Source organism: Carya illinoinensis, chromosome 16, assembly GCF_018687715.1.
Source record: "Carya illinoinensis cultivar Pawnee chromosome 16, C.illinoinensisPawnee_v1, whole genome shotgun sequence".
In the NCBI taxonomy this organism is placed as follows: Eukaryota; Viridiplantae; Streptophyta; class Magnoliopsida; order Fagales; family Juglandaceae; genus Carya; species Carya illinoinensis.
In genome coordinates this window covers 12,030,020-12,101,902 of record NC_056767.1, presented here as the reverse complement: position 1 = coordinate 12,101,902, position 71,883 = coordinate 12,030,020, and the positions used below count along the sequence as shown (strand labels likewise).

At 35.7% G+C, this 71,883-nt stretch overlaps 6 protein-coding genes and 1 pseudogene across 7 annotated transcripts in view; 3 read left to right on the top strand and 4 right to left on the bottom strand.

The window, feature by feature from the left end:
- The window catches only part of LOC122299414 (proteasome subunit alpha type-1-A-like), a 4,008-nt gene extending 2,290 nt beyond the window's left edge, over positions 1-1,718 (top strand). Inside the window, exon 2 of the mRNA XM_043109678.1 lies at positions 1,019-1,718. Within this exon, the coding sequence (XP_042965612.1) occupies positions 1,019-1,504 (486 nt within the window). The 3' untranslated portion in view covers positions 1,505-1,718. The remainder of the gene's footprint in view (positions 1-1,018) is intronic.
- Positions 1,719-3,021: 1,303 nt separating this feature from the next.
- Positions 3,022-7,324, bottom strand: LOC122298543 (uncharacterized sugar kinase YdjH-like). Its single transcript, XM_043108346.1, has 8 exons — positions 6,945-7,324; positions 6,181-6,444; positions 6,006-6,077; positions 5,708-5,746; positions 5,247-5,354; positions 4,711-4,808; positions 4,490-4,601; positions 3,022-3,580 (listed from the first exon to the last, which is right to left on the bottom strand). The coding sequence occupies exons 1-8, from the start codon at positions 7,320-7,322 to the stop codon at positions 3,323-3,325; spliced, it is 1,329 nt and encodes a 442-aa protein (XP_042964280.1). The 5' UTR covers positions 7,323-7,324; the 3' UTR covers positions 3,022-3,322.
- A 12,700-nt stretch (positions 7,325-20,024) lies between these two features.
- Positions 20,025-26,097, bottom strand: LOC122299359 (gamma carbonic anhydrase 1, mitochondrial-like). The gene is made up of 6 exons (XM_043109591.1): positions 25,787-26,097; positions 24,351-24,494; positions 23,618-23,743; positions 23,367-23,518; positions 20,936-21,204; positions 20,025-20,501 (listed from the first exon to the last, which is right to left on the bottom strand). The coding sequence occupies exons 1-6, from the start codon at positions 25,899-25,901 to the stop codon at positions 20,456-20,458; spliced, it is 852 nt and encodes a 283-aa protein (XP_042965525.1). The 5' UTR covers positions 25,902-26,097; the 3' UTR covers positions 20,025-20,455.
- A 1,990-nt stretch (positions 26,098-28,087) lies between these two features.
- Positions 28,088-31,255, bottom strand: LOC122299922 (putative pectinesterase 11). Its single transcript, XM_043110409.1, has 4 exons — positions 30,355-31,255; positions 30,041-30,223; positions 29,512-29,747; positions 28,088-28,362 (listed from the first exon to the last, which is right to left on the bottom strand). Exons 1-4 carry the CDS (start codon positions 30,745-30,747, stop codon positions 28,173-28,175), a joined length of 1,002 nt encoding a protein of 333 aa, XP_042966343.1. The 5' UTR covers positions 30,748-31,255; the 3' UTR covers positions 28,088-28,172.
- A 2,310-nt stretch (positions 31,256-33,565) lies between these two features.
- Positions 33,566-35,217, top strand: LOC122298647 (annotated as a pseudogene).
- A 10,372-nt stretch (positions 35,218-45,589) lies between these two features.
- On the bottom strand, positions 45,590-50,798 carry LOC122299276. The gene is made up of 4 exons (XM_043109417.1): positions 50,438-50,798; positions 49,429-49,627; positions 48,026-49,214; positions 45,590-46,973 (listed from the first exon to the last, which is right to left on the bottom strand). The coding sequence occupies exons 3-4, from the start codon at positions 49,151-49,153 to the stop codon at positions 45,921-45,923; spliced, it is 2,181 nt and encodes a 726-aa protein (XP_042965351.1). The 5' UTR covers positions 49,154-49,214; positions 49,429-49,627; positions 50,438-50,798; the 3' UTR covers positions 45,590-45,920.
- Positions 50,799-64,855: 14,057 nt separating this feature from the next.
- Positions 64,856-67,842, top strand: LOC122299552 (CBS domain-containing protein CBSX3, mitochondrial-like). Of its 2 annotated transcripts, none has more exons than XM_043109922.1 (6): positions 64,856-64,997; positions 66,099-66,376; positions 66,471-66,549; positions 67,191-67,264; positions 67,378-67,438; positions 67,534-67,842. In XM_043109922.1, exons 2-6 carry the CDS (start codon positions 66,113-66,115, stop codon positions 67,671-67,673), a joined length of 618 nt encoding a protein of 205 aa, XP_042965856.1. In that variant the 5' UTR covers positions 64,856-64,997; positions 66,099-66,112; the 3' UTR covers positions 67,674-67,842. The 2 variants fall into 2 exon arrangements, with proteins under 2 accessions (XP_042965856.1, XP_042965857.1); XM_043109923.1 differs by having other exon boundaries at positions 64,987-65,120.
- Positions 67,843-71,883: the final 4,041 nt, after the last annotated feature.

The following is a 71,883-nucleotide window of genomic DNA, read 5'->3' as shown; positions in this document are numbered from 1 at the left end:
CATACACGAACCTGCATACATGTGAGGACACACACCTAATCAAAAAATAAAAAAGTGAGGACACACACCTATCTACATAGAGTTATCGTTTAGCTGCATCTTAAGACAAACTCTCCTTCAATCATGATATACATATTTCTGCATTCTATACAAGAAAAGGTTTCTGAAATGTTTGTTCATATCTTTTTATAATTTATTGGGCTCTAGAGTTGAAAATGGTTTTGGTGTATTCACAATCTTTTTTTTTTTTTTTTTTTTTTTGATGAGTGAGTAGTAACAATCATATGAGTGGCTTTGAACTAATGGGAGCTTTCAGTGCACATATTTTCTTGTCCCCAATGAATGTATTGTTGAAGGTGATTCTTTGCCCTGTGATTTGCCCCTGGGTGTCCAAGTTATCTTCATGTGTATGTTATCGAACTTGGTGAAATGAGTTGGAAGGTTCTGGAGACTCTTTTTAATGTGATCTTAGAAAAATCTTGTCAACATTTGAAGAGAGAGGCTTTAGTTACAAAGGGATTTCATAAAAGTAAATTTATAAATTGACGTGGCTTGATATGATACGTCAAATTGTAAAGCTATTTCTGTTATAAGTAGATTTAATGTATTATCTTAAGCCACATCAGTTTGTGAGTTTACTTATGTGAAATCTTTTTGTAGTTGTAGTACTTCTCTATTTTTCTTCGCTTATTTTTAGAGAGAGATATTTCAGTTTGTTTGGGGTTTGGAACTTAGACTTAGGGGTTATCTTTTGTTGCCAACTGCGCTTAATGTTCTGTTTAGTCTCTGGAATCCACCACAGTTAAGTAAAACCACTTTTGATTTTATTTTTTGCTGGAAAACTGATCTTGTTGGGGTCTATACATTTGTTTACCTGAAAGGTTAGCTATTTATTCTTTTAATCATATTGACCGTGTGTCTGTGGGTTATATCTTAAGAAAAAGAAATTACTGTTCTATGCTTGCAGCAAGAGAAGCTATTTCCTTATTTTGAGTTACAACATCCTTTTGGATGGCAGGTCTGCACACAACGCTCATGGAAGCGACCCTTTGGTGTTGGTCTGCTGGTAGGCGGCTTGGATGAATCTGGAGCTCACCTTTATTACAACTGCCCAAGTGGTAACTACTTTGAGTACCAAGCCTTTGCTATTGGGTCCCGTTCACAAGCTGCCAAAACATACTTGGAACGCAGATTTGAAAACTTTGTGGACTCTTCCCGGGAAGATCTGATCAGAGATGCACTTATTGCAACGAGGGAAACTTTGCAGGGAGAGAAGCTCAGAAGCTCCATATGCACAGTTGCTGTGCTGGGAGTTGGAGAACCATTCCAAATATTGGATCAGGAAACTGTACAACAATTGATAGATAAATTTGAGCTTGTAGGCGAGGAGGAGACTCCTGCTGCTGAGCCAGATGCTGCTGCTGCTGACGAGGGTGGTGCAGCAGAACAGGGTGGAGGTACTGAGCCGGGTCCTGCAGCTGAACCGGCTCCAATGGATATTTGAGGATGCGATCATGCGAGAACGAGCTATCTCCTCTCTTCTGTCTTCAGATGAGGTTTTCTGGCATGTTTATCAAAAATTATCTTTCCCTCATCAGTGCAAACATTTTAATGCTAGCCCCTGGTGGAACATACATTTTAATGCTAGCATCATCGTTACAGTTATACCTCAGACAGCATGAATTTGTGATGACATTCAACCGGGTTATATTTTGCTACTGTTTGTGTTATGGGATGCTGCTAAGCTCTTTGCGGGGTGCTGTGCATGTGCAAGAGGCCTTCTCTCATATGTTTTTCTTTTATTTTGATGCATTTGGGCAGCACAATACCTCTTTTGCTACACAGGAAGTTAGTATATTGGTTCGTTCCATGACAGTAGTTTACTAGTTTCTGCTCGTCGCAATGGAAACACAATTCCGATATCGAGCCTCATTAGTGCGCATTTTTCCAGGAATATCAGATTTTTAAAAAAGAAAAATTTTAATTTTTGTTCAGTTTAAAATTTGTGGAACACTATAGGGTTGGCGTGTCTCAGCTGACCCTTCAAAATGAGAGAGAGAGAGAGAGAGAGAGAGAGAGAGAGAGAGAGAGAGATGTATAAAAAATAATAAAGTTGAAGAAAGGACTTGGCTTTATGGGGACAATTTTTATTTAACTTATTTTATATAATTATTATAATTTTTTCCGATTTTTACATAATATATAATAGACAATTTAATTTTTTTAAATTTTAAAATAATAATAATATTAAAAAATAATATTTTAATAATATTTTATTTAATTTTTAACTATCATCTTAACTCACTATCCAAACCTTGTGTTCAAATGATAAAGAATATATAGTGATAACTTTTAAAATCCGAAACTATCTATCACTTAATTACATGAGCTTTCAAATTGTTTTAAGTTAGATCATTACACAAGTGGTCCTTTAATTTATAAAGGACTTGCACGAACTTGAATAGTTGAGACTTTTATAAATCATTACTCTTTTGAGTAGTCATGGGAAGTAATCAACTATTAAAAGGCAAGATAAGTAGTGCTATTATCTTACCACATTAAGTGATGTCAATAAAAATTTGTGCTTACAGAAATAATTTTAAATGCATGAAATTTGTCATTTTGTGATCAGATAAGAATATCACATTATTTCAAAAAACAATTCATACAGTTGTAAAGTATACAAGTCATGTACAGTCTTTGAAAAAAGTAAGTAAATAATAAATCCTATTCTTTTTTCATAGAAAGTGTATGAGTCTTACACACCGTAAGATTGTATCTGGCATTGCTACATTATTTATACACTAAGTCCTAATAATTCTCCTAAGACACTCACCGACTAGCTTGATCAAAATTATTTTCCCCAACACATACTCAAGAAAAGACTGAGGGGAAAAAAAGTCTGGGTTGGGATTGATAGATTGGTTTGTATACCTAAACTTAAACTATCTCATTTCATATAATCATTACAATTTTCACAAATTTTTACAAAAAATATAATAAACAATTTAACTTTTCAAATTCCAAAACAAAACTAATATTAAAAAATTATATTATAATATATTGTATTCAATTTTAAATAAAACATCTCATCTCATGTGAATTATGTAATCAAACGACGAAATGTTGATCGGCACAGCAGCCATTCCCCAACTCAAATGAGACGACAATCCAAGATTTTAAAAGCCTTGACAAAAGATGACGTTGAATTATTAGTGGGGAGAAAATAGTCTTGAAAGGCTAACTTGAGCCAGCCCCAAAATGCAACAACGTACGGCTCCCTCTCAAAAATAGTAACAATGGGGAGAACCACTACCATGATTCATGGAGATTGTTTATGTCTATCGAGTACGGGCAGTGAATTGATATGCATCTGCTTGAACATCCATTGCCAATTCTCTGGGGTCGTCTCGCCTCCAAGAGAGCGGATGACGGATCCACCACTGCATGAACCAACTTTACAGCATTCCTCCAGAGATAACCCTTTTACCAATCCGTATAAAAATCCACTTGCAAATAGGTCGCCTGCTCCAGTGGCATCAATTGCCTTGGTTTCCCCGATGGCTGGAACCCGGACAACCTGACATTGCAAAAATAAATACTGTTCAAAATTATGGAATATCCATATGCAGCTCTCATGGTGTGGACAGCACAGAAGAATAACTCACATAGACATAAGGGGATGTTTGGAGAACAAGATGAGATAAAAATTTTGTGAATAGTAGTTAAATGGTTTGTGAATAGTAGTTAAATTGTTTGAGTTATAATATTTTATTGGGTTTTGAAAAATGAAAGAAAAAAAGTTGAATACAAATATTATAAAGTTTAAATATTATTAGAATATAATTTTTAATATTATATTTGTCTTGAGGTTTGAAAGAGTTGAATTGTTTTTTGTGTTCTTTTTGGAAGTTTGGAAAAGTTGTAAGGATTAGGTAATGATTTAATGAAAAAGTTGAGTATTTGAAATTAAAAAGTATTTGTATTTAAGTGATGTTTGGGAATGAGATGAAATGAAAACCTCTTCCAAACAACTCTTAGAGTTTGTCCATTATCCCTTACATTAAAAATTTAGGGCACATTTTTTATTATTATTTGGTGAATTTGATAGACATTTGGAGCTTGGACAAGCTTTTTTGAGGAGACACCCTTTATCATTAAAATTTTCAACTGCCCTCCAGCATATGAAGGATAACAAGAATAAAAAGGAAAGTATACGAGGTTCTCAATAAGTTAATAACTATATAATTGTCCATTTCTGAGGGAGGGAAATGTCTGAAGAAAACCAGGCTAAGGGTTTCTAAGGAAAGTAAGCTTTACAGTTCACACGTCTAGAGACCATTACATGCTGCTAGAATGACAAAGCTAAGGGCTTATATAAAGAGTAAGCTTTATGGTGCACACGTCTAGAGATGAATATGCTTTTAGAATAAAAACGACAATTTTTCTACAGCATTCATGTCCTCAAGTACTGCAGTCTCTCACTAACCTCTTTTCCATGCTTAGCAATGCATCCATTAGGGCCCAATGTTACAACAGCCCATTGGCAGTGTTTGGCCAGAAATTCAAGCGCAATCTCAGGATCAGCATTTTCTTTACCCCTAAAAAGATTGTAGGAGAAGTTTACACCAACAGATAACTGTACACAAGTTTTACAAGAATAATGAAATACATAACAACTGAAGAGTATGATAAAGCGATTCCAGTCACCTTAGCAGTTCTTTTGCTTCATCCTCATTGGCGAAACAGAGGTCTATATTTCCTGACTCCAGTAACTCTAGAAGAGGTAATTTAAAGTTCCGAACCATCTGTTCAAATGTAAAGACTGCATAAGACATTATATTTGATCCTGAGATTTTTGGCAAAGAAAAACAAAATAAGAGAAGGCAGTAATGGGAGTGCTATTGGTTGAGGAGAGAAGAAATCAGAGTGAATACTACCGCATGCATAATATCATTTTTGAGAAATGAAGGTTTTCAATTCCATGCTGAAAATGGTTCCATGCAATAGGTATCCGTTATATTAAATGATTTTCAACTACCCTTTCTGCCGAAGCAGTGTCCTGTCATAAAAACTCTACCAAAATGTCGAAACTTGTAAATTTTTTAAGTAAAAATTCTTATTAATAATGCGAAAGGCACAACCCAAAGTACACAGGTCAAAATTTATAACTTGAATGTTGAAAACAGAGAAGATCACTGACATGAACCAAACTAAAATAAAATGGAAATATATGTGCAATGTACCTCAAAACTGGCCAAATCAAGGGACACGTAAAGACCCTCTTGTTTGGCAATCTTTATAGCTTCCCAAATAACCTCTAAATTGAATACTGCATATCTCAAAGACAACCACTGAAGAAAAAAAGTTCTTGGTCAATTAAGTCCATAGAAAGCATCAACATAACACCAAGACATTATCTTGCAGAAGCTACCGGATGAGAAAAACCAAACAGATCTAGTTTCTGGCATGAAGGACATGTTATTCATTAAGATTTCATTTTATACATGAAACTCTATTATCTTTAGTGTATGATACACACAAAATCTGCATTAGAAATTTGATTTAACTTGTCAAAGACCAACAACAACAATAACAATAATAATAACATGAAACTAAGAATTTGGGAAAGCTCACAAATGAAAGGCAAAAAAGTTCCAATGGCAGATTTGATTCACAAATTTTATTCTAAGGAGAGATGCTGAACCTTAGAGCCTTTGAAATCCTCTCTAGTCAAGTCATCCGCCTGAAATAGAATAAATAATGAAAGCAAGTCCTACTAATCAGTCCTTGAGATTCAGAGAAACCCTTATTCTAATAAGAATACACACCATGATACATTCATACAGAGAAATATAAAGAAGCATTCAAGTGAATGCTCATAGCTTATCTCATTATGAAGCCGAAGTTGATCCTCAAAATTGGTAAAGAACGTAGCTTCAAAACTGCATAAAAACTGATACAGACCTGGATTATGTATATAGACATGTAAAGAAGCAGGGCACCTGAACTTTCACAGCATTGGAGAGACAAGGCCGCATGGTACGGGTGCCCAATTCATCAATCAGGCAAACACACTGGCAGACAATACAGATAGTAAATGTTTCAGCACCAAACACAAGTTCAAAAAAAAAAAAATTTGGAAACAATGAACTTCAGATTATGTAACATGAAGCTCACCTGACCAGTGCGTCCTTTCTTCATCCTCAATCTAGAGAGGTTCACTCCATTAGAGGTCATGTTGCGCACAAATAACTGACCTTGCTCATCATCCCCATAGGCCCCAATTATTCCACTGGAGATCCCAAAACCTGCACTTAGTTCCCGCATTGTATTTGCGATACTGCCCCCAGCCATTGTCTTCGTGGAAAACGGATCATCAGGGGATGCGAGGATATGGGTTCTCAACTCACTCACCATGAGCTCAAGCTCTTCAATTGCTACCTAAACGGTCCATAAACAGTACGTACATAAGAAAATCTCAGTTGCACCAGCAACAAGAAGTTACCCAACTTATGTTATAAAAATGCGCATAGTGTGGAGGGGAAGAAACAGAAAACATAACGCGTTTAGCAGACATAATAACAAAGAGAAACTGAAAAAACATAAAAAGCACAATAAGTACAAAAATCCACAAACAAAAAGGCAATGAGAGTAGTCCAATGTGAATTGCACTTGACCCATATATCACAACAAATTTTTCGGGTCATTCAGAGTCTGCATTGTTAGAGAGCATGAAATTCACTGAAGAGAAGCTCTTGGACGAACTTAAAAATTGGACTCCAAAAGAATTCAATGTAATTTGACAATAACAAAAGCAGATAAATTTAACATGGGAAACTAGCATAGAGCGAGGAAGCATAGAAGGCCCAAAATCTAGCAAAGTGAGGCGAACAAATAAAAATGGCCCCATAAGACTAGAGAGAGAGAGAGAGAGTGTGTACAGGAATAGAGCCACCGCGATCACCGGGGATTTTATGTAGAAAGGACCAGTCGACTCGGGCCACATGATCGACAAGGGCCGCCGGTTGGAGACCCAGGATGAGAGGAGCGTCAGCGTCAGCCTCTACGTTCACCTTTACCTCGCCATCCCGATTGTCATAGCTGTAGTTGTTGCTGCTAGGGAAGGGCTCTGCCTCTGCTCCCATTTTTTCCAACCGATAGCCCACCTCCACACCCTTTGCCGGCCACACTCTCATACAAACCCCGCCACCTTTATAGTCTATACGGAGACGCTCACCCCTCAAACTATAAAATGCTAAGAATAATGGTAGCTTCATATCCACGAAACAGAATAATGTAGCTTCATGTCCACGAACCATTCTTCTACTACCTTTTTTCAATAATCAAGGACGTTAAAAAAATACTTAAAAAACTCATAAAAATATAAAAAATTTAAATACATTATAATAGTAAAGAGATTGTAAGAGAGTAATAAGTATATTATCATCCAAATGGTAATACTTGACGGCGTTTTGATTCTCCAGAGATTTTATCCGAAATTAAGTGCGTAACTGTAAGGGTGATAATTTATGTTTAGGGATCAAGTTATGAATATTTAATTATATGGGTCAATCCAAATTTAACTCATTAAGCTAAACACATCAAATTTCCAAATCCTAACTTAACTCATTTAGATAATGGGTCATGTTGTGTTATCTGTTTTGACCTATTTAATAATTAATTAGAAATATGTTAGCACGAGGCGATTCATTTATACTCGTTTATTTCATATAAATATGTTGAATTAAAACGCATAACTCATTTAATCTGATTAACATAATTTTACATAAACGTTAAATTTTATATTTATTAATAACCATAATATCTTAAAAAATATATATTAATATTTTTCAAATTTTAACATATAATAAAACTAATATTACAAACCTTACAATAACAAATATGAGCATAGATCTAAAATTAAAATACTAACAACAAAAATAATAAAAATATAAGCATACTGAAAAATATCAATATTACAACTTAATAGTAATAAAATTTTAATTTTAAAATAAATTATAAATTGGTTGATTTTGTATTAAGCAGGTTGGCCCGTTATTAACCTCTTTATGATTCGTGTCTTAACAAGTCAAACCAGTTTTGACCCAAACATGTTAACGCTAAATCCAAACTCACTAATTTCTTGTTATGTTCGTATTAAATTTATTAGTCATGTCACATATTACTACCCATTTGCATAAGTGCAACATATATAGAGATGTCAACAAAGTTTTTCTCCACATAAAACAAAGTTGCGTTTTAGGATTGAATGAAAGATTATCGATAACTATGATAAAGTATCTATTTTGTATGTTAAAACATGTTTTTTTTTTTTTTTAAGAAAAGTTATTTTATTAAAAAGAGAATTGTTATAGTCACAAAGAGATTTTATCAAAATAAATCAACATAGTTTCATATTATATATAAGATTTACTTTATAATAAAAATATATTTACAATCCAAAGTATCATATTAAGTTACATCAATTTGTAAATTTTTTTTATAAATTTTTTTTTAACTAAAATATTTCTCTTTGCTTCTTCCATGCTCATGCTCAAACTACGGACGTCAATCATTAAGATAAGTATTTTACTTATAAATAAATTTTATAAAACTAAATTTAAAAATGACGTAATTTGATTTGATGCATTATATCATAAATTTGGATGTGTTGAACTTAAGGTTTCAAGTTTCATGTGATTATAAATCTACACATAGATTTTGATGATAACAAATGAATTCAAAGAATAAAGGAGTTTCAAGTTCAAGTTGTCCACACAATGGAGTCAAGCACATCAAAGAACTAAGCATGAGCAAGAAGGAAATAAGTTCACATTAAAGTCATAGAGTAATGTTGTAAATCTCTTAAAATTCGAAATTAGGATTAATGCTCAAAATTAATATTTTATCATAAAGTATTAAAATATATTTTCCACATGTGCATGAATATTTTTGAAAATTAAATTTGAAAATTTTGAAAGATGATTGATTGTCATCTTTTACATGTGCATGCCTTGATTAAAGGGTTGAACTTTGAAAATATTAAAGATGATTGATTGTCATCTTTCACATGTGCATGTTTTATTTGAATATTTTTAAAAGTGATTGATACTTTTTTAGACTTATACAAAAGGTAGATGATTTTGTTTGAATTTTTTGAAAAGTAAAGTGTGCTCCTTTTGTCATATACAAAAAGTAAAAAATTAGGTTTAATTTTTTTGAAAAGGAAAGTGTGCTCCTTTTGTCATATGTAAAAAGTAAAAGATTAGGTTTGAATTTTTTGAAAAGGAAAGTGTGCCCCTTTTGTCATATGCCAAAAGTAAAAGATTAGGTTTGATTTTTTTGAAAAAGTGAATGATGTTGTCTTTGACATGTGAATCTTTTTAAATTTGAATATGAAGTCTCATATGCCTATAAATAGATCATTTAAGAGATTCACATTTACAACATCTAGAGCATACAACATTCATTCAAAGCTTTCATTCTCTCTTCTCTAAGCATTGAGCCTTAATCCTTGTTCATTTTGAGAGATATAGTTTGCGCTGTATTGTTCTTATTTCACTCATTGAGGAGTGTTTTCTGATAACCTACCCACTATCAGCTTTTGTATCAGAAAAAGGGTGTGTATAACTCTTGTACGTGTAGAAAGTATTCTACACGGGGAATAGTTGAATCACCATGTGTAAGGTGATTGCAAGTGTAGAGGGTGTTCTGCACGGATCCTTTGTAGCGGTGTTGTTCAAATGTGTAATAGGTTTCTATCTCTACCTAAAGGAGGTTGAATAGTGAATTTGGGAATCTTCAAGGGGTAGCTTGAGGCGAGAACGTAGGCAGTGGGGCCGAATTTCGTTAACATACTGAGTTTGTTTCTCTCTTACCCTTACTCTTTATATTTATTGTTATTTCATATTTTGTTTATATTTTATATTATATATTTGATTTATAATTGTTATTTTTTTAATACAACTCAATTCAACCCCCCTCTTGAGTTAGTCATATGGGCAACAATTGGTATCAGAGCTAGTTGATCTGTATTGTTCATACAGGCAGATCACTCATGGGAACTCTCGCTTGTGACTGCGTCACCGAAGTAAGACTCTCCGACCATGAGTGACGGTGCACCGGTAGAGATGGTGGCCGGCTAGTCTGGTAGGTACAATTGTTAGGTGACATAGGTACGGCCTATGATCAGTAACAATTGGTATCAGAGTTAAGAGCTCTATTATAAGATTAACTATCTTTTGAATTAAGATCTTATGGCTAACATTGCAGGTTCATTTGGTGAAGGTCAATCTAGCAGTCGGCCTCCACTCTTTTGTGGAGATAATTACTCATTCTGGAAAGTTAGAATGAGAATATTCCTACAGGCTCAAGGTCGAGAAATCTGGAAATGTATTGTAAATGGATCTTATGTTCCAACAAAAGTGGTTGATGGAGTAAAGATCAAAAAGGAAGAAGAATAGTTTGATCGTGAAGACGATAGACTTTATACTTTGAATTTAACTGCTATGAATTTATTATTTAATGCTCTCAATGGAAATGAATTTAATAGAATAATGACTTGTGTTACGGCAAAAGAAATTTGGGATAACTTGGAAGTTACTTATGAAGGAACTTCGCAAGTCAAGGAATCAAAAATTTATATTCTTACTCATGAATATAAAATGTTTAAGATGAATGATGATGAATCTATTTCTAGTATGCACACTCATTTTACTAACATCGTAAACAGCTTGACAACTCTTGGCAAAGTTTATTCCAAGGTGGAGATAGTAAGAAAAATTCTCAACTTTCTACCAAAACGCTGGGAATCAAAAGTGATAGCGATTCTTGAAGCTAGAGACCTCAAGAAGCTCGAAGTGAATGAACTCATCAGGTCACTTATCACCCATGAGTACACATTGAAAAGAGGAGAAGAAGAAGGAAAGCCAAAGAATAGCTTGGCACTTAAAACTGTTCCTCATGAAAGTGAAAGTGATGAAGATGAGGAAAATGAAGATAAAGATGAAGAAGTTGCGATGATAACAAAAAAAATTCAGAGATTCTTAAAGAAAAATAAAACTCCTCCGAGGAAATCGTTCAAAAAGTTTTCCAAGAAAGATTCAGATAAAAATGACACTTTAATTTGTTATAAATGCAATAAGCATGGTCATATCAAGCCAGATTGTCCTATGCTAAAGAAAGATCGAAACAAGGGCAAGAAAGCAATGAAAGTTACATGGGATGATGATTCAAGTAGCTCAGATAGTGAAGCAAGCAATGAAGAATCAGCAAATATTTGTCTTATGGCTAAAGATGACATTAAGGTAACAAATCTTGATAATATTGAAGATCCTTCATATGAAGAATTACAAAATATTTTAGAAGAGGTTTATGAGGAATTTGAAAAATTGGGTATCAAATATACTGCTTTGAAAAAGAAAAATTCTTTTTTAACAAATAAAATTGATATTTTAAGAAAAGAAAGTATCATTTTGAAAGATGAAAATCTTGAATTGAATAAAAAGAAAACCGATTTAGAAAATATTGTTGAAAACTTTACAAATGGAAAAAGAAATTTTGAAAAACTTCTTGGTAGTCAAAGATGTGTTTTTGATAAGGCAGGTTTGGGATATATGCCAAAACAAAAGTACAAACTTTATAAAAATTTCTTTGATAATCCTTCTACATCAAAGATCAATAATCAAAATTCTTTTCATAAAAATAATTTTGTCAAAAAAAGATATTATTATAATCATTCAAGTTCTTTGTATATGGCACATGCTATTTGTAATTTCTGTAATAGAAATGGTCATAATTATCATACTTGTTCTATTAGAAGAAATCATACAATGACTATTAGGGTCATATGGGTACCTAAAAATCTTGTTTCTTCTGATACTAATAAATAAAGGACCCAAAGAACTTGGATACTAAGAAAAATTATTTTAATTGTTTTTATAAGTATGCATGAAGTCAACCACAAGTAAAAACAAATGGTTTTTAGATAGTGGATGTTCAAGACACATGACGAGAGACAAGACTAAGTTCTTTGATCTTAAATATAAAGAAGAAGGACACGTGACATTTGGAGACAACTTGAAAGGGAAGATCGTGAGAATAGATAAAATTGGTAATGAATCTTCTCTCATAATTGAATATGTTTTACTTGTTGAAGGTCTAAAACATAATCTTTTGATCATAAGTCAATTATGTGATAAAGGATTTACAGTTACTTTCAAAATGGATAAGTGCATTATTTTGAATGATCATGATTGTAATATTTGTTTTATTGCTTTTAGAAACAATAATGTTTATACAATCGATTTTGAAAAAATTACCTCACAAGATACTATTTACTTTTCAGCTCAAAATGAAACTAGTTGGCTATGGCATAGAAGGTTAGGTCATGCCAACATGGAACTTATTTCCAAACTTTCAAAAAATGATCTTGTGAGAGGTTTACCAAAAACAAATTTTCTTAAAGGCAAAATTTGTGATGCATGCCAATTTGGTAAACAAACAAAAATTTCTTTTAAAACTAAGAAACATATTTCTACTACTAGACCATTGCAACTGATACACATGGATCTTTTTGGACCAAATAGAGTTGTAAGTCTAGGAGGAAAATATTATGCATTTGTTATTGTTAATGATTTCTCTAGATATACTTGGGTCATCTTTCCTACTCATAAAGATGAGGCACATAATGTTTTTACCAAGTTATGCAAGAGAATTCAAATGAAAAGGGCTATACTATTTCAAGTATCCGAAGTGATAGGGGAAAAGAGTTTGTTAATAAAAATATTGAAACATTTTGTGATGAAAATCGTTTTGTGCATAATTTTTCTACTCTTCGAACTCCTCAACAAAATGGGGTAGCAGAGAAGAAAAATAGATCTCTTCAAGAGATGGCAAGAACAATGCTCAATGAGAACAACTTGCCTAGTTATTTTTGGGCCGAAGCGGTAAGTACTGCATGTTATGTTATAAATAGAGTTATGCTAATGTCTAAATTAGATAAAACCCCATATGAGCTTTGGAATGAGAAAAAGCCCAATATTGGTTACTTTCATGTATTTGGATGCAAATGTTTTATTTTGAATGACAGAGATAATTTAGGCAAGTTTGATGCAAAATCTGATGAATGTATTTTTCTCAGGTATTTTACTAATAGTAAAACTTATAGAGTATTCAATAAAAAGACTTTAACTGTACAAGAATCTATGCATGTGTATTTGATTAATCTAATTCTCCACTCTCCAATAAATCTATTGATGAAGAAACAGGAGGTATAAATAATACGGAAAGTCTCAATCTCAACAAAGAGAACACAATAGAAGAAGTTCAACATGGAACCATTAGGAAAGATCATCAAAATTTAATACAAGATGCAACAAACAGTGGAAATTTGTGAAAGATCATCCAGTAGAACAAATTTTGGAAGAACCTTCACGAGGTGTAAGTACTCGATCATCTCTTAAAAATATTTGCAATCATACTGCTTTTCTATCTCAAATTAAACCCAAAAATATTGATGATGCACTTCTTGATTAATCTTGGATTCTAGCTATATAAGAAGAGTTGAATTAATTTGAAAGAAATGATGTTTGGATACTTGTTCCTAAACCCAAAAATCATACTATTATTGGAACAAAATGAGTTTTTAGAAATAAGAAAGATGAGTCCGGAGTCGTTACTAGAAATAAAGCTCGACTTGTAACCCAAGGTTTTAATCAAGAAGAAGGAATCGATTATGATGAGACATATACACCAGTCGCAAGATTAGAAGCTATTCGAATGCTACTTGCATATACTTGTTATAAAGATGTCAAACTTTTTCAAATGGATGTTAAAAGTGCTTTCTTAAATGGTTTTATAAATGAAGAGGTATATGTTGAGCAACCTCCAGGTTTTGAAAATTATATTTCCCCAAATCATGTTTTCAAACTCACAAAATCACTATATGGACTTAAACAAGCTCTTAGAGCTTGGTACGAGAGACTCAGTAGTTTCTTGATTGAAAAAGGTTTTTCAAGAGGAAAAATCGACACAACTTTTTTCATTAAATATGAAAATGATGATATTCTTTTGATTCAGATTTATGTTGATGATATAATATTCGGTGCTACCAATGAAAATATGTGTCAACTTTTTGCTAAGACTATGCAGGAAGAATTTGAGATGAGCATGATGGGAGAACTTACATTATTTCTCGGATTGCAAATTAAGCAAGCAAAAAATGGGACATTCATCAATCAATCAAAATATATTAAGGAATTACTGAAGAAGTTTGAGATAGAAAATGCTAAGAAAATTGGAACACTAATGAGCCCATCAACTAAACTTGATAAAGATGAATCCGATAAGCCAGTTGACTCGAAGATATATCGAGGTATGATTGGTAGCTTATTATATTTAACAGCTAGTAGATCAGATATTATGTTTAGTGTGTGCTTATGTGCACGCTTTCAATCATCTCCAAAAGAATCATATTTAATTGCATTTAAGCTCATTCTTAGGTATCTTAGTGGTACAATTAACCTAGGGTTATGGTACCCTAAGCACACATCTTTCGATCTAATCAGCTACACAAATGCAGATTATGCTGGCTGTATAATAGATCGAAAAAGCACTAGTGGAGCATGACATTTCTTAGGTCATGCACTAGTTTCCTGGTTTAGTAAAAAATAAAATTTTGTTGCACTATCTACTGCTGAGGCAGAATATGTTGCTACGGGTAGTTGTTGTGCTCAAGTTCTCTACATGAAGCAACAACTTGAAGATTTTAAACTCATGTATAATCACATTCCAATCAAATATGATAATACAAGTGCTATAAATCTTTCAAAGAACCCAATACAACATTCTAGAACTAAGCATATTGAAATAAGATATCATTTTCTTCGAGATCATGTGCAGAAAGACGATATAATACTAGAATTCACAAACACACACGATCAGTTAGCAGATATTTTCACAAAGCATTTATCATAAGATAGATTATGTATGATCAGAAGAGAAATATGTATGATGCATGCTATGAATATCTCTTAAAAGATAGACCAGAGTCAATAAAAATAGAGATAGATTTTTTAAATACTTTTACATAAACTTGAGATTCTTAGCCTCATGTTTGAGACGCTCATTCTCTTCATACAATATCATGTCATTCTTATCCATGGGAACCGGCAAGTGGAATGAAGAATCTAATAAAGATTTCAACTGTTTATTCTTCTGCCGAATGATTCATTCCCTTGTGTAAGACTCTTGAACAATTCGTTGAAGTACAACAATTTGTTCTTTGAGCTTTTCAACTTCATGATTTTTGGCTTATAGCCGCTGAGAAAAAGCAACAATAGAGGAAGAGTAGCGAGTCCCAAGACTCACCAAGTCATAAATAGTATCAAAATCTGACTTATTAGTCAGATTATTATTTTCTTGCTGCAACATGACATCAATGGCAGCTGCAGAAAGGACAGGAGGTTGAGATGTAGAATGCCTCATGGATGGATCTAGAGAAATATTAGAAGAATGAGCCATTGAGAAAAGAATAGAAGGCTTAAAACGAGAATGTTGAAGGAATGCAGATGAGTTATAGAGATGAGAAGAAAATTTAATGCGGATTGGATGAACTTCAGGACTGATTTTATAGAGATAGCATAAAGAATAAGACAAACTATTGTCTCTTCAAATCATTTAGTCAAAAGAAATACAAGATATGCTGGACACACATTGTCAAAAGTTTTCTTACTAAGCCAGCGAGATTAACAGTAGATTGTCCCTATTTTTCTAGTAAACGATGAACCTCTGCTGTTATTTGCCGATGTTGACCTTGTATCTGAACCATTTCTCGTTCCAGCTCCTCTATTCATGGTTGCAGATCATGAGCATACCAATCTGTAAATTTTTTTAACTCTTGGTTTTCTTACTTTAGCATTTTATTCTCACTATCCTTATTAGCAAGCTTCTGTCGTAACTCAGATATTTGCATGTTAAGATGATCAATCTCACTCACCCTCGCCATTAACCTCCAAGACATGATCGTAACATAGGCAGCATATTGACTACTGAGCATTCTTGATTCTGCAATAATCTCAAAATCAGTCTTACTAGAAAAACGGTTCTCTGCTCCTATCATGGTATTGGCGGTCTCAGGAGAGAAGATTGATGATTGATGCGTCAAGGGTTCCTGATTCAAGTCTGGAACATTAATGGAAGAGAATTGCTCAGCCATTCTATCGTTGTGGAAAAATAGGACTCAGGTCAAGAAGCGATGTATTTTTTTTGGCATCCGATAGATGAAAATGATCATTTTTTTATAGAAACTCAGAGCCTTCAATCACATTTGTCAACAACATCAGGCGATTGTTTAAATCTCCAGCCGCACTAAATTCATAGAGTTAGGCCTCGAGACTTTGCAGCATTTGTCGGGTCACGAACGGCTCCTTTTTCAACTATCTACAGTGACTATTAAATGCATCGTTTTCTTCAGTCCATTTACTTGTTGCCGATCCTTTTTAATGATGCCAAAAGGAGGAGAAGTTTTAGACTAGAACATTAACATTGTTTAAATTGCTAAACTTGTTATATATGCTTGGAATTATATTTATACTTTTGCTTGAAAAACTAACGCATATTTTCAGGGGGAGCTTAAGTATTAATACAGGTTTCAAGTTCTATCAAATATTTGTCATCATCAAAAAGGGGGAGATTGTTGAACTCAAGGTTTCAAATTTCATGTGATTATAAATTTACGCATGGATTTTGATGATAACAAATGAATTCAAAAAATAAAGGAGTTTCAAGTTTAAGTTATCCACACAATGGAGTCAAGCACATCAAAGAACCAAGCATGAGCAAGAAGGAAACAAGTTCACATTAAAATCATAGAGTAATGTTGTAAATCTCTTAAAATTCAAAATTGGGATTAATGCTCAAAATTAATATTTTATCATAAAGCATTAAAATACATTTTCCACATGTGCATGAATATTTTTGAAAATTAAATTTGAAAATTTTGAAAGATGATTGATTGTCATCTTTTACATGTGCATGCTTTGATTAAAGGGTTGAACTTTGAAAATATTAAAGATGATTGATTGTCATCTTTCACATGTGCATGTTTTATTTGAATATTTTCAAAAGTGATTGATGCTTTTTTAGACTTATACAAAAGGTAGATGATTTTGTTTGAATTTTTTGAAAGGTAAAGTGTGCTCTTTTTGTCATATACAAAAAATAAAAGATTAGGTTTGAATTTTTTGAAAAGGAAAGTGTGCTCCTTTTGTTATATGTAAAAAGTAAAAGATTAGGTTTGAATTTTTTGAAAAGGAAAATGTGCTCCTTTTGTCATATGCCAAAAGTAAGAGATTATGTTTGATTTTTTTGAAAAAGTGAATGATGTTGTCTTTGACATGTGAATTTTTTTAAATTTGAATATGAAGTCTCATATGCCTATAAATAGATCATTTGAGAGCTTCACATTTACAACATTCAGAGCATACAACATTCATTCAAAGCTTTTATTCTTTCTTCTCTAAGCATTGAGGCTTAATCCTTGTTCATTTTGAGAGATATAGTTTGCGCTGTATTGTTCTTATTTCACTCATTGAGGAGTGTTTTCTGATAACCTACCCACTATCAGCTTTTGTATCAGAAAAAGAGTGTGTATAACTCTTGTGCGTGTAGAAAGTATTCTACACAGGGAATAGTTGAATCACTACATGTAAGGTGATTACAAGTGTAGAGGGTGTTCTACACGGATCCTTTGTAGCGGTGTTGTTCAAATGTGTAATAGGTTTCTATCTCTACCTGAAAGAGGTTGAATAGTGAATTTGGGAATCCTCAAGGGGTAGCTTGAGGCGAGGACGTAGGCAGTGGGGCCGAACCTCGTTAATATACTGAGTTTGCTTTTCTCTTACTCTTACTCTTTATATTTATTGTTATTTCATATTTTGTTTATATTTTATATTATATATTTGATTTATAATTGTTATTTTTTTAATACAACTCAATTCACCCTCCCTCTTATGTTAGTCATCTGGGCAACAAGATGGTTCTAGAGCCACCGATAGTCGGCTCCGATAGTATAATTTTATTTTTTTAAAACATTTTCATGTATTTTCTTATAGAGATACAAAAAGAAAAAAGAAAAAAAAAACATTACTAAAATATAAACTGACAAAAATTCTAAAAAAGTAAATAAAGAGAAAATGGGTAGACATTCTCTGTAGCTTAAATAGGCTAAAGGATCATTTTCTAACTAAGTTTGGAGAAAACTCTCTCCATAAAATAGGTCTCACAATATCCTATTCTACCTGCACGTAGGTTATTTGGATAGTGAGATGAGATAAAATAATTTTAAATAAAAATTAAATAAAATATTATTAAAATATTATTATTATTTTAAAATTTGAAAAAAGTTGAATTATTTATTATATTTTATTTAAAAATTTAAAAAAAATTATAATAATGGGATGAAATGAATTGAAAGTGTTTCTCAATCCAAACCATCTCAAACCGCCATTAACTTCGTTGTCTCTCTTTTTACTACTTGGACAAGAGTAGAAAGAGTAGAGTTTCTCTTTAAATAATATGAACACAAGTGGGTCGATGAGTTGCATTTAGAAGCCCTCCTGATAAGGTAGTATTGTTGTTTATTGTTTTAGTATTGCTATATTCATTAAAGAATTACACGAAATAATATCATAAATTAAAGTGATTTTATCTGATCTGTTAAATTTATTTTACAATAAAAATAATTTTACAGTCTGACAAATTACATCAAGTTATATCAATTTGTGAGATTATTTTATGTAATTACTTTGTAACTAAAGTATTTTCCTTATTGTTTTGACACTTTAAATTAAGAGTAATGAGTTGTAAGAGTTTTAAATAGATAAATTTCATACAACTGTACCAATGTAAGAGAAGAAAGATTGAAAAGAAAGATGAAGAAGAAGCTTCTGGTTTTTTAAGAATCAGCACCTCCAAGAATGATTAATGTATTTACTTGAATGAGTATCACAATCTCTCAGTCTCTGTTATTATATTTCTTCCCAAATTAGGCTATAGTTAATCTCGTTACAAATGAAAGGGCAATTATGTAAATTGCTACATTAATTGATCACATGCCCCGTGCCTGCTTCTCTCTTTTGTACCTCTGTCACTTCTTCCTTTGATTCACTTCACTACACGTTACAAACATAACTATATATTAACATGTGCATCAATATAATGTTATTGATTAAAAAGTAAATTTTATTAAAAATAATAATAATTTAAAATTTAAATATGAAATAATTAGTATTGATGCACAGAAATTAATATACAACTTTATTTGTACGTACCAAAATTCAATAATTATATATCACAAGATTAAACAGGGAGGGGTAAACGAGAGTGGAAGAATTTCTGTTTTAGAGAGAGATGATAGAATTTTTTGTCTTCCCATTCTAGACACTTTTTCAATGGTTGGATTTAACTCTTATAATATTTTATTAAGAAAATGCTAATAAAATGAGTTGAGATGAAATAAGTTGAAATAAAAATTGAAAATTAAATAAAATATTATTAAAATATAATTTTTTAATATTATTTTTTTTTAAAATTTAAAAAAATTAAATTTTTTATTTTATTTTGTATAGAAATTTAAAAAAGTGATAATGATTAGACGAAATAATAAGTTTTGTAAAAATAAACGAGGCCTAAATTGTCCCAAGAATTTTCTCCCTCAATCTTACCGTTCATGCATTTTTTTTACTTAATGATTAAGAAAATGACTATTAATAAAATTGTGTATTTTTTTTTTCTTAAGGATTAAAAATGTTAAAAAAACATTTTAAAGAAAATCATAAAAAAATTAAATAAAAATTTTCAACTATCAATATGCCCAGCAGTACTAAAAGTAAAGTCTGGAGACTCCCACCCATTGAATCTTACATCATATAAGCCTTATTTTAATTAAAAAAAATTAAAATTAAAAAACTTGAAGGAAAAAAAAGAAAAAAAGAAAAGAAGCTGCCACTAGGCTCATATTCTCAATACCTAATATAGCTTCAACTACCACATATTTTCTTGATTTACAATAGTATTCAAAGTAATATTTCTAACCCTATTAATCCTTTGTATACATCATTCTGTTCCACACACATTGGCTAATTATAGGATCACATCCTGACCATAAAAGCGGAAGAAAGAGATTCCTCCCATTCATGTCCGAATTTGAGGGTTTAAAGTGGAAGAGAAAAAACATATATAAAAAACAGACCCTATTTATTGTCTATTTAATCCTGCCCGAAATATTTATACGGATAACAATAAATGATGTAAGACCAACTTGAAGTTCATATCGCTCTCCCATTGAATCCGTCAAGGTCTAGTAAAAGCTTGGAACCTTGATCCAAGATCACAAGTACAGTTTGGAACTCTTCATCTACACTATGCCAGGTGATTATTATCAAAGTCCGGCTTACAATTTGAGCTCCCTTTCAAGGGTTTCAAGTTTCACCACCATCCTAGTCACATAGTTAAGGAAAAGTAACATGCACCATGATTGCTGGTATAAAAAACACTACAACCAATCACTTATCTTCAATGGAGAATATTCTCTTTAACATGCACTAGAATGGCTAGATAAACAGATCAATAAATCTTTATGAAAGACCAGATGCCTTTAATACAAGAAACAAAAAGCGTCAACACACATGAAGCTTCTGGCATCAACATTACCTGAAGCAAGAAATACAGTTTCCAAAAACTGAAAACACTGCCGGAAGAATAGAGGCAAGGGCTAGGAAGAAGCAATGATTCCGCTGAAACACGTCTGGAATTATTGGGAAAGAAAATAATCCCTTTTCCATGTATTTGCTCATAAACAACAAATATTCCTTGTTGAAATTCAAGATTTGAACCGAAGAAAAACTAACTAAAATCTTATTTTTGAGGATACTTTGTTGCTTTATCTGGTAGAATGTTATCTGGAAGAATAAGTTCGGGGGGAGTTTCCCGAACAACACCCAGCATGGAGTCATACTCCTCATCCCGATGAGCAAACTTCTTGCGGAGAACCTTCTCAAACTCAATCTCATCAAATGATTTTGCATTCTCAGCTGCATGGACCTGTGCAAGGTTTGTATAATTGGTAGCAGACTGGGAAATGAAGGCTATCTCTTCATCAGTGAGCTTTCTCAGAAATTTTGCTGGGTTGCCTCCCCATACCTGTGATTCGCATTTTATATTACTAGGCATTGACTAATCATCTGCCAAAGGTAGGCATGTGTTCCTAATGCAATGCTCAAAAGCTGTTTATAGAATCACCCATCAGAAGGGCTAAATTGGCATTACAGTGTTTTGTATCAAATCCAACATATCAAATAAATAAGGAAGAGTTTTTCTGACTCAATACACAAAGTAGAATACTTTCTTTCTAACAGCAATTTGAGTTGTCACACCAGACATTTTCCCCCTATGTGAAATTCAAAAGGTATATACTATGGGTAAGAGACAAATATGAGGCAAAGAGGGGTCAAAAGGAAATGAAGAATAAAGAAACCTTTTCTGTCCTGACCCCACTTTTGACATAACCTGATGGGCGGGCCATTTGAAATTTTGAACAGAGATAATCCAGTTTAGCTTCACAATCTTACTTTTGCAACGTAATAATGGTGATTATTGCATATTAACCATCAAGTACAGAACAATTACCTGCTTATCTTTGAAAAATATGACGATTGCACTGCTGTGGCATGAGGGTTTCTGAACCCTGTGAGCACTGGCTCACCATCCCATTTATCACTAACATTTAATCAAGAACAATGGTCTTGTTGACATTATAGTGAGCACCTTTGTGAAAAACGATCCCAACATGCGTAGTATGGTGGATAAGAAGAAAAAGAAATTAGTGTAGTTTTGAGGGTTTCGAAATATCGGGGTCGGAGCTTAAGTCTTTTGTTATTAACACCCTGTATCGATGGTTCATGGCTCAACATATATATTACCCTCTCTAGTTCTAACTTTCAGGGTTTTCTAGCACTTTTTCCTTAAGTGGATTTCATGTACGAGAAACGCTTCAGACCGGTCGGGCTGTTAATCACACAAAAACAGCCCGCCAATCATCTTATGCCACGTAGGAAAAAGGACTAAAAGGTCAGTAGACCGTGAAACAGGGAATCAGAACGTAGTAGCTTGAAAACAAACTTCAGTTTTCCGTCTGCCCTTCCCACGATCGCGAGTACTAGCTGTTCTCCCTTCTGCCATTTGTCTCAGCCCGACGCCAACGGAAGCAACCATCGCAGCCCGATGCCGACTAAAGTATCTCAGCCCGACGCTGACTCAACCATCGCAGTCCGGAATCACATCCTCAAGTCCTCGTCGTGTTCCAAATTGATCGAAAATACCTTGCTGAGCTGCGACAGGCTGTTTCTTGCCGAGCCACGACGGATGGAGATTGACCCATCAAGCTGCGATGGACTGATTTTGCGACCCCCAATCACCCATCCCAAACCCAGTGTCTTGAACAACAAATTGATTTTGCGAGCCCTCCTGGTCGTTCGCCCTCACACTGCATGATTTTTGGTTATGACTTTCTCATAAGAGTTCTATGATTTTTGGGGGTTTTTTGCCATTTACTTCATCCTGATTATGGCACCAAGTGCTGTTCTTTATGGTCTACGAAGTGCGGGGGTTTGTGGGAAGCTTGACAGCGCCAGAAATCTGCCGGTCGGAGGTGAGGGGCCGGTTTGAGGGGAGACGAAGTGAGGGTGGTGTTGGGGGGAAATGAAGTGGTTCGGTCAATGAGAAACACAACCCACGGATGAGAAAATCGAGCTTGGTGGAATCACATGAGGGCAGCTTCTGATTTCTGTACGTTCTTTTGCCTCCAAATATTGAACATATTTGAGAGTTGGGAATGGGTTTCGTAGACCAAAAATACAAGCAAACCCAATGGGTTTCGCAGCGAGAGAGTGATTTTCCGATGGAATTCTTCATTAATGGGTTGAAATCTGTCAGCGTAGAGTGAGCTGGGGGCGGTGGAACTTCCAAAGCTCTTGGGCAGCGGTGCAAACAGACGAAACAAGAGATGAAAGGGGTCTCGCAACGGTGAGATGGGTTTTGAAAGGGAGCCGTAGTGAGCTAGCTTTCTGATCGTGTGTGGTCCACGAATTAATCGGTGGAAGTCCTACGTGGCGGGATGTGATTGGCGGGCTGTTATTTGAGTATAACCAGCCCGACCGGTCCTAAGGATTTCTCTTCATGTACACATCCTGTGTACCAAGGTACTATCCTCTTTCATCACTAATAAAATCATCATTTTACTCATCAGGAAAGGGGGCAAAAAAAATTGAGAGATAAATGAGAGAAAAGAACATGCGGATACATACCTCACCAGTTGGGACCCTTGTATTCTGTCTCACAAGGGCTCCAGCAGCAACCATAGCATGTTTCTCCACAACAACAGCATCAAGGAGTATTGCCCCCATACCAACAAAGGCCTCATCCTCAACGGTACAGCCATGGATAACAGCACTATGACCTGCCCCGCTCAAATTTCCAAGTTAATCGAGGAAAAAGTAAACCAACATCATGTTAAGCCATTTCAAACCATGCATATCATCGCCAACACGTCACTCACCTATGGTAACATTGTCCCCAATAATGGTAGGTAAGACCTTCCCGCTTAGGTTAGACTTTGCCACATGCACAAGAGAGTTATCTTGTATGTTAGTTCCAGTACCAACACTGATGTTGTTCACATCACCTGCGCTCAAAAATGTCTTTACCGGATTATTATTTTGATAAGTATACAAGAAACAACAGTTCACATATTGCGAAGAATGAGACTTGAAGAAAAAAGTTGACTTCCCCCATAAAGAAACTAAAGCATCCAGACAAACTCTTTAATCCTTCACAGGTGGATTGGAATACAGACTCATTCGAGATTTATTTATGGTGGATATACATATGTGAAAGACACCAAGCCAAAACCAATGGACAGAACAAGGTTATAATAGTTCCGCAACATATATGTTTGTTAGAGAAATAAATAATCAAGAAGCAAAAAGACATCGTATTTTTCCATATATCTACATGCACATAATATTTCCACTGCCATCAAACAATAATGAGGTGCCTCAGCCTTTGCAGGCATGCCATTCACACGATATATCAACTGGCATTACCCTCACCCCCCCCCCCCCCCCCGGGCGCCCCCCGGCGGGCGTAGGAGGGGGAAAACCCAAACAATAATAATAATAAAAAAAAAATCTAAGATTCCAAAAATGTGACATGAAAAGGTATTCAAAAAGAGAAAAGAGACCAATCTAATGGTTTAAGAATCTATATAATCACTGCCACAAGAATCTTACCTCTCAAGACACATCCATACCAAATAGATGATCCTCTTCCAACTTGAACATCCCCAATGACAGAGGCGCTTGGGGCCACAAATGCATCCTTATCAACCACAGGAGCTTTATCAAATATGTTCATAAGAGTTCGATGCCTAGACACTAGAGAAAGAAAACACAGGAAATTAATCAAATATGTTCGTAATAGTTTGATGCTCAGACACTACAGAAACGTTCTAATGAATCCTATATGCGACTCAAAAGAAAGCTAAGTCGGCTGACATAAAACATGGAAAATTAGAAAATAATGTAACCCACTTACAATCATCTCAGCAAAGCAAGTAAGAAGACCAATCACTTTATGCATCTTTAAAGCACACACGAAAAAGAGATGAACCAATTAGTAGGCCAATAAATGGTGTAATCACAGATTCCCATCATGGTTTTTTGCTCTAAAAAATAAAGGACATTTGATTTGATATCTATATGATTAGCTGAGCAAGAATAAAATCCTTCAACTACCCTTGATTCAATAATTTCTTTTGTAATTGATAAGATCTGGACACAGGAGATAACCCAACCCATCTCATCTTATCCCTTCACTGCCTAGCCAAGGCCCAAGAGGCAACCATAATTCAGGCAACATGTGGCTCGGTTTGGATTGAGAGGGGCTCTCAACCCACCTTATCTCATCTCATTATTACAACTTTCACAAATTTTCACAAAAAAAAAATATAATAAATCAAATCTCAAAACAATAATAATATTAAAAAATAATATTATAATAATATTTCATTCAACTTTTCAACTCAACTCACTATCCAAACCTACCTTATTCTTTATCATGTTTCCACCAAACACGAATGTGCTTAAGAATCAGCACAAACAAAAACTAAGAGGCCTCCGACAATCAAATTTCCTAGTGATTCTCAAGCTTTCCCCTCGAAGGTTCTCCCTGTAATTGGTACGTACATGTGTACATTGACCCATGGCAGAAAAAGTATTTCCTTTCAAATTTTTCGAACTAAATCATACTCAGTGATTATGGATTCTATATAAAAAATAATCATGGTATATGCATTTTCTTCCACATGCCTTAAGCTCAGTGATGGAAAGCGCAGTGCTTGCCAAACTCCCTTATCTATTTTACAAAATTTCCGCTCGCTTTCAGTTCGTAATTTGCATAATAAATTCAGCTCATTGACATCTGAAACTTGCATCAACGCGTTTCCGGTGAAAGAAAATCTAAGCACTTCCAAAACAATTTACAGCAGCGAAACATGTAATTGAACAGAAAATGCCAACAATGTAACTGGCTCTAGCTAAATTCCCAACCCAAGCAGAAAGTATCATTTCACAGAATCGGTCTAACTACAGGAAAACAAAAAGAAAAAAGAAAATGAAAATCTGCATAAAGAGATGTAAAGGGTGAGATGGAAGGGTGGGGGCTTTACGTTGCTCCTGGAAGTAGTAGTTGCCTTGGAGGCGGCAGCCAAGACGATCAATGGCCTGGCCGGTCTCGCGAATCCAGAATCCGACGGTGTATATTGCTTTCCCAAGGGTTCCCATGTGGGTTTGTTGTCTTTTCGATCGTTGAAACTGTATCTGGTCTTACGGCTTCCAGTGAAAGAGGTTGAAATTTCTACGGGGGCTTTCCCAAGCTTCGGCTGTGCCTCTGTTGGGCGTGTGGGCGTTCGTGCGTGTGATGGAGAAGGAAGGCGGAGTGAGATGATACTCTTGCGGTTGCAGTAGGGCAGAATATCCCATGTACTTCGGAGGATAAAATAGGGTTTTCATACTTACTAAGGTTATTGGTATGTAATTATTATGTATGGCCCTAAATTTAATACAAATCCGATAGAAAATTAATGGTTGTGAATTTGATTTAATGAGTTTGAGTTAAAATAGATTGACTCGTCGAGATATAATTTATTAACAAGTTAATAATAAATCAATTTATTTAATATAAAATTAATCTGTTTTAACTTGTTTAAATTTTATTTTAAATTTAAAATTTTATTATTATTAAGTTGTAATATTGATATTTTTCAGTATGTTTATATTTTTATTGTTGTAATTGTAATTTTAGATATTGTTTTTATTATATGTTAAAATTTGAAAAATATTGATATATATTTTTTAAGCTATTGTTGCAACTAATAAATATAGATTTTAACTTTTATGTGAAATTATATTAATCAGGTCAAATAAATTATATGTGTTAGTTTAACCAATTTACATGAAATATGTTTAAATGAGTCGTGTTATGTTAATTTATTTATAATTAATTATTATACAGGTCAAAAGGAATGATACAACACGATCCGTTATCTAAATGGATTTGGTTAAAATTTGAAAGTTTGATACGTTTAGTTTAACGGATTGAACTTAAATTGAGCTATATAAATGTTTATGACTTGACATAATACGAGCACGGCCTGAAAACTTGATTTTCCATCCCTAGTACTTATGGACCAAAAATTATTAAATGTACCCAAAGAACTGATATTGGTTTAGGTAAAATTTGGAAATTTTTTACTTTTGACTACTCACTCAAAACTTAAACTTTATATTGAATTAGAAATCTCAATGTCTATAATAATAAATTATTTATTATTTTATTTTTTAATCTATTTTTTAATGCATTTTTTATTTTAAATATTTATATATATATATATATATTTCATAATTTTCAACAATTTACATATCAAACTCTATAAAACCCATCTACCAACCTAAAAATTGAGGCAGAGAACATAGAGGTGGTATAAAAAAAATGTGACGAAAACTACCAATACCTTAAGAAAATGGAAATAATGTTCAAGAATGACAGAAAATAAGAATATTAGATTTTTTGCTTTATACACACTTTTCAACAAATATGATGAACCACCTAATGTCTAGTTTGTTTATTCAATGCTTATTCCAATGTAGATGATAGTGAGAATAGGCAGTGAGAATAACTCAAGTAAAACATGCCTACCTAGAAGAAATGGCCATTCCAATGTCATTTCTCCCATAGACTTATTAAATTTATAACTCAATATGGTTTGATATTAGATATTCAATTTACTTTATAATAAAAGAATTTTGTAATCAAACGTACTATACCAAATCATATCGGTTTATATGTTTATTTTTTCAGAATTTCTTTATAGACATTTTTCATTATTAAGTATGCGATCAGGATTACAGTAGGAAATATATTTTTCTATAACTAAAAAATTTTGCTATTAAGAAGTTATAAGTTTTGCTACGTATAAGCAAAGTCTCGTATTAATTTGAGTATCAATACTGGTTCTTTCATATTTAAATTATAGTACTTATAAAAAACGAATATATTTTGGAATAATTTTAATCGTATGTTAGTTGTGCATGTATCATATTCAATTCTCACCACTTCATCATTAATTATTGCCAAATACTATCAAATATTAAAATCAATGCGAATTATTATTGGAAAATACTATTCCCACATAAAATTTCTTATTAAGGAAGTGTTTCTAAATGAATTTGTGATATTTTTTTTTATTTTTAAAAAATGTTTAAATAGTTTAAAAAATTGTTTGAAAAAAAGTAAAAAAAAAAAATATTGACTAATCGGTGAGGATTCTCGGTTAATCGTCTTTGGACGTAGCATTGTCCATTATTATTATTATAAGTATTGGGGAGCTAGATCATGTACATAAAAAAGAAATATTTTGCATTTATTATATAAATAAATATATATTTCAGTGGATAAATAAGTTTATAAATTACAAACAATGAGAGATTTTAAATTTTACTTGAAAAGAATATAATTAATTTCATCAACATGCCCATGATTAATAATAATATATTCTAATTAGAAATGGTAGGGAATTTCTTGAAACTGGTTGGGGATGGCCTAATCCAACTTTTGCCACCAATAGAGTCCATTGTCAAGAATGGGGCTGCTTCTTGGACCGTCATGAGACTGTGAGACCACTGTACCCTTTTCGACGTATTAGCTCCTGCTCCATAACACTTGTATTCCCCGTAGTATGACGTTCTGCAAGTAAGTAAAAATCCATTACAAATTGCAACAAAATCATCAGCTTCGGTTAATTAATTATTCTTACAATTAATATAAGTTTATATCTTTCCAAACATTTTCGGAACGTGCCGTGATTTAATATAATATCAAAGTACATGTTTGGAATTGGGATAAAAAATATTACTTTTAACTTAAAGATTATAACTTAATTAGAACTTAACGTAATAAACTCTATTATTAAAAAATTATTTATTGTTTAGAATCTGTATGTATATAGTACTTTTAAACATATTAATTTGTTTGAAAACAAATTTAAAATACATTTTTTGACATAAAAATGACATAAAAATGCATATACGTGATAAAAATAAAATATTATAATAAAATAATAACAAAAATAGTCTAATAGATTTTTCAATAATTATAATAAAAAAGAAAATTTCTTCAACGATGCATAAATGATAAGAAAAGAATGAAAAATATTGATGGGCAAAGTCTTGAATAGATTATACGGGAATAATAAAAAATATAGATTAACAAAATTATCAGTGTGCTAAAATGATAAGAGTCATTTTGTAATGTATATAGCACGGTAAAATAGGGATTACTTTTTCTGAAGTGCTTCTGATAAAAAGCATCACTTGGATACTTTTGTTGAAACGTAATTTTTTGCCTTTTCTTTATTTAGAAGTAATGTAAAATTACCACAGAGATAAATTTTATCATATAAGCACTTTATACCGTTCTACCGTACTTTTTAGACCTCTCACCGCAATCTCAAACGGCAAACATGCCCAAAATAGAACTTTACTTTACAATTTAATTTAAAAAAAAAATGTCTATTAACAAGCCATTGTGTAGAACGCATCGAATAAAATGTTTAAATGACATAAAATTTTATATATAGTCACTTTTACATATTCTTTTACGTACTCTACTAATGTGATTAGTTTCGTTATTTCTTTTAATATAAAATAACTATTTTAATCAATCAAATCAATAGAGTGCATAAAAAATATATAAAAGTAAGTGTATATAACAAAACTTAAATAATTAAACTGATAACTTTGTATTTATAAATAAATACCCATGAGCTTTTGTTTTACTTTGAACAAATCAAATTCAGGTAGACAAAGAAAGAAATTAGTTATAATAGAATATTACTTTTGATTGGAAGCTGATCCCCAGTCATCCCAACCCTGGGGCAGCACTATACTTGACATGTACGTAAAGGCAAAGACGACCCTTGAATAGGGACCCCATGGCCTTCCAAGGACGGCGCTTTTTACGCCGGTGATCTTGCAACCTAAGAAGGTGAAGCCTGTGTTTTCCGACGGCGACTCCCTCCGTTGGGCTGTGATAGCTCCGGCAAGGTCCGACAACGAGTGCAGATGGCACTTCTGTTTAAGTTCCAACAATTATATATATATATACATGAGAACAGCAACAAAAGACAATCATTATCAAATTTTATAAAAATAAATTTATAAATTGATAACATATATATCACATTAATTTATAAAATATCTCAATTTATAAATTTATTTTTATAAAATTTATTTGCGTGTAAAATATTTATATATATATAATATATATAATAAAAAAAGGTCCAATAAAAAATAATCATTTTCCTGGTAATAATTAAAATAGTAGGTATAATTATTTTTCTTGCAGTCATGAAGCCATGAGTTACCTCAAAGAGAGAAGCAGCATTTCCACAAATAAAGTCAGTGTCTCCTTGTATATAACAATTTCTGTAATAATGCCTTCCAGTATCATCAAGTAGGGTATCCTGATTAGACATGATGCGGCAACCATAGAATGCTGCCCTATCTCCCGCAACCCACAGTGCAACAGCTTTACCACCATTTGTATTCTGTACATCGATCATCATATATATATATATATATATATGCATATTCTCAATTACTTTGTGCTCATAGCTAGATAGGCGAAAGGCAATCATGAACATGGTAAAAACACCAAAATTCATAATAGTTAATATACCTGGATGGTGAGGGATCTTGCAACAAAATCGGAAGCCAAGACAGAAAACGTTGGAGACTCATAGATCTCCCCTCCCTCCTTCCATGTGATCACAGTCTCAGCTGCGTTTCTTCCACTTATTGTTATGAAGGGCTTGTCTGCAGGCACAACAATCTTTTCTGTGTATATCCCAGCCTTCACCCAAATATACACAAGCTCCGAGTTGTTTGAGGGCACTGCATTAATGGCGTCCTGTATTTTCTGGAAGTCTCCCTTACCTGACTGGTCAACTCTTATGAGCAAGGCACTAGTCATTCGGGTAGGGTCCGGGTCTGCTTCAGAAATAGTACTAGCCATGAAAGTCCATGAAACTAGGACGAAGAAGTTCAAAAAGCAACCAAGATTCATCATCATATTTCTCTCAAAGTTCTGCAGAGAAAGAAAGTCACAGATAATCAACTCTATCTGTAGATATATATCAAAAGGCCGATAATGAAAAGGAATGAAGGTGGGTGTTCTTTTATATGGAGAACCCAAGCCGCTTTCTTGCAATGGATATAAATATAAGTTAAATTCCTGTTCAAAGCAACCGTGTGGATGCCATGATCAAGAGATAAGGTTAATTTGCTGCATGCATTTGTCCTAGGTAAAAGTAGGCGGCGGCAAAGGGAGAATTCAGGATTTGTGCTTCAGACAGACGAAAGAGATGTTTGAAAAACATGAAAAAAGACATTATAGTATGTTTGATTTTCTGGTTTTTGGAGGAAGTCGTCTTGTGTTGGGGGATAGCTTCAGATATACGAGGAAGATCATGATCATCACAAGTAAGTTAGGATTATAATTTTGGTTACTAGCTTATTAAGAAATGCAGCGTACGTGGAGCGCAGTTCACTGCTGTATTGGGAGTTGACCACGTTAAATAACCTGCAGCCTCTGTACGGCTGGACACCACCCGGACAAAATGGCACGCTACCTCGGTCGACCCGGATTTTCTGATAGAGCATGGAGGAGGTCAAATTTAAAAAACGTGTGTGGGCCGATTTTGGATTGTTTGAAAAAATTAGGCCCGTCTTTACTCTTTAGGGTGGGCCAAGAAATTGAGGGCCACACTCTACTAATTTGTTCAGCTGGTCCAAAGCAGTCCAGCGAGCAAGAATCGAGAGTCTAGCTGATATCGCATCTTCTTTTGAGAGGCAGTTCTCGGTTTCCTCTTTTGTAGGCCCGTTTCTCCAGGCCGGGAAAAATCCAGACCCAGTCAGAATCCGGATAACCGGATTTCGGTTATGGGTTTCAGACAGGAGCAAATCTAGGCCGGTAACTGCATAAAAAAAAATAGAAATAATTTTTACAGTCGGTAAATGCAGTCGGCGTACAGTCACTTTGAAAAAAGTCAATTAATATAGGATTTACATGAAAAAAAAATTATTTTTATAATTTTTTTATTTATTCCGTACAGTCGTTTGTATCCCAACTGCATTTGCCGACTGCATCTAGCAAAGCCCTAAAAAAAATTCAGATATACCCAATCCAATTACCGGGTTGTAGGGTTTAGGCGTTGAGAAGTATTAAAGTATATTGTAAATAATAGTAAAAAAATAAATAAAAAGTAATAATAGAATATTAAATCGTAGTAAAAAATAATGAATAATAATAAAAAATAAGTAAAAAGTAATAATAAAATAATGAATAATAATAAAGTATGTTGAGAAATATTGAGATATTCTCAACATCCAAACACATCAGGATTCGAGTTTACAATCTGTTTTTTTTTTTTTTTGGGAGAGTAGATATTTGACTTTATTTTATTTCATGAGGATAGGAGAATGAGAGTATGGAAAGCTACGTCCTAAATCTTAGAGTAATGCTAATTATAAGTTTCAAATAAACAAATCTCGTACGGACCTTTTGTAACAATGTGGATTCCATTTAAAATTTATTTTTTACATTTTTTCTTAGAGAGATCTACTTTTTTTGTAAAAGAATTACATGAAACTTATCTATTTGAAATTTATAAAAATCATTTATCTAAATCTTAGATATTATTGCTTTTTTATTGTATTTTTTATTATACTGTATTTGTTGTAATGCGGTATTTGTATTGGGTCTCGTGAAAAAAGAATACCATAGTAGAGTTGGACCGAAGTTATCTAATTATAATTAAAATCTGGACATCTCGTAGGAGGGGTGTGGAATAAAAAAACATAAAACAAGAAAGTAAGATCTGGGTTACCAGGAATCTTTTTCAATATTTATAGCAAGAAAGCTACCTTGAGAAGCCTGATGTGTTGTTATTACCAATTCCCAGTTGATAACTCCAAGTGACAAACAAAACTAATCTTTTCAATAATACTTTGAAGAGAAGTATTATAGACATAAAGAGATTACTTTATAAAAATAAATTTGCAAATTAATGTAGTTTCATGTTAGACGTTAGATCTTTTTTTACAGTAAAAGTAACTTTACAATTTGACATATCCATTTGGTTCCAAAGTATCAAAACCGAAAACCAAAAGATGGAGGTCCTCCGAGATGCAAAACCCTATAAAATCACCTATTATTCTCATCAGGTGGGGCATCCGTAATGATGCCTCCCAACCCAAAAGCAACCTTCAAGTATCCATATGTGTCATCTAATTCTATCAGCTAGGCAAAAAATGTTACTCCTATGCAGGTAATGATCAATCTCAAATGACATTTACACAGACTTAGAACTAAACATTTATATATTAAGGGAAAATAAGAAAGAGATAATCCCACCCCACTAGACTCATGCGCCGGCACCGCTGCATGTACCTCTGATAAGCCACTACTGATCTGGGCTATCTGATTTTAGATATCCTGCTTTGTTTAATGTTTCCCTAAAAGAAAATGATGTGGAGATCTGTTTCAACAACTTCAAAATAGATGATTGCACTGCTCCATAATAGATTATTTCAAGAACGGTTAGATTACAAACTTGTAACTTAAGCCATCGTTTCTTTGGTTTGGCCATAGAACATGGGCTCAGGTCCAATTTATTGAATTCATTGTCTATTTATTTTTATTTGCTCTAATTGTTTGCACTGTGATTTCTGTAATGAAATTTTTGTTGGGTTCTAGCTCCCATCCTCACCTCTCATATTCTCCTGTTTAATTTTAATACAAGCTTGATTAAAAGGGGAAAAAATAAAGAAAAGGAAAGAGACATGGGCACTAATAACTTCAACTTTTATATCCAGAGTATAAAAGAAAAATGCAAGGACTTGTGAGAGCAGTACGATCTTGCCAGGAAACGATCAAGAACGCAAATTTGCAACATCTGCATGGAGGAGTAACTGATTTGGGAAAAATATTTTCGCGTTTTCGACATGTGACCTTCTCTAGATCTTCACCTGAGCAGCTGAAAGGGTTGGAGAATGTAACAGTAGCAGAGGTGCTGATGACAAAAGGAGGAGAGAAAACTGGTTCCTGGCTGTGGTGGCCACACTGATGATGCTGTCATTGATGCACTAAAAAATGCAAGTCCCATTAGCCACATTTTCAGCATTTTGAAACCGTTCTTTGTCCAAGTGAAGTTACATGCATCCTAAAATATTTGCCTTAATATTGCAGATGGCTATCCATAATATTGGGTCACTGGTTGTGCTAAAGCCTGGAGAAAAACATCTTGCAGGAATCATCACTGAAAGAGGCAATTAATCATTAAGCCCTTGTTTTGTTTTGGATAAAGTTCTCTTAAGTTTGATCTTATCTGAATTTGATAGCTTCAAGTGAGAGAAATAAATATATGAAATCAGCTCTAAAATAATGTATGCTAAGAATTTGTTGTTGTCCGAAAAATTTGTACCTGCATAAATAAATATTGTTGGACCCATTTCATGTATCTATTTCTTTCTTACTTCAGACCCTAAATTTAGACAAGAGCTAGAAGAGATCTTTTTCCGTTTTATATAAACCAAGAGAAACATTAATGAAGTTCATAGTTGACAGTATTCTTCGCATTCCATACCAAACACACGAAACTCCTCATGATCACACAGTTAAATTTCATTCAATCAAAAACAGGTTGTATTGCATCAATCATTTTTTATTCTCTCTTGTAAAGATGCATAAACATGGGGTCTATTCGCTATGAGCTAGTAGTTGGCATGGTCTGTTATTGGTTTAGCTTTTACTAGGTCTTTTTATATAGCATCTGTAAAGTTTTTATAGAGGTATGCCCCCTTGCTCTTGTACTTGGGATTTTCTTAATGAAATTTAACTTGCCCCCTTAATTTCCTTTTTTGGGGCCAACTTATCAACCAGATATCTCTTGAAATTCAAGGCCAAATACATGACAACCTTGGGATATTCTCCTAGTCCTCACTCCAAAACTACCATTCAATTTCCTCTGATTATTGTCAATGAACGTGCAGACTACTCAAGGAAGATAACCGCACCAGGAATATCACCCATATACACAAGAGTTGGGGAAATAATGACTGCTAGGGTTCATTTCATGTTTTTTATTTTTTATTTTTGGGTCTAGTACCTCTATAATCTCCACGAAATAATACAATCTGCCCACTCTACATTCTAAAACCTGCCTGAAATGCTTGTCTTTTAACAGGACAAAGTATTAACAGTGACATCTGATACCAACATTCTTCAAGCAATGCAACTTATGACAGGTGAGAGTTACATTGATAACTCATATTCCACAAATAACCAAAGAGAGTATGGGAATTAGGCAGTGGAATTAAAGTGTGTTCTTGGTGTTTTGCAGACAATCGGATACGGCATATTCTAGTGGTGGATGGGAGGATAGTTGGCAAGATCTCTATTGTAGATGTTGTGAGAGCATTAGTGGAGTGGCAAAGTGGGGAATTGAAGCAACTAAACCAGTTCATTAGAGGAGACTACTAATAGAATAATCAAATGTTTCACACCTTGATAATCATGGGTTGCAAAAGAAGCTTCGTTTTAACTTTTATCATCTCAATGCGTGATATCAACAAGCGTGATTAAAGATGATAAAATCTTAAATAAATAGTAACACTACCTTTTGATCATACAGCAAATATGTAATCCAAACAGAGAAGAACATTTTTCGGAAACCATATGTTCAAGCCTATCACAGGGGAACTCAGTTTTGTCGGGGATTTGTGGCCGACTACATTAAGGAACCGAAGTTAAGATAAAATAGATACATAAATGACTTGTTAACTTGAGCATTATAAAGGTGTGACAGTCAGATCTTTGGATTTTTCCAAACTTTAATTGTGGGCAAGTTCTTATCACATAGTAAGGCCGTATTTGATTACACGGATGAGATGAAATGAAATGTTTTAAATAGTAATGAATAAAATATTGTTATAATATAATTTTTTAATATTAATTTTGTACTGAAATTTGAAAAAGTTAAATTATTTATTATATTTTATATGGAGATTTGAAAATGTTGTAATGATAAAATGAAATGGGATGAAATTTTTAGTTTTGGTTAATCAATCAGGGCCTAAATGAGGGCAAGCGCCCACTAGGTAGATAATGAATAAAATGAAATACTTCGAGGATGAGAAAACCTGGGGAAATTGAGAGATGAAGAAAATGATATCAGGAAAAGGTTCCTATTACTTTCTGCATAAAAGACACACTGCCTCTTCTCGAGGACCTTTACATGGGCCCTGACTAGCTCAATGCAAAATAGCAATGAAAGGATCAGTATTCCCAATGGCTCAAACCCAATACCAGCTACACTACAAGTCCCACTAATTAGTAACAAAAGACTAAAAAACTAGATTCATGAAATAAGCTATAAAGTGGCCCATGGGCCCTATTATCTATGTAAATTGGGCTGGCTTTTGTACTAAAGTGTAACAAGCTTCTACCACGAATAAATAGATGTAAATGAACCCACAGGCAATTAATGAATGCCACAAGAACATCCCAAAAACAAACACTTGACTTAACACTTCATAATATGAATTTGTTATTGTAGCAGGTTCTTTGGAGTTGCAGAACTTGTGATTAAGCCTTCGTCATTGTTGACTAACACTTCATAATATGAATTTGTTTAGCATATATGGTTCTTCGATGCAGTTGTCTCTCAGCTCCGTAGGCAAAAAAATAATAAAGAAAATCAAATTTTCAAGTTTTTGTTTGTTTTATGAGTTTTTGCTGTTTTTTGTACCGAGCATACGAATATATATGAGCTTACATGAGCTCAAGCAAAAATTTATCTTACAGAAAGCATAGGGCAATAGCATTACCGAAAACACCAATTTCCGCCACGCTCTTCAAGGAAGCAGATTGGAACATGTATAACCATTTTGAATCTTCCCAAGCACTCGAAATGAGATTTTGCTTATACAACAAGCACATAACCTCACAAACTCATGATTTAGTCAAATTCAAATTCCTATTAGCAGCATTAAACTAAAAGTAGCTCTTAGTTATAACAGAAAAGAGTTCCGATGCTCCGTTCACGACAAACTGGGAATGCTTTTAGTCAGTGACATGGGACCCTTACAATTCTACCCGTCCAACAATTGGGTTTCCGGTACTTCCTCTCCCTTGACTTCAGTAACATCATTTGGGTGCAGAAAGCTTGGCTGGTTGGTCGAAGCAAGGAGTCTTGCCCACATCCTGTTGGTAATCACTGTTGAAAGCCACCCAAGTGGCATGAGTTGCACATGCACCGTAAGGTGCATTGTTTTTGGTAGGCACCGTTCGGTGCTTTGTTTTTATTAGGCATTCATCCCATAATTTTAGCAGAAATTTGCTGCACCGTATTCAGCAGTTGAGGAGAACTCCTCCTATAAATAGGAGAGTTCTAATCTGCAGAGAAGGCAGTGGAGAGGAGAGAAAAGAAAGAGAAAGAGGGACGTGAGAGAATTGAGAATTTGTAGATTTTCATAAATTTTGTACAAATTCTATAAAAGAGGCTCCAGTGGACGTAAGCAATTTGCTGAACCACTTTAAAATTGTTTTGTGTGATTTTCGGACAGGTTAGAGGCACAACAATTGGTATCAGAGCTCTGGTTCGAACTGTCTGAAAATTCAAGTTGCTCAAAATCAATTTTTGACAACTCCAGGGTGTTCCTCTCGTCGAGACGAATCCGTTGCCGCAAACGGCATCGAAAACGGAGGTCGGACGAGCCCACACGTGCCCCTAGAAGGTCAGCGCGTGCATCTGTTGTCATCCACGCTCCCCCACGCGCATTGGAGGAAGAAGACGACTGAGCCACACGCGCCCACGCGCTCCGAAGGTTGAAGACACGTGACGGACACGCGCCTCACGCACCCCCACGCGCCCTACAGAGGTTCGGCGCGTGTAATCCACGCGCCTCACTCTCCCCCACGCGCAGAAGGTACTGTAGCGCATGTAATACACGCGCCTGCTCGCTGCCCACGCTCACTGTTCAGCGCGTGGGATACAGATCAGAACCGTCTGTTTTTCAGATCCATTTTCGGCTTGATCTAAGCCATTTGGAGTCCGATTTCAGTAATCAAATAGTGCTTTTCAACTATTTGGATCGTTCCGGACTTATCCGTACGGTTAGAATTTTGAGTCTAAATTTTCTAAATTCAAATGGAAGGATCTGGAAGAGACAGGAGCTCTGAACATGCCAGTAGCTCAGGACGTCGGTCCACTGTGTCAAATGCCAAGTTTGAAGTTGAAAAGTTCGATGGAACAAGCAACTTCGGTATGTAGCAGTGTGAAGTCATGGACGTGTTGATCCAACGAGAGTTGGATATTGCGTTGGGAGGAAAGCCAGATGATATGACTGATCAGGTTTAGAAGAAGCTTAATACTCAAGCTTGTAGTACAATCCGATTATGTCTTACCAAAGAACAAAAGTATTTTATCATGAGAGAGACAAATGCTAAGGTACTTTGGCAGAAATTGGAGGATAAGTTCATGAAGAAGAGCATTGAGAGCCGTTTGCACTTGAAGAAGAAACTCTTCAGATTCCAATTTCGTGAAGGTATTTCTATGTCTGAACATCTGAATAGTTACAACCAAATTCTTGCTGATTTGTTAAACTTAGATGTTGAAATCGAAGATGAAGATAAAGCTTTACTTTTGTTAAATTCCTTGCTCGATACATATGAGCATTTAATTACTACTCTACTGTATGGGAAGGAAAGTATTAGTTTTGACGATGTATCTAGTTCTTTAATTAGCAATGAGTACCGGAAAAAGGATAAGCAGGTACATCAATATACATCAAGTGAAGTTTTAACAGCAAGAGGGAGACCACAGTCAAGGTATCCCAGAAAGAAGAACGGTTTTCATTCGAAAACCCGGGCCACATCACGTGGTTCATCAGTAGGCAGAAAACTCGCCAGAGACGAGTGTTCCTTTTGTCACAACAAAGGACACTGGAGGAAGGATTGTCCAAACCGGAAGGGACAATAGCAGAATCAACCCACTACAGCCAATGTCGTGGACAGAAATGATGATTCAGATTTTTCCTTGATAAGTTCATCATCCATTTGTCATTCCGATGAATGGATTATGGATTCCGGATGTACCTATCATATGTGTCCCAATCGGGACTGGTTTACTGACTTCACAAAAATCGAGGGTGGAGCAGTACTTATGGGTAATGACAGTGCTTGTAAGACACAGGGAATAGGTAGCATTCGGTTAAAGCTGCACGATGGCAGCATCAAGACTCTAACAGAAGTTCGATATGTTTCGGACTTGCGGAAGAATCTCATCTCACTGGGATCTCTAAATTCAAAGGGATTCAGAATCACCATTGAAGACGGAACTCTCAAAGTACTAATGGGAGTTCAGGTGGCAATGAAGGAGTTAAGGTGAGGAAACTTATACTTCTTGCAGGGAAGTACTGTTGATGGAAGAGCTTCCACAGGCTGTGATAAGCTAGATGAGACTGATGCCAACACCACCAGTCTTTGGCATATGCGTATGGGACACGCCGGAGAAAAAGCTTTGCAAACACTGGTGAAGCAAGGCTTACTCAAAGGTGCCAAGATAGGTAAACTGTCTTTCTGTGAGCACTGTGTATTGGGGAAGCAGAGGCGGATCAAGTTTGGAACCGCAGTACACAATACACAGGGAATTCTTGACTATGTGCACTCCGATGTTTGGGGACCTACCCAAAATGCATCTTTGGGAGGTAAACATTGGTTTGTAACTTTTGTTGATGATTATTCTCGTCGTGTGTGGGTGTATACGATGAAGAATAAAGATGAAGTGCTGAAAATTTTCCTTGATTGGAAGAAAATGGTTGAGACTCAGACCGGCAGGAAGATCAAGCGGCTCAGATCTGATAATAGAGGTGAGTACACTTCAGACCCCTTCATGGAAGTATGCCGGAGAGAGGGAATTGTCAGACACTTCACGGTACGGGGTACACCGCAGCAGAACGGTGTGGCAAAACGAATGAATCGTACTTTATTAGAGAAAGTGCGATGTATGTTGCTGAATGCTGGACTCAGTAAGAAATTTTGGGCTAAAGCTGTGACATATGCCTGCCACCTCATCAACCGACTATCCGCAGCTGCCAATGATGGGAAGACACCCATTGAAATGTGGAGAGGTAAACATGCTACTGATTATGGCTTTTTACACATTTTCGGATGTCCTGCTTACTATCATGCTAAAGAAAGTAAGCTTGATCCTAGAGCCAAGAAAGCAAAATTCTTGGGCTTTAGTACCGGTGTAAAAGGGTATAGACTCTGGTGTATAGAATCCAAAAATGTAATCATCAGTAGAGATGTTACATTCAACGAATCTGAGATGCTTAAGTTACATAAGCATAAAGATTCCAGTGAAGGCAGCAGTGATGGCGAAACATCAGATGATTCGCAGAATGTGGAGTTTATTACTTCAAAGAAGCATGGACAAGATGAGACTGATAATCCAGTCACAGTACCTCCATGTCAACCTGAATCAATAGCAACCAACAGACCGAGACGAGAGAAACGTGTACAAACACGTTATGCAGACTATGTGACATATGCATTACCAGCTGAAGGGGGTGAGATCCCAACCACTTACAGAGAAGCCGTACAGTCCAGTGAACAAGTTGAATGGACAAAGGCGATGAATGAAGAGATGCATTCTCTTCACCAGAACCAGACTTGGGAGCTTGTGCCGCTTCCAAAAGGAAAGAGGTAATTGGCTGTAAGTGGATCTTCAATCAGAAAGATGATCAAGCTGCTAAAAATGGAGTGCGATACAAAGCTAGGTTGGTAGCCAAGGGCTACGCTCAGACAGAGGGAATTGACTACAGTGAAGTATTCTCTCCTGTTGTGAAGCATTCATCCATTCGGATATTGCTAGCTTTGGTTGCACAATATGATCTTGAGTTAGCACAGCTTGATGTGAAGACAGCTTTCTTACATGGTGATCTGGAAGAGGAGATTTATCTGTCTCAACCAGAAGGATTCAAAGAAGCTGGCAAAGAAAATTGGGTATGCAGTCTGAAAAAGTCTCTCTATGGCTTGAAGCAGTCACCTCGGCAATGGTATAAGCGGTTTGACCGTTTTATGATGGATCTGAAATACACTCGTTGCCAATACGATCATTGTGTATATTTCAGAAAACTTGCAGATGGATCTTTCATTTATTTGCTTTTATATGTAGATGATATGTTAATTGCATGTAAAAGTAAGGGAGAGATAGATCGTTTAAAAATTCAGTTAAGTAATGAGTTTGAAATGAAAGATCTGGGAGAAGCACGAAGAATACTGGGGATGGAGATCAGCAGAGATAGGGTGAAAGGTACAGTTCACCTTACTCAGAAGCAGTATCTGAAGAGAATACTGCAACGATTCAACATCGACTCGAAGACGAAGCCGGTGAGTACTCCTATGGCCTCATATTTCAAGCTCAGTGCATTGCAGTCTCCTAAAACTGATGAAGAGTGGGACTACATGAGGAATGTCCCGTATGCAAGTATTGTTGGAAGCTTAATGTATGCCATGGTGTGTACACGACCTGATATCTCCCAGGCCGTTAGCTTAGTTAGTCGCTATATGCATAATCCTGGAAAGGTTCATTGGCATGCGGCTAAGTGGATTCTACGGTATATTGCTGGGACCATAGATGTTGGTTTGAGGTTCGAGAAGAGTGAAGATAGTCTAGTAACTGGATATGTTGACTCAGACTATGCAGGTGATCTTGACAAACGCCGATCGACAACTGGTTATGTGTTCACTATGGTTGGAGGACCAGTTAGTTGGCGATCAACTTTGCAGTCAACAATTGCACTATCATCAACTGAGGCTGAATACATGGCTGTAACTGAAGCCGTGAAAGAAGTCATTTGGTTACAGGGATTGGTAACAGATTTGGGCTTTGAGCAGCAAGAGGTTACCGTTTACTGTGACAGTCAAAGTGCAATCCATTTGGCCAAGAATCAGGTTTATCACTCTCGAACAAAACATATAGATGTCCGATTTCACTTTGTACGTGAAATATTAGAAGAAGATGACATCAAACTTCAGAAGATTAGCACTGAAGATAATCCAACAGATATGTTGACGAAGGTCGTCACAGGAATCAAGTTCCAATACTGTTTGGACTTGATCAGTATTGTACACTGCTGAGCACCCTCGGGTGCAATGGAGCATATTCGATAGCAGAAGTCTCTTATGTCAAAGAAAGAGGTGCATTCATTTGAAAAATGAATCAATTTGCAAACAGCCTGGTATGGCACACTTGGGTGGAGGGGGTGATTGTTGAAAGCCACCCAAGTGGCATGAGTTGCACATGCACCGTAAGGTGCATTGTTTTTGGTAGGCACCGTTCGGTGCTTTGTTTTTGTTAGGCACCCATCCCATAATTTTAGCAGAAATTTGCGGCACCGTATTCAGCAGTTGAGGAGAACTCCTCCTATAAATAAGAGAGTTTTAATCTGCAGAGAAGGCAGTGGAGAGGAGAGAAAAGAAAGAGAAAGAGGGACGTGAGAGAATTGAGAATTTGTAGATTTTCATAAATCTTGTACAAATTCTATAAAAGAGGCTCCAGTGGACGTAAGCAATTTGCTGAACCACTTTAAAATTTTTTTGTGTGATTTTCGGACAGGTTAGAGGCACAACAATCACAACCTTGTTTTGCTTCTCATTGACACGCTGCCCATAAACAACTAAGAAAAAATAAGTCCCTATAGTAGGTCCTGGCATCATGCTGTGAGATGAGCAACTTCTTATAAAAGATAGTGAAAAAATGATTTCCTCTGATTCTCAAATCCAAAAGAGTGTTAGCAACTGACTACACGAATTAGGATCAAAATGAGTGTTGATTTTACCAAACAAATTGCAGAAATACAGAGGGATTATCTGAGAACACAGGATTCCATACTTTGAAAGGGATATAAGCATCTCTGACATTGACAGGCCCAACCGTGAAGCCTGTATATCCAGCCATTGCTCAATGTACTGCACTTTGAGCAAGAAGAGTGCAGTAGACATTGTCAGAAAAAACCAACCCACTACGGAGGGAGGGTGGCATCAGGGGAAGCTATACTTGAGGCCACTCTAACCTATATGTTTAAGATTAATGACCATCTTATGCTGTCTTGCAAAATGATTCTACAAGAAAAGAAATAGAAGACAGTTAATAGCGAAAAAGAAATTTATCTTTGACCGCCTAATATATAAAATGTCAACATGAGAAATAGTTCTCAAATTGGAGAATGATAAAATGATGTCTCTTGTTGCGATCAGATGGTTGAACCAAAAGATCACCCTGCAGAAAGCCCCTATCAATTACTTGCTATGTCATATGATGAAAGAATACAACTCGGTAAAAGGTCAACCACCACTTAAGCATTTCACTGTTACTAATTTTAAATGAATCTGGCACCATACTCTGCAGCAGCTCAGGTTAGCATACAAAGCAAAGTTTTATAGAACGTTGCTTTAAATGGTACAGAAGATAAAGCATAGCCATGTATAAGGGATATAGAGAGACAATTTCTTCACAAGGCAGAATACAACCCAGCATGATAAGACAATAACTATCCACTTTTAAATCTATCCTGGCTATTGTTTAATGTTTAAATAGTTTGTAGATGTTGAAATTTTGGATCAAACGAGCAGAGGGTGTCGCGTGTGCTATTATTTCTTTTAATGAATCCATGCCTGGAAAGAAGCCAAAATTTTCTTTCAATTATGACAGAATAACTTAATCACGTATACCAAAATGTTAAATATTTTATACACAATCTAATGTAGACATAGATAAGACAGCCTGAGCCATGCTCATATATCCATAGTCCTGTGTATATTAGACCCATTGCATACCCTGTGAACATAATGTTTAGCCTGGTGTCTGTATATAGAGCATCAAATTGTTGACGGTAAAATTAAAGTTTTTATGTAAATATGAGGGATTGAAACATGTGCTTATATTAATGCTCGAATTAGAGAAGATTATGTCAAAACAAACTTAAATAATAGACTCTGGTAATGTGATTCCATTCAAATAAGTGGAGCTGTCTTAACATTAATATATAATTAATATCTAGTTGTTTGACCTTATTCAGAATTGTAGAAATATCATTAAACCGAGTAATTTTCTTTGAGTTTTATGTATTTAATATCATTAAACAGAGCTTCAAGAAACAGGTGAAGTTGATACTCAAAGTCGAGATCTTCTGCTAGATAAAAAGATTATGCTGTAGCTGGATGCAAAATCTTTGGGGAATAGATTGGAGTTATAGCTATCGTTTCTGTATGAATTCTAGTCAAAGGTAATAATTTTTCACTCACTAGAAAAACAGATATTTTGGTATTCCGTTATTATTCCCGTTGCAATACGTGATGGATGACATATCTAGACATGCTATATTCAGGGGAATACTAAGTCCTCTGATATGAAATAGATGATGTTCTCTACACAAACTCTCATGTTTTTGTCAAAGATGTGCTGTAGCAATTCAAGAACTCCGCTCATCTCTGCACGGTCTATCTAAACTAATAGGAATGACTAAAATTATATTTAAGAAAATCTATGCAGCCATTGGCGTCAGTATCATGAATTTTTGTTCAGCCTACTCATTTTGGGGCCATGGCTTCTGTCAGAAACATAGTGTCATGTTTATAACTAAGAAAAGTTATATTAAAAAGCTCAAAATGCATACTCCAAGTATACAGGTTGTATACAAGAGAGATGCCTATCCATCATGTAAGTTCAGCCATTAAAGTCTATAGAAGTAGTCCAAAGGAGTATTGGAAAAGAAAGTCTTAAGCTTCTCCATAGTTCGTTCCCATCCTAAAACATTATAGCATTTCCTTCCCACCAAATACATCATATGAGGCAAGTAGGAACCATTTTCCATACCACAATAATTTGTGGGCTTCCACCTAACTAAGCCTCTTTGTTCTTCGTTTGTTTTTGGTAGCCAATATGAAATTTGAACTACTTATAAATAAAATATCTGGAAAATGATGATATAATCAAATTTACCTTATGTTTCAACAAGCCCGAGATGTGACATCTTTTTCAGATAAACACAAAAACTTAAAAAAAAGAATTTTAGACAACAGAAGTTTGTTTTTTTTTGGGGGGGGGGGGGGGGTGTCAAAAGAAGTGTTGCAAATATCTTCAACCAAAAATGGTGAAAAGTGACATCTTTTTCAGATAAACAAGAAAACTAAAAATGTGGAAGCGAATACCTTTTCGGGAAGACAATTTTTACATATAAAAGTTGAATGCTGGATGTGATTCTCCTACTGAGACTACTATGTACTCTAATGGCAGAAAAGGGAACTGAACATTACTCTGTGGTGCTCCAGGAAGATATCAAAATGAGAGATGAAAATAGAAAAAGTGAGATAGAAGTTGGCGAGTAGAAAATGGTGGAGGAGATCCGTGGAGGTGGTTGTAGAGAAGCAAAAGCCACGGATGGGAGAGAAGGTGAAAATGGCAGATCCTGCTTCTCCTCTTTTGTTCTTCATATTTCATTTCACTCTTTTTCTTTTTCTTTTTCTTCAATAAATTGCCTGCCATGTCAGAAGTTGTCCTCAAATTGGTCCGCCCATCCGCTACAAGAATTGCAATGCAAAACAGCAATGAAAGGAAAAGTATTCCAAATGGCTCAAACCCAATACCGGCTACACTACAAGTCCCAGTAATTAGTAAACAATAGACTAAAAAACTAAATTCACGAAATAAGTTATGAAGTGGCCTATGGGCCCTATTACCTTTGTAAATTGGGCTGGCTTTTGTACTAAAGTGTAACAAGCTTCTCCCACGAATAAATAGAGAGAGGTAGATTGAGCCCACAGGCAATTAATGAATGATACAAGAACATCCCAAAAGCAAACAATTGAATTACAGAATAAAATACATACCCCTGTCGATTGACAGAATATGTCTTCTATGTCTAGTGGTCCAGAAAGGGGCATAAAAGATGCATTACACTACTTGGGATGGGACCATGGCAAGACAACTATGGAAACAATCACAAAACGCAACTCTAAAAAGCTAAGATGTCAAGTTGAGAAAAAGGTAAATCAACATCTTTATGGATTACATCCTGCCGGCCATGCAGAGTGCTATGACTTCCTAAACCTATAGGACATTCTTATTGTTGGATTTTCTATTCCAAAGACCTGAGAAGCAGTCCCAAAATACCAACGAACTATCTCATCGTATGTCTCTTCCGACTGAAAGCTTGAGATGCCATCATGGCCACCTTGAGTGGCTCTGAGGCTACAAAACCCCGAGCCTCCATCAGCCCATATACCCTTCTAGCATCCTGCACAAACCCACCTGCTATAAGCCCATTAATTATTCTCTCAAATTCGTCTGACCGCAGTTGCTCTTTCTTAGCCTCCAGAACCCCAAGAGCTTGAAGAGCCTTTTTCTCTACTCCAGCCCTCGAGTACATGTCGCAAAGGCTTACATGAACCTTAAAAGGAGGGGCCTCACCCTGCTCAGCAATCTTGCCCAATAGCTGCTCAGCCTCATTAACCAGTTGCAACTTGCCTAACCAATCCACAAGAACAGTATATGTTGCAACTCCGGGCTGAAATCCATCCTTCTCCAGCTGCAACAAGAGATTGAGAGCCTTATCCAATAAATTCTTCTTCTCATATGCTGCAATCATGCTAGCGGTACACCTGTCATCAGGTCTGTGCCCAACTTTTAACATGTAGTCAAAGTTGTTCCTTGCCTGCTCAGGGTCACCTGCTTGCCCATATGCCTCAACAAGCAAAGCACAAGACTCCAAACTTGGCTGGAAACCTGCAAACTGCATAGTGGTTGCAATTCGCCCAGCCCCACCAACATCTCCACGTTCAGCAAATGACCGAAGCAATGCCATGTAAATTTCTTGTGTCGGATTGATGTCTCTTGCCTCCATCTCCCTCATCAGTGACTCGCCCAACTTGGGCTGGCCGGCATTTACATATGCCATGATCATTGTGTTGTAAACCTTCATGTCTGGTTGGAAACCCTGGCTCCTCAAACTTTGAAATGCCTCTTTTGCACGGTCAAGATTGCCTGCCTTGCTGTACATGTGAACCAAAACTGTGGCCGTTAAAATATCAGGTACAATGCCATTTTCATTCATCCTCTTAAGAATTCTTTCAGCATCTTCTAAGCGGTTCTCTTTCGCATGTACATCAATAAGCTTTGAGTAATCACGGATGTTCGTTTGGAAAGACTTTTCACCCAGTACTACTTCTGCTACCTACAAAACAAATCATTTCAAATCAACAAAATGAAATGTCAAATTTAATGGCAGCTTCTATAACTTCAACAAACAAGAAAGATATCCAGGTGCATGTTCCTAGACTTTCACAATTGGCATGTGTAAGCATACATCCAAACATTAGTAACTTTGTCCTTGAAAGAGTGCAACATTCATCAGGGGTGTACATTGAGACCCACTTGCAATCTCATTCTTGTTTCCAATGCAATAGATTTCCATGCTTCTATGGATCCATTGCTTCAAATGATGACATCATTCAGCAAAAAATGTTTGAAAGCTCTAAGCTCTACAAGAAGCAGCTTGATTAGCTTCCAATGAGTTAAGAGTAATTAGCTCTCCTCTGTACCTATATCTGTAAATTCTCCTCATTCTAAGAGCCAAAGTGTCCAGGAAGCAAGGGAATTTATATACTTTGGGGAGCAACAAAACCAAGAGAGACCAGAAACATGCCAAACATAATAGGATACAAATGGGAGCACATTATATGATCCTTTCAGAAAAAGTTGTTAGTCTCATACCTCTGGAGGGAGTTACACAACAATTAAAAACTAGAAAAAATTATACATATCCTGGAACCATATTCTAAGTCAACGATATGCATAATTTATCACAAGACACAGCACCCATCGTGCATTTATATCCAAGTGACTATACTCTCCACATTGCTACAAGATAATAGAGTTGATCACTCCAAAAAAATACAATGAGAATGGTGCTGTTGGTGAGCATGATTTGAATGGATGATGAGAAGAGAAAACTCATGACGCTGAACTAAAAGCAACTAACATTTGAAGCTAATATGCAGCATTTTATTTTTTTAAAAAAACTACCAAAACAAAGATGAACAGAAAATGTCGAACATCTACATCTTGCGAGTTATGGGCATTTCATAAGCTTTTGAAAGGTATTACGAAAAAATCTTAATTACATTGAAATTCAAATTTTAGCCTAGAAACAAAAGGGAATAAGTTACAGACCAATATTGCAAAATTTCTTGATAATACGAAGAAAGGTGAAATAACGCAGCTGACCTTAAAATATAAACTAGTACTCTGTTCTTTCAATCTGTCAAGCAAAGTGATCCAGTCAATCCTGCTTGGTTGAAGAAGTTCCGACCATTCAGCCAACAGGGGAGATGGATCATCCTCCTCGTTCAGTGACAGAATCTTCTCTGTAACCAATTTGCATTTCCCAGATATTGGCTTTGGTTCCTGAGGCCAAATTACTTCCCCTCTCTCATGAATTTTATCAGCCACCTCAGCCCACTTTGGATCAGAGAGATCAAGACCATAAATCTTGTAGCTTATCTTCCCTTGTCTCTTAGGAAGAGTAAAAACCTTAGGCCTCTCCTCAGTCACAGGAGCCTCATCACCCATTATTTCAGTTACCTTGCCCTCTGCTTTCTCCTCTTTATCTTGGGCTTGTGCTTCTCTTCTCATGTGCTCCAAACTGTCATAAAACTCACTTTCCTCCATTTTCTCACGAGCCCATTTGAATCTAAGCTCTCTCAGCATATCCCCACGAATACCAACTTCACCAGCAAACCTGCACATTTCCTTAACTTCTTCAGATTGCAGAAAACCCTTCATTTTTTCCTTTTTCTTTTCCTTTTTCATATCATTCAAAACCATATTACTAACTTCCCAAACTGTTTTCCACAAATCATCACTAAAATCCTGTGAAGGAGTAGCTGCTGCAGCACCAAGCATCTGCTCAAGATCACCCTTTTCCATCTCTGATGCAACTTTCCCAACGATGATCAGAAGCATTCCATCAATTGTCTGTTTATCACAATCTGGGTAAGCTTCAGCGAGCTTGCCACGCATTATCCAGACAAATCGGGACAAGAATTCATTCATGGTCCCATCATCCTCCCCAGGTTCCTCAGAATTGAGTTTCAAGTCACCACCTGAGTTGCTCATTGCAGTTCCATTGGTAGAGTGAATGTATCTACAGTAGGATGAAACGGGTTCTGGGAAACCAGATTTCTGAACAGGTTTAGAGCGAGGACTTATTGGTGAATTAAATGAAGTAGATATCGGCACTGTACTCAAGCGAGCATTTCTACAAACATAAGGTCGGCACGGAGGTGGAAACTTCCCATTCAATCTTGGTAGATTGATAACTGTTTTCCCATAAACAAACTTCCAAAAGTTCATGTTTCACAGAGTGAAAAAAATTCCAATAGCAACTGATCAACAATAATCTCCACTTGCAAGCCTAAATACCAGTGAGCAAATAAATTAGAAAACACATTAAAAACTAAAATGATTACCGATCAGAATGCGTAGAGCATGACCGAGAAGGAAAACCCATTTTCCAGCATTTCCTTTTACTTTCCCGAGAAACAAACACAGACCTTATTAAGCCTATAGAGACAAAAGAAACAGAGGAGAATAAAGAGATGTGGCAGAACCCAAGACGAAAGCTTTACCTGAAGTAAAGAAAGTTAGAAGCCAGAAGGCGTCAACCCGACCGTCAGCCGTTGAGAAATGAGCTGAGCGTGGGCAAATGTTGAGGGCGAGTTCTCAGTGGTAGGCTGGTAGCCGCCTGATGGACATGCGAAATAATAGAATTGTCCAAAGGAATTCTAGAGATTGTCCAAAGGAATTCTAGAGATTGTCCAACCTCCACTACAAGAAGGAAGCACCACAAAAAATTTCAGAAGACAGATTCAAATTGACATCTATGCAATGCATATTAATAAAATCGCTGAGGTATATATTTAAAAAACCGGAAACAAATAAGAAGGAAGATTTAACTTGCCATAAAAAAAATGGAGAGCATTTAAATATAAACTACAAGATTTTAACGATAAACCTACAGCAAAATTAATTCCAAAGCATGCCCACAAAAAAACCTGAAAAGAAAAGGTATGAAACCTATAAAAAATTCATATCGAGGAAAAATACGCCAATCAAACCATTGGTTATATCCCGACTCACATAGTTGAAAGGAATTGATTTCCCATAACATAATAAGTCTTTGATGAATCTCCTCACATTAATTCAGATGAAAATTTACAGTAACAATTGTCCCTAACAATAACTCATTGAACAAAAGCCAAGAACAGAAAAGATGACATTGTGATGCAGAAAAAAATTCAAAAGATCACTAGGTACATCCCTTAGTGTGGTTACTCGAATCTACCAGCCCATACTACATTGCAAAAGGTTATTCAAAACCGATCAGTACATTATATTACTGAACGTACTATATGTATGTCCAAAAACAAAGATTTGAGTTCCCAATAAACTGATAAACCAATTAATAAAAAAATGGTGAACCTACCATCTTTGCAGGAAAGAACAAATCAAAGGCTGCATACACGAATTAAGCTTCTAAAAAAAAACCCCTAATTAAGCCCAAAACATGTACACACACTTTAAGGATCTGCCTTATGGAAAACCAAGCAACGTGCGTGTGTGGGCGAGAAAGCATACCCAGTTGAGAGTACGTAGTAAGGATAAGATCGGGCGGTGGGGCAATGGTAGGCTGCGCCGCTGCTGCGTGGGTTGAAGACGAAGATGCCGAAGAGGGGGGCGGCGTGAGAAGAGGAGAGAGGGAGAGAGGTGGGCTTGAGCAGTGGGCGTAGCGCCGTGTGCCGCTGCTGCGTGGGTTGAAGACAAAGAGGGGGGCGGCGTGAGAAGAGGTTGAGGCTGCGCCGCTGCTGCGCCGTTGAAGACGAAGACACCGACGAGGGGGGCGGCAACGGCGTGAGAAGAGGAGAGGGAGAGTGAGACTTATGGACTGTGAGAAGAAAGAGAAAATAAAAACTAAAGAGTGGAGAAGGGTGGGGGAAGGGGGGGGGGTTCGGGCGGGCGGCGTGGGATATAGGTTGTGGTTTTTTAATTTAGGCATAAAGGTATAACAACAAAGGTTTTTCTGATATAAGTAAATTCATGCATTAATTTATATATTAATATTAATTTTTAATATTTAAAATTTAAATAAATATTATTTTTAATAAAATTTATTTTTAATTAATTATATTAAATTAATATATATATTAATATGCAGTTGTAGTTATGATAAAATTTTTTCTTAAAAAAACTAGAATACGTTAAAGGTAGAGATACGAAAAGCACGAATGTTTGAAAACTCCATAATCCCTTTGCACACTAACAATTCTTCGCAAGCATACATGCGCACCAATGCTGATCTGGCAGGGTGTTTAATTAAAATAAAATGAAAAGAAAAAAGAGAAAAAAAAGGGAAACGAAATACTACAATTTGCATTCTGTACATCGATCGATCGATCATCATGTAGTAGTATATATATTACATGACTTTCATGCATCGTGAGTGATCACGTTATCTTATCAACACTATTTACCATTTTACAAATCAAATAAAGAATATAACCTCCATCCGCTACCACAACAGATCAAATCCCGACATATCTATGATGCATCTTTCATACTATTGACATGACAACTCAAATCCTGCCACAACGTTAGACGCGGTGCATCTTCCATACCAAATTCTTGCAAGAGAAAAATTATATTTCTAAGAGTTTTGCTATTTATAAACTTGACGTGTCAACACACCACTTATACATAAAACCCTTTTTACGATAGGAAATTGATTTTTTGCCGCGTTATCGTTGTAAAAAGCTGTATTTGTTGTAGTATGTGTATATATATATATATATATATGCTCAATTACTTTGTGCTCATAGATAGGCAAAAGGCAATCAAGAACTTGGTAAAAATACCAAAATTAATAATAGTAAATAAGATAAGAAATTAGAATCGGGATGCTTTAAGAAGTTTTGTGCACTGATTGTTGAAAACTTCCTTATTTATACTTGTAATTCTTTATTTATTATTTTGGTGTAAATGTTAGTTCTTCCATCTTAGTGAGGGTCTTGCAATAAAATTTTCAAATAATAATAATAATAATATACCTGGATGGTGAGGAATCTTGAAACAAAATCAGAAGCCAAGACAGAAAACGTTGGAGACTCATGGATCTCCCCTCCCTCCTTCCATGTGATCACAGTCTTAGATGTGTTTCTTCCACTTATTGTTATAAAGGGCTTGTCTGCAGGCACAACAATCTTTTTTGTTTATATCCTAGCCTTCACCCAAATATACACAAGCTCCGAGTTGTTTGTGTTGCACCTTTGGCCTGTCCAAGAATTATATAAGATGATATAGAGACAATATTTAAATGATTCGACAACTTACCTACGTCCACTGGAGCCAAAATTCATTAAGTTTGTATGAGATTACAAACACTCAGTAATTCATCTCTCATGTCTTTTATCTCCCTGTTTTTGCCCATACTAGTTTACACATATGAGCTCTCCTTTTTATAAGAGAAGCTCTATTGAATATTAGCCGTAATTAATGGTGAGCTATAGCAGTTATAGTTGATCTTCAACACATAGGATGGAGCTGAGCAGACTAAGTGGACTTTTGGTCTCATACTTTGGTGGTTCTCAACAATTACTCTCTCCACCCAAATGTGCCATACTGGACTGCTTACAAACTGATTCATTCTTCAAATGCATGCACCTCATTCTTTGACACGAGAGACTTCTGCTATCAAATGCACTTTAAGGCTCCAATACACCCGAGGGTGCTCAGCAGTGTACAATATTGATCAAGTCCAAACAGTGTTGAAACTTGATCCCTGTGACGACTTTCGTTAACATATTTGCTGAATTATCTTCAGTGCCAATCTTTTGAAATTTGTTGTCCTTTTCTTTTAATATTTCACATACAAAGTGAAATTGGACATCTATGTATTTTGTTCAAAAGTGATACACTTGATTCTTGACCAATTAATTGCACTTTAACTATCATAGGAAACGATAACCTGTTGCTTCTTAAAGCCCAAGTCTGTTACCAATCCCTGTAACCAAATGGCTTCTTTCACGTCTTCTGTTACAGCCATGTATTCAGCCTTCGTGGATGATAATGCAATTGTAGATTGCAAATTTGATCGCCAACTAACTAGTTCTCCAGCCATAGTAAACACATATCCAGTTATCGATCGACGTTTGTCAAGATCACATGCATCGTCTGAGTCAACATATCCAGTTACTAAACTATCTTCACTCTTCTCAAATTTCAAATCAATATCTACGATCCCTAAAATATACCGTAGAATCCATTTAGCAGCATGCCAATGCACCTTTTCAGGATTATGCATATTAGGGGTGTAAAAAAAATCCAGCAAACCGGAAAACCGGCCCGGACCGAACCGGTTGTGCCGGTTTTGGACCGGTTCGGTCCGGAACCGGTTTTCATAAATGAAAAACCGGCTGGAATTGGTCCCGTTTTGGTTCCGGTTAGTTTTGGACCGGATCGAACCGGACCGGACCGGTACTATTTATATATTAATATTATATATAATTTTTAATCACATAAAAAATAATCACATATATACTAATACTAATATTCTAATATAGACTATAGTTATACTCATACTAATATAGTTATACTAAATCATCAAAACTAATACTAATATATAGTTATACTAATAGTCTAATATTAATACTATTATATTGTCTAATATATTATATAGCTATAACTAATACTAATATATATATTGTGACGCCCCCAAATCCCCACGCCTGGACACGGGGAAATCGAGACGTCCGGATGATGACAACCCGGGTCACCACCCTAATGACGAGTGCCAAGTGTGTGTAAAAGCAACAAATGTGCAAAGGAAACGCAGCGGATAACGAAAGTCATATAACTAAGTATCAGAATTTTTCTTAATATAATACAAGTTGTTCAAAACATACATAAATAAAATATTACATAACACAAATATAGTTTTAAATACGGCTACAAAACATTACTTCAACTCAAAACTCCGGTGGAGCCGCATCCTCGGGCTCAGCCTCCTTCTCCTCCTCGAATCCTGCACCAAAATCTACGGAACCAAAAATGGTACCGCAGGTAAGTAAAATCCAAACATCACCAGATAAAAACATATAGAACTCAAACAATATACATGAAGTGATGCCAATGCGCAAAACCCATAAAAACATATTTTTCCACACACGCCAAAAATCCCATTTGGCCCCAAAAACACATCATTTCCAAAAAACCACGCCAAAAGTCACATTTGGCCTCTATAACCGTCTCAAACCAAAAACCATTTTATCTGTATGCACCATGACCTCCCGTAGGGTTCATCCGCACACCCTGGCTCCAGTGCCACACCGCAGAGTACCACTACGCATGTGACACCTAACGAGCGATGCCCAGTTCCACGCCCCGCGTGTTAGTAGCCAAGCATCCTCTAGCCCTCGCCAGCGAAGGGCCACGGAGTCGGTGCATAGAGCAATGCCCGGTTCCGCGCTCGGCGCGTTCGTAGCCAAGCAACCCCTAGCCCCCGCTCCCGTCGTCGCCTAGCGACAACCCAGGGGACATCACTCAGTTTATTCCGCTCCCGAGTGACCAGAATAGCTCCACCGGGATAATACCCCATCCCGGCTTGGGGTCGTGATACGCACGCACCCGTAAGTCCATTTACGCCAATACACAGGCTTTTTACACTTGAACAAAAACACACATGCATACACCATGTAATGCCATATCAATGCATAAAAATAATCAACCAACATATATCAATAAAACAAGCAACTCCGTCCTCCATCCATCCGACCCCCGAACTCCTCGGACTCAGTCCGGAATCAACCAACCAGCAGATAAAATATTTATTGAATGAGCAAAATACATTTAAATCTAAAAGTAGAGTTTGGAAAATACTTATAGCGCTATATGATATTTTTAGAAAGCTCGCAGCGTTGCAAACGACGGAGGAAGAGCAACGTAACAGTGTAATTTACACTATTGCCGTGGGTAATAAATTACCCATTTTTGAACGGGGACAAACCAAGGCTCGGGATTGATAGGGAATGGCCTTGAGATATTTATGAAGCTACGGGAAATGAGTTTTGGCCGTGGATGGTGGTGGAAATGGCGGTCGAAGGCCAAAAAGGGGCTGAACGGAGTTGAGCTCGTGGGAGCTGCTCCGGAAATGGATCGAGGCCGGAAATGGGGTTTAGGTCGGCAAGAGGTAGGGGAAGAAGCTGTGAAAAGATGGTGGCCGGAGGTGGTGCGACGACGCTGGAAACGGTGAAAAACCGTATGGCTTGGAGGAGCTCGTGGCGGCTAATGGTGGCTCAGATGGAGGTGAAACTTGGTGGAGATGTTCACCGGTGAGAGGGGAAGAAAACTGGGTGGGTGGTGTAGGCCACGCCGCCGGCGAGCGGCGGTTCTGGGCTGCGAAAGCAACCGGCGACAGGGGCAAAAACAGAGCAGGTGCAGCGACTTCCGGCGGCTCTCGAAGGCTAACGGCTGGTCCGATGGCTCTGAAAATTGGTGGAGATGATCTCTGGTGGAAGGGAAGAGAATGGTGGTGACGGTGCACTAAAAGGTGGCCGGACGGCGGAGAATGGGGCTGACAAACAGGCGGTGACGGAAGGAAAAAAAGGGGCTGCTGCGTACGCGGGAGAGGAGAAAGAAGAAAGAAAAGAAAAGGGAAAAGAAAAAAAGAAAAGAAAAGAAATGAGGTCCAATCCTCACCTCTGGAGTCCAACAACTGATCCAACGAAAATAAGTTTAAAAGCAATAAAACTAAGAAAATATTTTAAACACAATGTAAAACTAAAATATAATAATTAACTAGTAGAAACAAACTATTTAATTTTAAATCCAAAGACAAGCTAAAATAAATTAAACAGCAATTTAAATTCAGCAGCAATTAAAATCCAATTAAAATCTGATAATTTAAAATAAAAGAAATATTATATTAATTAAATTAAAATATTCCTTCAGTGAAAATACACATAAAAACGGGGTGTCACATATATACTAATACTAATCGTCTAATATAGGATTATAGCAGATTTTTTTTTAACACTAGATTTCTTATTTTAGTTTTTGTTATATAGCTGTTTTTTATATAGCAGAATTTTGTTTATAAAGTAGATTTTTTATATCATAATTTTTTTACATAGCAGATTTTTTTTATAAAATAGAATTTTGTAAATGGTAATAGATTTTTAATAAAACAGAATTTTTTAAATCAATTTTTTTTTAAACGAAATTTTTATGACAAATTTGTATTTTATTAAAACTGAAAAACTGGACCAAACCAGACCAGAAACAGGTAAAACCGAAATACTGGTTTAGGAGGAAAATCGGTGCGTAATCAGTTTTTAAAAATGCAAAACCGGTGCTTACCAGTTCAGTCCTAGATTTTGTCCAAAACCGGACCGAACCGGACCAGTTACACCCCTAATGCATATAGCAACTAACTAAGCTAACGGCCTGGGAGATATCAGGTCGTGTACTAACCATGACATACATTAAGCTTCCAACAATACTTGCGTATGGGATATTCCTCATTTAGTCCTGCTCTTCATCATCTTTATGAGATTACAATGCATTGAGCTTGAAATATGGGGCCATTGGAGTACTCACAGGCTTCATCTTCGAGTCCATGTTGAAGCATTGTAGTATTCTCTTCAAATACTGTTTCTGAGTAAGGTGAACTGTACCTTTCAACCTATCTCTACTGATCTCCATCCCCAATATTCTCTGTGCTTCTCCCAAATCTTTCATTTCAAACTCATGACTCAACTGAATTTTTAAACGATTTATTTTCCCTTTGCCTTTATATGCAATTAACATATCATCTACATATAAAAGCAAATAAATGAAAGATCCATTTGCAAGTTTTCTGAAATATACACAGTGATCGTATTGGCAATGAGTGTATTTCAGATCCATCATAAAAGCAGTCAAACCGCTTATACCATTGTTGAGGTGATTGCTTTAAGCCATATATGGACTTCTTTAGACTGCAGACCCATTTTTCTTTCCCAGCTTGTTTAAAACCTTCTGATTGAGACAGATAAATCTCCTCTTCCAGATCATCATGTAAGAAAATTGTCTTCACATCAAGCTGTGCTAACTTAAGATCATTTTGTGCAACCAAAGTTAGTAATATCCGAATAGATGAATGCTTCACAACAGGAGAGAATATTTCACTATAGTCAATTCTCTCTGTCTGAGCGTAGCCCTTGGCTACCAATCTAGATTTGTATCGTACTCTATTTTTAGTAGCTTGATCATTTTTTTGATTAAAGACTCACTTACAGCCAATTGACTTCTTTCCTTATGGAAGCGGCACAAGCTCCCAAGTCTGGTTCTAGTGAAGAGACTGCATCTCCTCATTCATTGCCTTTGCTCATTCAACTTGTTCACCGGACTGTATGGCTTCTCTATAAGTGGTTGGAATCTCACTCCCTTTAGCTGGTAGTGCATATGTCACGTAGTCTACAAAACGTGTCAAACCGGACCAGTTACACCCCTAATGCATATAGCAACTAACTAAGTTAACGACCTGGGAGATATCAGGTCGTGTACACACCATGATATACATTAAGCTTCCAACAATACTAGCATATGGTACATTCCTCATGTAGTCCTGCTCTTCATCATCTTTATGAGACTACAATGCATTGAGCTTGAAATATGAGGCCATTGGAGTACTCACAGGCTTCATCTTCGAGTCCATGTTGAAGCGTTGTAGTATTCTCTTCAAATATTGTTTCTGAGTAAGGTGAACTGTACCTTTCAACCTATCTCTGCTGATCTCCATCCCCAATATTCTCTGTGCTTCTCCCAAATCTTTCATTTCAAACTCATGACTCAACTGAGTTTTTAAACGATTTATTTTCCCTTTTCCTTTATATGCAATTAACATATCATCTATATATAAAAGTAAATAAATGAAAGATCCATTTGCAAGTTTTCTAAAATATACACAGTGATCGTATTGGCAATGAGTGTATTTCAGATCCATCATAAAAGCGGTCAAACCGCTTATACCATTGTTGAGGTGATTGCTTCAAGCCATATATGGATTTCTTTAGACTGCAGACCCATTTTTCTTTCCCAGCTTGTTTAAAACCTTCTGATTGAGACAGATAAATCTCCTCTTCCAGATCACCATGTAAGAAAATTGTCTTCACATCAAGCTGTGCTAACTTAAGATCATTTTGTGCAACCAAAGCTAGTAATATCCGAATAGATGAATGCTTCACAACAAGATAGAATATTTCACTATAGTCAATTCCCTCTGTCTGAGCGTAGCCCTTGGCTACCAATCTAGATTTGTATCGTACTCTATTTTTAGTAGCTTGATCATTTTTTTTGATTAAAGACCCACTTACAGCCAATTGACTTCTTTCCTTATGGAAGCGGCACAAGCTCCCAAGTCTGGTTCTAGTGAAGAGACTACATCTCCTTATTCATTGCTTTTTCTCATTCAACTTGTTCACCGGACTGTATGGCTTCTCTATAAGTGGTTGGGATCTCACCCCCTTCAGCTGGTAGTGCATATGTCACGTAGTCTACAAAACGTGTCGGTACATGTTTCTCTCGTCTCAACCTATCGGTTGCTATTTATTCGGGCTAATGTGGAGGTACTGTGATTGGACTATCAGCTTTATCTTGTCCATGCTCTCTCGAATCCTTTTAAGTAGCAAACTTCACATTCTGTGAATCATCTGGTGTTTCACCATCATGACTGCCTTCATTGGAATCTTTATGCTTAAGTGACTTAAGCATCTTAGATTCGTTGAATGTAATATCTCTATTGATGATTACCTTTTTAGATTTTATGCACCAGACTCTATACCCTTTTACACCAGTACTAAAGTTTAAGAATTTTACTTTCTTGACTCTAGGATCAAGCTTACTTTATTTAGCATGATAGTAAGTAGGACATTCGAAAACATGTAAAGAGTCATAATCAGTAAAATGTGTACATTTCCACATTTCAATGGGTGTCTTCCCATCATTGCCAGTTGCGTGTAGTCGGTTGATAAGGTGGTAGGCATATGTCATAGTTTCAGCCCAAAACTTTTTACTTATTCCAGCATCCAGTAACATACATCGCACACTTTCTCTAGCAAAGTACTATTCATCCGTTCTGCCACACCGTTTTGCTACGGTGTTCCTCGTATCGTGAAGTGTCTGACAATTCCATCTCTCCGGCATACTTCCATGAATGGGTTTGAAGTGTATTCACCTCTATTATCATATCTGAGCCGCTTGATTTTTATGTTGGTCTAAGTTTTAATCATTTTCTTGCAATCAAGGAAGATGTTAAGCACTTCATCTTTATTCTTCATCGTATACACCCACACATGACAAGAATAATCATCTATAAAAGTTACAAACCAATGCTTACCTTCCAAAAATGCATTTTTTGTATGTCTCCAAATATCGAAGTGTACATAGTCAAGTATCCCCTATGTATTGTGTACAGCGGTTCCAAACTTGATCCACCTCCGCTTCCCCAATATACAGTGCTCATAGAAAGATAATTTACCAGTCTTAGCACCTTTGAGTAAGCCTTACTTCACTAGTGTTTGCAAAATTTTTTCTCCAGCGTGTCCCATACGCATATGCCAAAAACCGGTGGTGTCAGCATCAGTCTCATCTAGCTTCTTATAGCATGTGGAAGCTCTTCCATCAACAATACTTCCTTGCGAGAAGTACAAGTTTCCTCGCCTCAAACCTTTCATAGCCACCTAAACTCCCATTACTACTTTGAGAGTTCCGTCTTCAATAGTGATTCTGAATCCCTTTGAATCCAAAGATCCAAGTGAGATGAGATTCTTCCGCAAGTCCAGAACGTACCGAACTTTTGTCAGAGTTTGGACACTTCCATCGTGCATCTTCAACCGAATGCTTCTATTCCCTGAGTCTTATAGGCACTGTTGTTACCATAAGTACTGGTGGAGTTGTTGCCATAAGTACTGCTCCACCCTCAATTTTTGTGAAGTCAATAAACCAGTCCCGATTGAAACATATGTGATAGGTACATCCGGAATCCATAATCCATTCATCAGAATGAAAAATGGATAATGAACTTGTCAAGGTAAAATCTGAATCTTTATCTATGTTTGCGACATTGGCTGTGGTGGGTTGATTCTGCTATTGTCCCTTCAGCTTGGGACAATTCTTCCTCCAGTGTCCTTCGTTGCGACAAAAGGAATACTTGTCTTTGGCAAGTTTTCTCCCAATTGATGAACCACGTGATGTGGCCCGAGTTTTCGATTGAAAACCTTTCTTCTTTCTTGGATACTTTGACTGTGGCTTCCCTCTTGCTGTTAATGCTTCACTTGATGTATCTAGAAGTAGCTGCTTGTCTTTTCTACGGTATTCATTGCTAATTAAAGAACTAGATACATCATCAAAACTGATCTTTTCCTTTCCATACAGTAGTGTAGTAATTAAATGCTCGTATGTATTAGGCAAGCAATTTAATAAAAGTAAAACCTTATCTTCATCTTGGATTTCAACATCCAAGTTTAATAAATCAGTAAGAATTTGATTATAACTATTAAGATGTTCAGACATAGAAATACCTTTACGAAACTGAAATTTGAAGAGCTTTTTCTTCAAGTGCAAATGGCTCTCAATATTCTTTTTCATGAACTTATCTTCCAATTTCTGCCAAAGTTCCCTTGGATTTGTCTCTTTCATGACAAAATACTTCTGATCTTCGGTAAGGCATAACGGGATTGTACTACAAGTTTGGGTATTAAACTTCCTCCAATTCTTTTCATTTATATCATATGGTTTTTCTTCTAATGCAATTTCTAACTCTTGTTGGATCAAAACATCCATAACTTCGCAGTGCCACATGCCGAAGTTGCTTGTTCCATCAAACTTCTAAACTTCAAACTTGGCATTTGAAACTGTGGATCGACGCCCAGAGCTATTAGCATTTTAAGAACTCCTATTTCTTCCAGATCCTTCCATATGAATTTAGAAAATTTGTACAACAAATTTCAAAATTCTAACCATACGGATGAATCTGAAATGATCCAAATAGTTGAAAAGCACTATTTGATCGTTAAAATTGGACTCCAAATGACTTAGATCAAGCCTAGAAAAAGATATGAAAACGAATGGTCCTGATTGTCTAGTGCGTGTGATACACGCATTGCAGCCAGGCCGTTAGGGACCTCGGACTTGTCCCTAAACATTAAGTCTATAAGCTCACCTTGGTGTTGTTGGTGACCGAGTGATCTTGCCAACTTGCTTGGTCTTCAACAAATGGTAGTTGTTTGGGAAATGGAATGATGGAGATGATAATGGAATTGGGTAGCCTAAGTGTTTATGGCTTGCAATTCACTATGGACGGTTAGGGCTTGTTCCTTTAGTGTGGAGCCAAGTTGATTGGGCTAGAGTTGATGAGAGGTAGTGAGGCTAGGGATTTCAGCTATGAGACAACTAGGGTTGCCAAAATTGCCCAAGGGAATTAGGGTTGGTGCCAATATGGTGGAGGCTAGGGTTTTGGAAAGATTCCTAAGTGGTAGGAATCCTTGAGGAATTGGTGGAACTAGTTTGGAAAGTCAATGTTGACTTGAGATATTTAAAGGACGAGAGATTTAAGGAATTGAAGGAGATTATCAATTCTTTAACTTAATAGATAAGAGATTTAAGGAATTGAAGAGGATTATCAATTCCTTAAACTAAGGGATTTAAATTAGATGAAGTCAAGACTCCTAAAAGGAAAAAAGTTTCTTTATGGAGAATTGGGGGATTTTGGCTAGGGTAAATTGGAATGGAAGAAGGGTAAAGATGGTAATGCCGTGTATAGTAGGTGGTGATTTGGCTAGGGTTTTAAGGAAGGTTTGCAAGATGGGAGGAATCTTTGAGGGAAGGGGGGATTCGAATTTAGATTAGGATGACAAGTCAATAATTGACTAGAGAGATTTTAGGAAGAGTGATTTAAGTAATTGAATTTGATTGTCAATTCCTTAAATTAAGGAATTTGAAATGGGAGGGAGTCAAGACTCCTAGAAGGAAGGAATTACCTTATAGAGACTTGAGGTGGCTGGCTACGGTTTTGTGGAAGAAATGATTTATGGAAAGTGACAAACACTTTAGTGGTCGAAAATGAGAGTATGGAAGAATCAAATGAGTAATGGAAGGATGAACACCAAGAACAAAATGATGAACACTCAAGAACGAAGTAAAATGCTTAAGAGTTTGAATGAACAAAATGTAACAAATCAACTAATGATTCATGGATTGCACAATAGTTGAAATAAACCTCATGAATTAATAACTTGATAAAAACAAAGATAACAACAACTTGGATTCACGAATTACACCAAGTTGCAAGATCAAGATAAATAAATCACACCTATTCACGAATTGTAAGGTGTGATCCTCTCTTTGGGATTCACGAATTGCACTCAAAAAGCTCAAGTACCTAGCACCGATTGTTGATCTCCTAAACAAAATAATCATCCTCTAGGGAACTTGCCAAAAGACGTAAAAGCAAAGACTAAGAGTTTTATTTATAAGGATTAAAATTTGGAAATCCTCAATAGATCCCTTAGAAAATAAATAATTAAATTAAAATAAATAATAAACAATAACATAATTGGCATGAGCCAAGTTGACCCATGGCATGCATGAGCCCATGGGTGGGTTAGGTTGGCCCTTCTCTTCATGGGGTCCGACCACAGGCGTTTGGGGTGCTTGGATTACAAGCGCCGAGGGCTTTTAGGGCGCGTGAGGGTGTGTGGGAGCGTATCTTTCACACGTCTTGAACCTCCTGGGCGTGTGGAGACGTGTGGGGAGTATGTGTGGAGTGTGTTCTTTAGTCATCTTCAACCTCCAACTACGAGTGAGGCGCGTGGACTCACTCTCGTACTTCTCAAGGCGCGTGTGAACTCCTCCGACCTCTGTTTTCGATTCCGTTTGCGACAACGGATTGGTCTTGATGCGAAGAACACCCTGGAGTTGTCAAAAGTTGATTTCGATCAACTTGATTTTTAGACAGCATGAAACCAAAGCTCTAATACCAATGTTGCACCTCTGGCTTGTTCAAGAATCACACAAGACGATATAGAGACAATATTTAAGTGGTTCGACAACTTGTCTACGTCCACTGAATCCAAAATTCACTAAATTTGTATAAGATTACAAACATTTAGTAATTCCTCTCTCAAGTCCTCTATCTCTCTATTTTTGCCCACACCAGTTTACACATATGAGCTCTCATTTTATAGGAGAAGCTCTATTGAATATTAGCCGTAATTAATAGTGAGCTATAGCAGTTATAGTTGATCTTTAGCACATAGGACGATGTTGAGTTTCAAGTTGGACGGTGCCGAGTTTCAAGTTGGACGGTGCTAAGTAGAATAAGTGGACTTTTGGTCTCACACTTTGGTGGTTTTCAACAGTTTGAGGGCACTGCATTAATGGCGTCCTGTATTTTCTGGAAGCCTCCGTTACCACACTGGTCAACTCTTACGAGCAACGCACTAGTCATTCAGGTAGGGTCTGGGAATGCTTCAGAAATAGTGCTAGCCATGAAAGTCCATGAAGCTAGTACCAAGAAGTTCAAAAAGCAACCAAGATTCATCATCATATTTCTCTCGAAGTTCTGCGGAGAAAGAAAGTCACACATAATCAACTCTATCTGTAGATATATATCAAAAGTCCGATAATGAAAAGCAATGAAGGTGGGTGTTCTTTTATATGGAGAACCCAAGCCGTTTTCTTGCAGTGGAGATAATATAAGTTAAAGTCCTGTTCAAAGCAACCGTGTGGACGCCATGATCAAGAGATATGTTAATTTGCTGCATGCATTTGCCCTAGGTGGAAGTATGCGGCGGCTAAGGGAGAATTCAGGGTTTGTGCTTAAGACAGACGAAACAGATGTTTGAAAAACATGAAAAAAGACATTATAGTATGTTTTATTTTCGGGTTTTTGGAGGAATTCGTCTTGGGTTGGGGGATAGCTTCAGATATACGAGGAAGATCATGATCATCACAAGTAAGTTAGGAATTTTGGTTACTAGCTTATTAAGAAATGCAGCGAACGTGGAGCGCAGTTCACTGCTGTATTGGGAGTTGACCACGTTAAATAACCAGCCTCTGTACGGCTGGACACCACCCGGACAAAATGGCACGCTATCTCTATCGACCCGGATTTTCTGATAGAGAGAATGGAGGGGGTCAAATTCAAAAAACACGAGGGTCGTGTGGGGGCCCGTTTTTGGATTGTTTGAAAAAATTGGGCCCGTCTTAACTCTTTGGGGTGGGCCAAGAAATTGAGGGCCATACTCATACTAATTTGCTCAGTTGGTCCAAAACAGCCTAGCGAGCAAGGGCCGAGAGTCTAGCTTAAGAAGTAAATTCTAACTTATCATATCGCATCTTCTTTCGAGAGGCAGTTCCCGGTCTCCTCTTTTGTAGGCCTGTTTATCCAGACCTGAAAAAATCTCGACCCGGTTCAGAATCCATGTAATCGGATTTTGATTATGGTTCCAGACCGAAACAAATATAGGTTGGTACCCTCATAAAAAAAGAATACCATAGTAGAGTTGGACCGAAGTTGCCTAATTATAATTAAAATCTGGACATCTCGTAGGAGGGGTGTGGAATACAAAAACAAAAAACAAGAAAGTAAGATACGGATTACCGGGAATCTTTTTTCAATATTTATAGCAAGAAAGCTAGTTTGAGAAACCTGATGTGTTGTTCTTACCAATTCCCAGTTGATATCTCCAAGTGACAAACAAAACTAATCTTTTCAATCATACTTGAAAGAGAAGTATTAAGGACATAAAGAGATTATTTTAAAAAAATAAATTTACAAATTAATATAGCATCATCTGATACGTTAGATCTTTTTTTACAGTAAAAATAACTTTACAATCTGACATACTTGTCTGATTCCAAAGCATCAAAACCGAAAACCAAAAGATGGAGGTCCTGACTATGAAGACATCAGGCAAACATGATATCAAAAGACAAAAAGAAATAGAAGAAGAAAGGGCAAAACATCGGACTTAAGCAAGCATTCCACATGATGCACCACCTGCAGAAGCAACCTGACAAAGAAGTTAAACATCTGCAAAAGAGTACATATAAACTGAAATACCTCTTCCTTCTCACACTCATTCAAGAAAAGAACACAATAGAGGTACTTTTTACAATATCTTCTTAATTTCTTGTGTCATTTGTTTGAGATTTCATGCATGGATTAGCTACAAACACAATAGAACTTCCAACCTAGTTTGAAGCTTTCTTTCTCTCTGCAGCCAAGGTATGCTACCTTTTCATCAATTCACTCCTTTCTTTCTCTTTGAATTCAACCTCAAACAAATTCTTAAAAACGATCTTAGAGCACTCTTAAAAAGTTCATATAGTTATTTACATTGTAAAGACAAGAAAGATACAATAAAATTTAAGGCAACGCATTTCTTGCTATACTTTTATATTTGTGGGTGTGCCACCATCCAAGACTTTTCGACTTTTGAAGAAAATTTTTTGGATTGAACTCTATGAAAATTGGAGCACATTTAGTATATATCATTCCTCCAAGATGCAAAACCCTATAAAACCACCTATTATTCTCATCAGGTGGGCATCCGTAATGATGCCTCCGAACCCAAAAGCAACCTTCAAGTATCCATATGTGTCATCTAATTCCATCAGCTAGGCAAAAATGTTACTCCTATGCAGGTAATGATCAATCTCAAATGACATTTACACAGACTTAGAACTAAACATTTATATATTAAGGGAAAATAAGAAAGAGATAATCCCACCCCACTAGACTCATGTGCCGGCACTGCTAGATGTACATCTGATAAGCCACTACTGATCTGGGCTATCTGATTTTAGACATCCTGCTTTGTTTAATGTTTCCCTAAAAGAAGATTTAGGAGAAAATGATGTGGAGATCTGTTTCAACAAGTTCAAAATAGATGATTGCACTGCTCCATAATAGATGATTTCAAGAACGGTTAGATTACAAACTTGTAACTTAAGCCATCGTTTCTTTGGTTTGGCCATAGAACATGGGCTCAGGTCCAATTTATTGAATTCATTGTCTGTTTATTTTTATTTGCTCTAATTGTTTGCACTGTGATTTCTGTAATGAAATTTTTGTTGGGTTCTAGCTCCCATCCTCACCTCTCATATTTTCCTGTTTAATTTTAATACAAGCTTGATTAAAAGGGGAAAAAATAAAGAAAAGGAAAGAGACATGGGCGCTAATAACTTCAACTTTTATATCCAGAGTATAAAAGAAAAATGCAAGGACTTGTGAGAGCAGTACGATCTTGCCAGGAAACGATCAAGGATGCAAATTTGCAACATCTGCATGGAGGAGTAATTGATCTGGGAAAAATATTTTCGCGTTTTCGACGTGTGACCTTCTCTAGATCTTCACCTGAGCAGCTGAAAGGGTTGGAGAATGTAACAGTAGCAGAGGTGCTGATGACAAAAGGAGGAGAGAAAACTGGTTCCTGGTTGTGGTGCCACACTGATGATGTTGTCATTGATGCAGTAAAAAATGTAAGTCCAATTAGCCACATTTTCCGGATTTTGAAACCGTTCTTTGTCCAAGTGAAGTTACATGCATCCTAAAATATTTGCCTTAATATTGCAGATGGCTGTCCATAATATTGGGTCACTGGTTGTGCTAAAGCCTGGAGAAAAACATCTTGCAGGAATCGTCACTGAAAGAGGCAATTAATCATTAAGCCCTTGTTTTATTTTGCATCAAGTTCTCTTAAGTTTGATCTTATCTGAATTTGATAGCTTCAAGTGAGAGAGAAATAAATATATGAAATCGGCTCTATAATAATGTATGCTAAGAATTTGTTGTTGTCCGTTTTATATAAACCACGAGAAACATTAATGAAGTTTATGGTTGACAGTATTCTTCGCTTTCCATATCAAAACACGAGACTACTCGTGATCACACAAAGTTAAATTTCATTCAATCAAAAACAGGTTGTATTGCATCGATCATTTTCGATTCTCTCTTGTAAAGATGCATAAACATGGGATCCATTCGCTATGGGCTAGTAGTTGACATGGTCTGTTACTGGTTTAGCTTTTACTAAGTCTTTTTATATAGCATCTGTAAAGTTTTTATAGAGGTATGCCCCCTTGCTATTGTACTTGGGATTTTCTTAATGAAATTTAACTTGCCCAAACAAATATGCTCCCCCCTCCCCCTTAATTTCCTTTGCTGGGGCCAACTTTTCAACCAAATATCTCTTGAAATACAAGGCCAAATACATGACAACCCTGGGATATTCTCCTAGCCCTCACTCCAAAACTAGTATTCAATTTCCTCTGATTATTGTCATTGAACGAGCAGACTACTCAAGGAAGATAATCGCACCAGGAAGATCACCCATATACACAAGAGTTGGGGAAATAATGACTGCTAAGGTTCATTTAAGGTTTTTTTTTGGGTCTAGTACCTTTGTATTAATCTCCACGAAATAATACAATTTGCCCACTCTACTTTCTAAAACATGCCTGAAATGCTTCTCTTTTAACAGGACGAAGTATTAACAGTGACATCTGATACCAACATTCTTCAAGCAATGCAGCTTATGACAGGTGAGAGTCACCTTGATAACTCATATTCCACAAATTACCAAAGAGAGTACGGGAATTAGGCAGTGGAATTAAAGTGTGTTCCTGGTGTTTTGCAGACAATCGGATACGGCATATTCCAGTGGTAGATGGGAGGATAGTTGGCATGATCTCTATTGTAGATGTTGTGAGAGCGGTAGTGGAGCGGCAAAGTGGGGAATTGAAGCAACTAAACCAGTTCATTAGAGGAGACTACTAACAGAATAATCAAATGTTTCACACCAAGCAGTGTTGATAACTACTTGATAATCATGGGTTGCAAAAGAAGCATCGTTTTAACTTTTATCATCTCTAGTCACATCTGCTTATATAATACGTTTAAGTATTTGTCCATTTAAATAGTATACACATAAAAACATTTAAATGCATGCGTGATATCAACAAGTGCGATTAAAGTTGATAAAATCTGAAATGAAAAGTAACATTACTTTTCGATCATAGAGCAAATATGTAATCCAAAAAGAGAGGAAAATTTTTCGGAAACCATGTGTTCAAGCATATTACAAGGGAGTGCTTGTTCAGTTTTGTGGTGGATGTGTAGCCGGACTACATGAACAAACCGACGTTAAGGAAAAATAGATGCACGAATGACTTATTAACCTGAGCTGTATAAAGGTGTGACAGTCAGATCTCTGTGTTTTTCCAAACTTTAATTGTGGGCAAGTTCGCACCAGAGCAAGTGGGGGTAAGCTTCTACCACGAATAAATAGAGAGAGAGGTAAATGAGCCCACAGGCACATAATGAATGATACAAGAACACCCGAAAAACAAACAATTGAGTTACAGAATAAAATACATACCCCGTCAATTGACAGAATATGTCTTCTATGTCTAGTGGTCCAGAAAGGGACATGAAAGATGCATTACACTACTTGGGATGGGACCATGGCAAGACTCAACCATGGGAACAATCGCAAAATACAACTCTAAAAAGCTAAGATGTCAAGTTGAGAAAAAGGTAAATCAACATCTTTATGGATTACATCCTGCCGGCCATGCAGAGTGCTATGGCTTCCTAAACCTATAGGAAATTCTTATTGTTGGGTTTTCTATTCCAAAGACCTGAGAAGCAGTCCCAAAATACCAACGAACTATCTCATTGTAGGACTCTTCCGACTGAAAGCTTGAGATGCCATCATGGCCACCTTGAGTGGCTCTGACGCTGCAAAACCCCGAGCCTCCATCAACCCATATACCCTTCTAGCATCCTGCACAAACCCACCTGCTATAAGCCCATTAATTATTCTCTCAAATTCGTCCGACCGCAGTTGCTCTTTCTTAGCCTCCAGAACCCCAAGAGCTTGAAGAGCCTTTTTCTCTATTCCAGCCCTCGAGTACATGTCGCAAAGGCTTACATGTACCTTAAAAGGAGGGGCCTCACCCTGCTCAGCAATCTTGCCCAATAGCTGCTCAGCCTCATTAACCAGCTGCAACTTGCCTAACCAATATATACTGCTAATCATCCTGTATCCACCTCTTATAATCCTCAACAAATTAAAGAACATTCTTCTCCGACGTATTCACAAATAGTTGAAAATGATGATCAGATATATACCTTGTGTAAAGAAGAATTTAAGATTAATAAAAAATATCTTGAACAAGATTATATGAGAGAGAAAAATAAACAAAAAAGATTAGAATTTTTCTCAACTTTCACACAAATAGAAATAGATTATATTCAAACAAAATATTATAAATACTTAGAAAGTTAATATACCTTTCTTTACATCGTTTGAAATTTATAAATCAAACTAATTATCAACTTTAAATAGGACAAATAATCAATGGATTAAGTAAGATAATCAAATTATATATGAAGAATATCCTTCTTTCGAAGCAATTAAGTATAATGAAAGAAATACTTAAGTATTAGCTTCTCCAATAAAAAAAATATAATTCAATACAAGAAAGTAAAAATCCTTATAATATTATTCAACAAAATAATTACACTAATTTATATTTAAAAACCATGAGTAAGCAATTAGAAATGATAGAAACCCAAATAAATCCTATCAATATTTCTATCAAAGAAACAAAATAGATTCCTTTATTTATTCCCCATGAAATTCATTCTCATTTAAAATTTAATTTTTCTAAAACTCAAGATGATTTATTAGAACAAATCTATAATAAACTAGAAAAATTAAGTATTAATATTGCATCTGCTTCAAAACAATTTCAGATTAATGTATTAAGTATAATAGATTCACCTGACTTATCTGATTATGAAATTAGTAATATTGAAAACCAATTTAAAGACCTACATATAAATAAAATCAAAGGAGATCATATGAATAATTTTTCTTCTAGGGATTCTAATCGTAATATTTCTATTACTCGAAATTGGTATCCAAGGCTTACTCCTCGGGATATTCAATTTGAAGAAAGAGAACATATAGTAAGATCTAGCTTTGCATCAAATGTATTATATGAATGGAATATTGATGGATTATTTGAATATGAAATATGAAATCATTTCCAAAAAATGATTATGGTTGCTAATGTTTATAAATTACATAGAAAATCAAATCACCAAGTAGCTCATATTCTTGTTACAGGATTCACTGGTCAATTAAAAGGCTGGTGGGATCATTATCTTATACAAGAACAAAGATATTCAATATTAACCCAAGTTAAAAATGATTAAAATATGCAAGTTATTAAAACAAAAGATGGTCTATCATTAAAAGATGCCATTAACACTTTAATATTTATATTAACTAAACATTTTGTTGGAGATCCTATTCGATTTAAAGAAAGGACCAATGACTTATTAATTAATCTAAGATGTCCTCAATTATCTGTTTTTGAGGGTATAAAGATGTATTTCTAACTAAAGTAATGATCAGAAATGATTGTCAACAACCATATTGGAAGAAAAAGTTTATAGCCGGACTTCCATATTATTTCACCCAAAAGGTACGACAATCATTAGTAAAATCAGATGGTACTATTGATTTTGTTAATATTACATATGGAGATATAATAACTGCTACTAATAGAACTGGTTTAATTATGTGTAATAATATAAGATTAAAAAATCAAATGGAAAAAGAAAAAAAATTTGTTAAGAAAGAATTAGGTATCTTTTGTGAACAGTTTGGTTACACTCCATTATTAGCTCCATCTAGAATGCATAAAAAGGTAAAAAAGAATTTTAAAATTTATCCTAAGAAACGAAAATATAAAAAACCTTATAAGAAGACTAAAAAGAAAAACAAATATTTAATAAACTTGTAAAACCTACAAAAAAGTATAATAAAAAGAAAAAACAAGTTGCCTGTTATAAATGTGGAAGAACTGGACACTATGCATCAAATTGTAAGGTTAAAAAAAAATTAATAAATTAGATGTACTCGAAACACTAAAAGAAAAATTATTAAATATTTTTATAGTACAATCAAGTGAAGAAGAGGAAAACTCTTTAGAAGAAGAAAAAATCTATCAATTAAAAGAATCAAGTTTATTAGAACAATCTTTTGATAGTGAATCGGAAGAAGATGAAGTACAAATTTGTAATTGTTCAGATAGGAATAATCGTATTTGTAATAAAACCATTATTGAATTATCAACTCATGAAAATATTATATTAGAATTAATTGATAAAATTAACAATCCACAAGAAAGAAAAGAATATTTAGAAAAATTAAAAGATAATTTTACTAATGAAAACACTTTAGTAATTAACCCAACACCTTCATCATATAATTTCTTAGAAATAATTGACATATTTAAATGGGAAAAACAAAAAATTATATTACAAGATTTACAACAATAAATTAATGAAATAGAACAAGAGAAGAGAAATTTGAAAGCATCTAATCTAAGCTTGAAGCCTTAAATGAACAGTTAATACAAGAAATTATTTTATCAAACATTGATAAAGATATTATTAAAGAAAAGTCACAATTTCATTAATATCCTTAATAAGATAAATTTCCAAAAATGGTACACGGAAATAACTATTTCCATTAGCAAATAATTTTCTTTTACAACAATTGATTTATTAGATACATGAGTAGATTTAAACTGTATACAAGAAGGAATAATACATTCTAAATATTTTAAGAAAACAAAAGAGACACTTTCTCAAGCTAATGGAGCAAAATTAAATATAAATTATAAATTATCTAATGCACATATATGTAATAATGAAATTTGTTTTAAAACAACATTTATTTTATCAACACTAGAGTAATATTAGAAAACCATGCATTTCCTTGCCTTACTCTATGTTTTCTCAGTAATAGAGGAATGAATTTTTACAAAAATATTAGAAAAAGAAGTTCAATTGAAATTTCTATTTCCCCTAGTTTCGAAAGAAATTAATGCTTTAAAAGAAGTTTTATTGATTAAAGAAATCAATATTTTAAATAGAAATAAGATTAAAAGAAAAGAAAAACAGATAA

Bases quoted from the DNA above. Each gene is read 5' to 3' on its own strand.
- LOC122299922 (XM_043110409.1), bottom strand. From the start codon at position 30,747: ATGATGATGAATCTTGGTTGCTTTTTGAACTTCTTCGTCCTAGTTTCA. The intron at 29,748-30,040 runs GTAACTCATGGC...GAACTTAAACAG, and splicing joins ATGCTGCTTCTCTCTTTGAG to AAGTGCCATCTGCACTCGTT. The intron at 28,363-29,511 runs GTAATATTCTAT...ACTTACTTGCAG, and splicing joins GGATCAGCTTCCAATCAAAA to AACGTCATACTACGGGGAAT.
- LOC122299359 (XM_043109591.1), bottom strand. From the start codon at position 25,901: ATGGGAACCCTTGGGAAAGCAATATACACCGTCGGATTCTGGATTCGC. The intron at 24,495-25,786 runs GTAAAGCCCCCA...TTCTTTCTCTAG, and splicing joins CTACTACTTCCAGGAGCAAC to TGTCTAGGCATCGAACTCTT. The intron at 21,205-23,366 runs GTATGTATCCGC...TGCGAATCACAG, and splicing joins CAAGGGTCCCAACTGGTGAG to GTATGGGGAGGCAACCCAGC.
- LOC122298543 (XM_043108346.1), bottom strand. From the start codon at position 7,322: ATGGTTCGTGGACATGAAGCTACATTATTCTGTTTCGTGGATATGAAG. The intron at 5,747-6,005 runs GTGCCCTGCTTC...ATTCTATTTCAG, and splicing joins CCAATGCTGTGAAAGTTCAG to GCGGATGACTTGACTAGAGA. The intron at 5,355-5,707 runs GTTCAGCATCTC...TTTTTTCTTCAG, and splicing joins AGGATTTCAAAGGCTCTAAG to TGGTTGTCTTTGAGATATGC.
- LOC122299276 (XM_043109417.1), bottom strand. From the start codon at position 49,153: ATGAACTTTTGGAAGTTTGTTTATGGGAAAACAGTTATCAATCTACCA. The intron at 46,974-48,025 runs GTCAGCTGCGTT...TTTGTTTTGTAG, and splicing joins GTACTAGTTTATATTTTAAG to GTAGCAGAAGTAGTACTGGG.
- LOC122299552 (XM_043109922.1), top strand. From the start codon at position 66,113: ATGCAAGGACTTGTGAGAGCAGTACGATCTTGCCAGGAAACGATCAAG. The intron at 66,377-66,470 runs GTAAGTCCAATT...TTAATATTGCAG, and splicing joins TCATTGATGCAGTAAAAAAT to ATGGCTGTCCATAATATTGG. The intron at 67,265-67,377 runs GTTCATTTAAGG...CTCTTTTAACAG, and splicing joins GGGAAATAATGACTGCTAAG to GACGAAGTATTAACAGTGAC.